Consider the following 72,089-nt stretch of genomic DNA (forward strand, 5'->3'; position numbering starts at 1 on the left):
AGTTTACTGAACTGTCTTGAAGAGGCGGCAAAAGAGGGAACAGGAATACGACACGTAATACAAAGAAATTTTTTCTATAATCTTTTTTGGATAGATTTTTCTCTTAACTCCCATGGATTGAAGCAATCAATCCCCTGAATTTTCTATCTTTGTGTTTCCAAAAGCACCCCCAGCCTTCTGTTCCATTATTGACCTCCAAGAGCAGTATTTTCTGATGTGAGCAGAATTCTTTATGCTTCATTTCTACCCAGCATCCTAGTCGGTACATCAAAGGCCCAGGAACTTGGCAATGACAACAAAGAATTCAAGCTTAAAGGGTAGAGACAGATTCAAAGACTATGAGCATGTATCCTGCAATAATTTTGCTCCTTTAGCTAAGAGTAATATCACATTTACCAAAAAGAAGAAGAGTCTCTGTTTGAGTACCATTTTGTCCCAATCACGGCTGGTCTGCATTCAGCTGTCCGAAGGGTCCCAAGTGTACAAATAACTAGTGCATGGAAGACACTGTGCTCAGGTCACTGTGTTCATAGTGACCTAATGCACATGCTCATCCTGGAGCACCATTTCCCATGCTGTTGGCCTGGACAACTCCCACTCACGCTTGAAGACCCTTCTGTTAACTCACACACTGAAGTGGGTTCTCTGGCAGAGATTGCTGGTTACCCTCTCCCTAACCCATGATTTGCTTGTTCCTAATAGCAATAACACTCTCAATTTTTAGCTGAAGGCATGGCCACCCCCAAGAAAGAATATATTTCCATTTTTCACTTACCTTTCAGTTAAATATGACCATAAAACTAATTTCTGGCCAGTGATAGGTGAGCTGAAAGGATGTGTTCATCATCTGAGCTGTGCCCTTAAGAAAATTCTCAGTGGCTGCAACTCCCCCACTTTCCCTTTCCTGATGGCCGGCGTGGACCATCGTGGACCATGCAGATGAAGCAACACACTGGAAATGGCAAAACAACCAGATAGAAGGAACCTAGAGCTTTGGTATTATGGAACCACCATACCAGCCCTGCAATTTTGTACCCAGAATGTCAGGTATGAGAAAAACTATTTCATTCATTTTGGGTCTCAGTATACAAACTCAGGAGCCCTCTGTCATTTCCAATAGCACCCTGTGAAAGCATCTCTTGAGACACTGACTTCTCTGCTTTAAATAACTGGTTTTTTTTTACCTATAGACTGTAATCCCTGGGCAGGCAGGATCTCTTGTTAATACCTGTATTCCAGTGTGAAGTACACTGTATGTTTACAATAACTATTTGCTGGCTGGGTAAATGGATGGATGGATAGATGGATGCATGCATGCATGCATGCATGAATAAATGAATGAAATAGACAACTGACCATGTGATCAGCTTGAATTCACTCAGAGTCAGATATTTTTACCTGATTACTTAATGGACTTTTCCAACTTGGGATTTGGGGCATAAATTTAAATTGTAATAGAAAAGAAAATACACTTTGAGAGAAAAAATGCTTTAGAGGGTAAAATATGCAGTAATTTTCTAAAATGATTGATATGAGCATGCACATAATTAATGACAACACGTATCTCTCAGGTGGGATGCTCTTCTAATCAACAGTCTCTCTTTACACGAAGTCCAAGTACCAGTACTGGTTCTGTTTTTATCTTTCTTACTTTTATCATGGTGGTCTTCTACTGAGAGAGGTAAAAGCTCTAAATACAACAAGCTGTAAATTCTATCTGTACTTACGTAAATCCAGTTTCTAATGGACAAGGCCTCCAGACTCAACTGTTGCTAATACTGCCCTGTTATCATTCACCTGTCTCCATGTTCATGCAGTATTCTGCACTGCTGTATGAGAGAAACTTCCTGACCAGTCACAAAACCAAACTCTTCATTTATCCATGACAATTTGCACTTGGTACAGAGTATTCATCTGGGCAGAGAGGACTGTTCACCCATTCTTTACTCACTCTAAGTCTCTTCTGTTGCTCTCTGCAGACACTTCTACAGACTGCAGTTTAACTACTCCAGGAAGTCGCCTTCCAATCTCAAGATGGCACTTGTCTCCACTGCATGACTGGCCATATTCTTCTGAACTTTGGGACCACCAGGAGCTATACCTCCCACTCTAGCTTCACAGTTTGCTGGTCTGTTCATGCTTTTGAATCTGTTTTTCTCTTTGGGGTTTTTCTTGACCTTCAGTTTCCACAGGTCTCTCTGTTCTTTCTCCTTTGGGCAAGTTGGATATTATTTAGCCTGCCCAAAGAATCCAGACATAAGGCATAGCAGTCAAGGGAAGTACTTCCGGGAGTATTTCTTCTACTCCCTTTCCCTTCCCAGTTTCCACCTTTCCCAAGATACACACTCAAATATTCACACACACACACACGCAAACATGCACACACACCTTCTCTTCATGACCTTTCCCTGTCCTCCTTTCACAACTGCTCCTTCCACAACTACTATGGGACAAGGGTCGAATGTTCCTGCTTATTTTGCAAAAGCTGCAGCTGGCATTCAAACTGCTGCTGTACTTGCAGAAAAATCATTTTCAATATTTGTTCTTCTTTAACTCTTTCACAATCCACTTCATGTGGTTTTTACTCTAATGATTAAACAAGACCTATAAAACATGATCCTGTCCTTCAGAGGTTTTACTCTAAGAACCACAACAAAAGCAAAAAGTCCTATGTCCACGTAGTTTTTTTAAATGGCATGCTTATGTTTATCTATCTACAACATAACAGTGTGCTATGCATTTTAACTTATTTCACTCAGCTGTCTTGGGAGTTTGAAGCCAAAGCCCTGGCAATATTGAGTAATAGGGGATCTGAATAAGTTATTTTGTTTTCTGTCTTAAAAAGATAATCCATTTCAGATATGGCTCCTTTTATATACAAATTCACAACTCTCTGTGGCTAGGCAGTGCTTATTTTACCATCTGATGAATTGCTTTGCATTTTTGCATTAGTGCCAGTAGAGTTTACTTTAATTATGTGCCTATAATGTACAGGATCAGCTATGAAAATACCTTATCCCCTCATAGAGAAACACTAGGAAAACCATACACCAAAATGTACTCATTTTTTCCTCAGCTACCCCAGATATTACCAGTGCCAAATTCTGATAACTCAGCTTTTTCTTATTGCCTTTTATACTGTAATTTGTCAAGCTTAAAGCTTTCTTGTTCCATTGTCTATTAGCTCAGTTCAAATACTACCATTTACTAGACTTTACTCAATATAATCCTCTCAATTTTCCCTACTGAATTTTAGGTCTCATTCCTCAAATATCCTCCAAACCTCATTTCATGCAATAGTGCCAATACATTTCAAATTGACAGGTTTCAATCCAGGATAATAAATGGCAGGAGGTTGAAACATGACTTGAGAAACTGTATTTGCCAAGACCATTTATCAGAGTCCTTGAAAAGTAAACCATGGGTTTGATCATTTTAAATTTTCTTTACAATGAACCCAAGGTAAATTTCTAGAAACATGTGCTGTGATAAAGCATCATCTCAGGATGGGAATCATTAAATTACTTCTCTTTAATGAAAGGATATGCTAAGTGTCTCCAGCATTTTTTTAAGGCAAATACAAATGATCCAAGTTTCCTGATATTAAAATGTTTAGGCACATGACAAAGTTACAGGTATAAATAACTGCTTTCCATATTTTGATTATATGAGTTAAAGCGCTGTTACTGTCACCCTTTTAAAAAGCTCTTTAAAGCTGGTGAAAAAATAAAATAGGCCCATATCATGGGTGCTTTTAGTTACAAGCCAGAGGGGGCAACCTTGAGTACAGAGAAACAGCTCAGGGCTTAGAGAGGCTAAAAGTGGTGAAATGCAAGCTGTGAAAGAGTATTTGAAAACTGATGAAATAGTCGACTTGAACTACTAACCTGTTTTGAACATGTGTATTTTAATGCTAAAATTAAATTATGAAATTTAATTATTTCAGATGTATTTTCGTTCCAAAATTGAAACCAACAAAGTGGGAATGACGGGAAGGGTAGTGTTTGCCTTCCTAAACTGGGTACTTTTTAAGCAGCAGGCCTCTCTCACAGATGTGAAAAGGAAGTGGAGACCAGAAGCTCTAGAGAGACACCCAACCGGATGACTACACGATGGGATGATCAGATTTAGGGCCAGGCTGAGAACAGGCACATGAATAATTGATAAGAATATCAATTGAGTAAAGCAGCAGGTCAGAAAGACACAAGCCACTAAATTAGAAAGACAAGTCCTGAATCCCTAAATCTGCCTCATTTGCCTTTCACCACAGTTATCTGTCATTTTTGTTTAGAATTTTTAGAAAGCTTTAAATTGGTAGGGTAAATTAGAGATATTTTCTTCATCTCTCACACTCCCACAGCCCCAGATATGCTGATAGATGCTAAACACTTGTCCTATTAAGAATAAAGCTCAGTAAAATCACAAGGGAATTTCAAAGTTTCCTTATAGATGGTACATTCTGAGAACAGAAAGGGAAATTCCATTTGGTTACTTAATACATTCATTTATTCATTAATAAGTATTTAATGTATAATTGATTTTGTTCCATCAGCAAAAACTGTCTACGTAGTACAAACTACATAAGTCCTTTAACACACACAAAAAAATTATATTTATTTCTCATTGTTTTAGCTGGAAGCAGGAAGATATGTTTTATGTTTGTTTTGATGTCATTATTGGCTACAGTAAAAATGAGATTGTAACATCTAATAACCCTTCTAGAGTCAGGTGTGTGTGTGTGTGGTTTTTAATTGTTTTAGGGAAGGAAGTTATATTTTGGATCCTTCCTTTTTATCAGATGTCCTCAGAGAACTCCGAAAACATATCTGGGACTTTTGTTGATTCTTCCCTTTAGGTAAATTTACATAAGTATTTTCACTTACAGTAAGTGTAATATCTAGCCTCCTATAAAATTCTTTTACTTTGACATAAATATGTCTTTTAAAAATTCATTTGGCATAGAAAACAAACTTATGGTTACTAAAGAGGAAAACGGGGGGAGGGATAAATTAGGAGTTTGGGATTAACAGATACATACTACTATATGTAAAATAGATATACAACAAGGACCTACAGTATAGCACAGGGAACTATATTCAGTATCTTATAACAACATATAAAGGAAAATAATCTGGAAAAGAACATATATATATATGTATATATATGTGTGTATATATATATATATACACATATATATACATATATATATACCTGAATCACTTTGCTGTATACCTAAAACATTGTAAATCAACTATATTACGATAAAAAAATACATTTTAAAAATTCATTTGGCAGCTGACCCCATTTACCAATATGTACATTATCAGCATCGTTCCAAGGGCAGAGGTATCCTATTGAAGTTTTGTCAAGAAGAACACACATTCAATAAACATTTATTGAGCACCTTCCCTGTACCCAGCAACTGCTACCCAGCAACTGTTAGGCAACAGGGATATAAATATGACAAGAATTAGCCTATACCTGTGAAGAACATGCTTTTATCATAGTCTGTATATATTGCATATTCATATGCATTTTCAATTATTCATTTAAGAGGTACTTAATAATATAGTATAAGGTACCAGGAACTGTACTAGTCCAGAGTTAGAAATATAAATACAAAATATATTCAGCCTTCTTGGCGCTCACAGACTAATAGGAGGAAGGGAAAATGCATAATGGGAAATCTCTATGATAACTGCATTAGGGTAAATATGGCAAAGACACTATGATAGCACAGAGTAAAGATGACTAGCTTTACCCGGGGCCATCAAGGAAATCCATACAACCATTGTGCATGCTAGAGTCTATACTGCTAGACAAATAAGGAAGGGAGTCCTTGACTTTCTCATTCACTTGGGCAGCAAGTTTCCAGCATGTCTCAATTCATCCTAAAAGAATACCACCTTCAGACCACCCACCAAATAGCTCTGTCTCTGGGCACAGTTACCACTTGGCATCTGCTGAGATGTGCGGCAAGGGTATTAATTACTACTCACCATGTGATTAATGTGGCTGATAGTTCTTGATGAGGTCAGTGTGTTTTGTGGATCTTAGATTAATGATTCCAATTTGACAGACAGCAAGCCACTAAATGGTTACCAGGTGGCAAAAATATTGTGTTACCTTAGGCAGAACTGAAGACAGTAACAGAACTAAGAAATCAATTCAGAGCAGGATTAATGGCGTGAAAACAAGTTTCCCATAGTTTTCCAAATAATCCTTATGCAGACATTCTAATAGTTCCCATTTTTAGTTTTAGGAAACTGATTTCTCCGTGAGCTCTACCAAAAAATCAAGGAAATTATTTGAAGATAAAACACAGATGTGACTTTGCTGGAGTATGATGAGGGACATGTATCAGACTGCACAGCAAATGTTTAGCCTTCCTATGGAACGGGGCCACATAAATATTAAATAACCTTACTATTTACACATTTAACCATTTAGATAGATCGAGTACATTTACGAGAAGACCTTTAGCAGAAGACACTTCCTGATCTTCAGGAAAATTCTATTAGTATCTTGTCTTAAATGAAGTACCTATTTAAAATAAAAAGATACAAAGAAACAGAAGTCAAGAGAAAAAATAGTCTGAAGAAAATTTAATGGAACAGAGTTATATTTCTGTTTCCTGTCTAGTAAGAACAGCAAAACTGCCAACACACAACCCTCTTACATCTTCCCCAGGTCATGAGCTCATTGAGGAAGAAGCCATTCATTCCTCATTTTTATATTCCCATCACTGAGCATAGGGCCCAATATAGGGGTTGAATAATTCTGCTGAGTTGTTTACCAACCAAATCTGGACTGTGGAGACTTGGCCTTGACACATATGCCATTGTGCACACAGGACCTTGGCTTCCCATAGCCAGAGTCAGTCTGCAAAGAGGCAGACAGTGCCCATCACTGAGCACACACAGGCACAATGTGTGAGCCTTCAATAAAAAATGAACTCACAGTCCCTCTCCTAAGGAGATTAATATACTTCTTGAAGCAGGATAGCTGTCAGTGGGTAGAAATATTCTGTGTCCCAAACACCAGAACATTTCATCCCACAATGCTTTGTACATGTTTCATTAAAAAATGCTGACCTAACTTATGACCCCTCCACTAATGCAACCTTTATTTGTCATAAATAAAACTGCTAATATGACAACACAATCTCAAGTTCTCAGCTAGAGTGATGCTTTTCAAAGGCTAGTTGATCATGTAATTCCTCAGCTAAAACTGTACAGTGCCTCCCCAATTTCTCTCAGGGTAAAAGCCAATTCCATGTAAAATCTGGCATCCTTTACTTCCCTGACCCCCCACACCCCTCTTTGAGCACCTGCCTTGGCTTTTGCACTACACCCACTCTTCCCTTTTCCTGAAACTCTCTTTTCACTCTCTCCCTGGGTTCAAGTCTTTTTGCTCAAAGTCTCTGGTCTCAGTGAGGTCTACCCCACCCACCCTGTTTACAATCAGAACCTTTCTCACCCAGCACTTCCTGTCCCCCTTATTCTGTTTTACCTTCTGCACAGCACTTATAACTCGCACGCACACACACACACACACACACACACACACACACACACACACACGTATTTATTCAATTTAGGGTTGGCCTCATTCTACCAGAAGGTAAGTTCCATAAAGACAGGGATTTTGTCTCTTTTGTTCTCTGCTGTAACCTCAGTCCCAAAAGGAGTGCCAGACACATAGGATGCACTCAGTATTACTGAACGAATGGATCGATCAAACAATTAGAACCACCATGGCCTTTGCACATAGGAGCTGTAAATAAGGAGCTGTACATAAGGAGCTCGTAGAGATCGGAAACAAAATTAGATTTTAATTTCTTATTGGAATGGAAGAGTAAGGGACCACTGAAGAAATCAAGCTACAAATGCTCCTTCTCCAACATTTATAATAAAAGATTTTCACAGGTATCTAATAAAAACTTATTAGAAAAAAATCAAGAAGAAATGATCCTTATTTTGAAAGCAATTTTGAGGTATTTGGAACAATGATGAATGCCTATGCACACTACAAGGAAATTTACCAGCAAAGGAAGACTTTAATCCAGACTTCACCTGCCAAAGCTTCAGGCAGTCTGCCCTTACAGCAAAATGCCACTTCAATGGCATATGTATGTACATATGTGTGAATGCTGAAGGAGTATCATGTTTCAGTCACCATTCTAGCCCTATATTAAGTAACTAGCCCAAAGTCACTTATAAGATAGCTTTTAATACTCAATACATACCTGTAAGAGCCTACATATATGTGTGAAAGATTTCTTCATGTATTTCATAATCAAGTTTTATAAAATGTTTTATGGTTTAAAAAAATGGATCTCTAGGAATAGAACATCAAATTAGAATCTAATGGTTACAGAAAATTAAGGTTCAACTAAGAGAAAGTAACTTGAGAACTTGTTCAAAAACAAATTAGGTGAGAGCCAGTAATGGTCAATATCCTCAGCAGTAAGCCTAAATTGCTTCTAAACTACGATGAATTTCTACTATACAGTGCTCTCTATTTCCTCATACTTGGAATTTTGGGGACTTTTCGTGTGTAAAGAAATGGCACAAGAATCTTGACTGCACAATAAACCATAAAAGCAAAAACTTTAAAAACCCCCTTGGAAACATAAAACTGTTAATTCACTGTTAATTCCAAATTTAATTTAGCTCTTTGTAATTTAAATCTATGATGTCATTAGTTGTATAATGCAATGTTATCCTATGTCACTAAGAAAAAATAAAATGCTGCCAATTATAATTGTAAGATGTACTTGATTATTAAGATATACCCTAATTTCAGAGATTTTAAAGTGGGGGAAATGTCAGTCTGAATCAATGAATCATTCACTAGTAGTTAGGGGAGTTATAACCAAGTTGGCCAAGCCTTCTCTCTTTCTACCAAGGAAGCAGTTGAGTAAATTTACTACTTGAGTAATCCGCTATTTAGTAAGAATGTTCTTGTGACACTATAGATTATCAAACACTGTACCAGTGTCAAGAAAAATTGTTGAATATCCTGGAATGGAATAATTCTGACTTGCATGAGCCATACAATTAATCATTACCCAGAAGATCTCGAAGAAATTAGCCTGGATATAAAAGAAATTACACTTTAGCTATAGTCTTTCTAGAGGAAATACTATGCTTCCAAAAGAGTAATATTATCTTAGAATAATATTTGTTCTTCTTAAATTCATGAAGTAATTGATTTTCTCAAATCGTTTTTATTGGAATTCTGGATTTTCACGAAATGACTTCGGCTAATGAAAATATTCACCAATATGATCTTTCATATCCAATTCTTCTTCATGCTGTGCTCTAATGGGAAACTAGAAAATATCATTCTAAAAACTGTTTTGACAAATAGCAGGTAAATCACAAAACATAAGCCAGATAATGCTTAAAATGGGAGAGGATTTGGCAGCCAAATAGCCAAGAAAGAAAAATGAAAACTACTGGTATGAAGATTGAAAGCTTTTATAGAATTTCAAGGATGCATGACTTGATCTTTCAAAATGGGAATTATAAACAATAAGAAATGTCATGCAGCAATTTCATTTTATGCAGAACCATGTAAGTAAATGTACCATTTGATTTAATAATGAAGATATGAAAAAGATAAACTGTTAACAAAATATAGTCTGCAGTAGCTTCTTTCAGTAATGATGTATACATTTGAAAAGGAGAAAGTCAATAGATGTAAGATTAAAAAACATTATTCATCTCTTTCTCACAGCAGGGTGACTAAGCCTGCTGTCACCAAACATGTTACCTCACTGTTCCCTGATGGAGTTCCTTTAATAGGATGAGATGAATGCAAGTGTTTAACTATTTTAACATATCAACAACAGAAAATAAAAGCAGCTATTGAAACAAATGATCTGGCTCTCCGCTAATTGAATATGTTTATGTCTTTAGACAGAAAGGCACTGATGCCTAAAATTTGTATAGTACCATAGTTAATAGAAGTTTACCAATTAAACAACAAAATAGGTTCGAAACCAAATAGTCTTTCAATCCCTCATAGACAAAAGTGCTTAACATCCATCTGTCAGAAAGTCCGTGCATGTTAATTTTAAATGTAAACTGAATCTATATCATGATTTCAGATGTTCACCATTTCCTAACTAATGTTGATCCAAATGCAAAGACTGCCTAAATTATTAATAAGTCACACTGCCTATGGGAGAGGTCTCTAGATCCAGAAAACCTCTGTCTGGAATGCAAGACACCTTACCTATGAAGGCCACATAATTTTTTATTCTCTAAGGCACCCATAAACCAATGAACTATCACTTGGAAAAAAAGCATCAGTCCTACAATGAACCACTTCAAAATTTCCATAGTTTTGGCCCTGACCTATCCTCAAGTCAAAACAGAAAATAACCCCCCCTCAATTCCCCTTCCTTTAATTTGTTCTGCTTTCTTCCCAGCCTGTTCTTCTCTTTCATCGGGTTCCCGTTCCCTGAGCCTCCCAATTTTCTCATATAATCTCCACTCCCAGAGAACAGCTTGATAAATCTTTGCCAAGGAAGGATCTAGTAAGAAGTACATTTCTAAAGGTGATGCCTAGAGAATCATAATGTATCACTAACAGTGAATTTCTGGAGATGCTTTTTAGGTCCCCCTGTGGTGCAAACAACTAAGCTTAGCCTCATTTACACTTTTATACCAAGTTAAACTATATTTCCTATTTCACAGGCCACAACTGTTTCCTTCCAAGTTTCCTTCTACCTATTATTAAGAGTTTTGAATGGAAACACACAGGATTTTCCAGCATAAATAAAATAGAAATATTCACACAGGTTCATGAAACTCACCTTGTTCAGTACAAGAGGAGTTTGGTATTAGAGAACAATTTCCAACTCCAGAGAGTGGTTCTACAGAGTTTTGTAAGCAATTATTATAGGATGTTTTCATTCCATCTACTCAATACTAGCTAATGAGATAAAAATAGCAGCGTTTCATCAAGGCTGATGTAAATTTTTCTACAATCATATCCTTTAAAATAGGGACTGTAGTCTGAAGGCACCTAAGAACATGTGGCCAGAGGCAAAAAGGAAATTAGAGTATTTTAAACTCAGAACACTGATTATAGAATTTTGGTAAAATTTTCCTTTTAGGTAGCAGTAATATGCCCCAATTTGTAGCCACAAGTTTGGATCTTCAGCTGGGGAAGGAAGGAAGGAAGAAAGGGAGGGAAGGAGGGAGGGAGAGAGGGAGGAAGGGTGGAAGAAAGGGAGGAAGAGGAAAGGGAGGAGAAATTTGGAGGAGGGGGGAGTGATACCTTTCTGTTGTACAACAAAATCCTTCCATTTGAATAACAAAACTGACCAAGGCAAAAAAACTCCATTGTTGGCATTTACACTAGGATATGAGGCAACAACCAAGGTGTCTCCATTGAAACAACTTTGCCATAAATTTAATGTGTGTCTTTAATATAGTGAATCCCAGGCCTAGATACACATTGAATCACCTGGGAAGGTTTCAACTATACCGAAGGCAGGAAGCTACCTCAACATTGTGATGGAGATTGGCCTGAGGTGCAGCCTGGGCATCAGGATATCTGAAAGCTCCCCCAGGTGATTCGGATGTGCAGGTACCCAGCATTAATCAAAGGACAGAAGACAGAGCTATTCCAGACACCTGTCTGAGCTGACTGTGCGTGCCTGAGACCCAGCTTCACTAGATGGCTCACCTCCTGTGGAACCTTCACGGCCTCCCCTGCAATTACCCAGTGAAATGGGGACAATAGTGGATCGCAGTCTGCTGTGCGATTAGTAGCTCTGTGATACACTAATCAATTCCTCTCTCTTTCCCCCCGTGGGCTCTGACTCAAGCTGCAGTAGAGAAAGCAACAAACAGCCTAGCCAATAAAGGACCGCTGCCACCGGATAGCCTTTCTTTGACTAAAGAGCCAGAACCTGCCTTTCAGAAACGCAGAGACAGCGTAGGAACGAGGCTGCCATCTGGCGGCCTTCCTGGGCATCTCACGGCCTCTCTCTCGGAAAAGGAATGTGAATCCTACTTTCCAACACCATTGACGTACTAGAAACAGGCTTAAATATTACTGCAATGGAAGGGCTCCATGGTGACAGGCAGAATCTGAAGGGAGGGCAGAGCCAGCCCTCTCTATAGGCCAAATGGGACACACGCTCGCCCTCAAAATCTTCTTTCACCCACCTGTCTGCCTTCAAAGTTCTTCTTTAAGGACTTTCAGGAGAGAGGTTTTGCCCAACTGGAGTTACAGTTTTCTTACCAGGAAGGATCTAACACAGCGGTTCTCAAGCTTAGAATCACCTGGAGGGCTTGTGAAAGTCCAGATTGTTGAGCCCCACTGCCTGAGTTTCCAATTCAGCAGATCTGGCCGGAGAATTTGCCTTTCTAACAAATTCCCAAGTGATACTGCTGGTCCAGTGACCATACTTGGAGAAGCACTGGACAAACTGGCAAAGATCAGTTAGTTCTTAACAGTCAGTAATCTAATAGATCCATCAGTCAGCTGAGAAGACAAGACTGGGTTAAGCATCTGTAGCCCAGAGCAGTGACCAGGGTCAAAAGATGGTGTCACCATGGGACTATTCCTAAATATGAGTGGAATAGCATAAGGGAACCAAAAATACCAGCAAAGAAGTGATCTAGATGAGAACTGGACAAAAAATGCCTCTTCTTTTGCCCACCGTCCTCAGGGGGGTCTCTGGAAACATTGCGTGGTGTATTACCTAAATACCAAATCATCCCAATCCATTTAGTTTAGGGGGGGAGCAGACCTAATTCGAAAGCCAAAATGACAGGCCACAATAGATTTCAAACTGAGGATTTTATAGAGACATAAGGTGACAAGAGACATATTAGTATGCATTCCAATACCACCATCTAGTGGAATTTTGTTTTACATCACACAACCTAAAGGGAGGTGGTATACTTTTAACAGAAGAGAGCCACATCATTTGCTAATTGTGATACAACCCAAAAGGGCAAGTAAACAGAAACAGTAAATTACGGCTACACGAAAGACATTTTTGCAATCATACATAATATGTTGTATGAAAACAGAACAAAGCTATTAGCTGAGGAACTGCATACACAGAGAAGTGTGTACAAATAGCTTTACCAGAGAAGTCTGGTAAGAACAGGTAGTGAAAATGGGAAATTATATCAAAATGTTATCTTCATGTGCTGTGTTTATATGCTAAAGCCTCAAACCTCCTCATTATCACTGATAAATAGTTATATGAAAAGGAAAAAGCGCATGTTCTGTATAAATGTAAAATGATCCATATAACCACATGGCCTTTTGAACAAAACAGTTGAATAAATTGAATTCTCTATTCTCTACCACGGACCCCAGGGAGAGAGAGAGTAAGGAAGAAAAGAGAGGCACAAAATCCCTGCTGCTAGCCCTGAGAAGGGGTCAGAAAGGAGACGATTCAAGATGTAAAAATCTGCTTCACTGGCCGTAAAATGTGTAAAACTCCATTCTAGGTGAGCTGATAGTTTAAGGATAACCATTCACAAGAAGCAATTTTATTTTTCTAATCACTGTTACAAACGTAATTGATGGACTGCCTCTTTTCTGTCTCGCAATACCTCAGGCAGATACTACTGATGTTTGATCATTTTCATGATTCATAAAAATCATAAAATTTTACCAAGCCCAGGGTAGTGAAACTGGTGACCCACAGGGGTCTAGCTTGACCCCCCTCCTCCAACTCCAATGTCATGAAGCCAACCTGCGAACTTGTTAAAAATGCAAATTCTCAGCCCCAAGTCTAGAAGAAGTGTCCCTCTCAATACATGTCATTTGAGATTAAATGCAGGGTCTCCCATTCTGTTGTTCGATGGTGCTATCAATGCAGTTGCCTTGATACTACACACTGCTTGGTCTCAAACTGTTCCTCAGATAGTTTTATAAATATTGCTGAGAAAATTTTTACCTAGCCCATATTTCCTACCCCAAGTGAGATTTCAATATGCCCAGGATTTTAAAATTACATTTAAAAAAGTATTTCTAATTCTACAGAGAAACCCTGAATATATTACATATGAGTACCTTCAACTAAGGTTTTATTAAATTGTTTCTATTTCTCATATCAAGAATCCCTTGTCTAATAAATCTTCATTGAATTTTATATGTGCTCAGCACTCTGCTTTGAAGGAAGGATAAGTATCTTAGGTTAGGTTCCCAAGAGGCAGACTCTGAGGTGAGGATTCATGAGCAAGTGATTTATTAAGAAGGTGCTCCCAGCAGAAATCAGCAAGAGAGTAGGGAAAGCAGAACAAGGAGGAAACACATGTAAGGGTGTGTTTCAGACTAAATCCCAGGGAGGGTCTTGACCTCATCTTGCAGGGAACTCTGACATCTATCCAAACTAGAAGCAAGGGAACTGAGGTTTCATATTCCCAGGCACATTGCTCATGAGATAAGGAGCCTGAGATTGGCCTGGAAAATAAGGTTCACAGGTGCTGGCCACTGGAATCAAAACCACGCCAAAGCTACAGGAAGCGTGAAGAGATGGGTGAAAGGGATACAGGGGATCTGGTTGGAGCACCAACAGTCTCTGCTTCAATCAGCATAAATCTTGTTTTCTTGCATTCTAGATGAGTAACAAAAAAATAATTGAAGACCAGTAGTAGACCAAATATAGCCAAATGCAAAGTTATGGTAAGCGGACACATATTATAATAAACCAAAAGCGGTGGTTCCCAAAACTTTGTTGCACATTGAAACCACCTGAGGATCTAAACTATACTGATGCCTGGCTCCCAATCCCAGGCATTGTAATTTATTTGGTTTGGGGTGTAACCTGGGCATTGGAATGTTTTAAAGTCACTCCCACCTCCAGGTGATTCTAATCTTCAGGAAAGTCTGGGAACCACTGGTCCAAGGCAAGAAAGACTAATGTGAATTGTTTTCACTAGGAAAGAGACATCAGGAAAGGGGTGAGGCTGAACTGGGTCTTGACAGATGGTTAAAATTGGGGTAACAAAAAATAAAAGGGGTAGACATTACTGTCAAGAAATGCAGCATAAATTCAAAGGCAAAAATTAGCATGACTAATAAAGGAAAATAAGGAAACCAACTTGGGAAGGTCTTGCTTAGACAAGTGAAAAATAAGGTTTTATAGAGAAAGTGAATCCCTATTACAGTTAGACCAGAAGTCAAGCAAAACTTTTGTGAACTTGACCCAGTGGGCAACCATTATAGATTTTTGAACAGAGGAGTGAAATGATAAAAGTGGTGTTTAAAGAAAAGTATTCCAGCAACAATACAGAAGATAGATCCAAATTCCAAGAGGCTGGAGTCACAGAGGTCTGCCAAGAGGCCATTTCAGTAATCCTGGTATTTGATAAGGTCTCCACTAGGGCAGTAGCTGTCAAACTTGAAAGGAAGGCACGAATAAGTAAAGGTATTTTAAAGAAAAGAAAGGTCTGGGATCTTGGATATAGAAGTCAAAAAGAGAAAGGTATTAAAGATAAGTCCAAACTTAATAGGCGATGGGAGGTATTAACTGATGTGTTTTTTCCACATGTATGTTAACCCCTGACCCGTCTTCAACTGGGCTAGGGGACACGAAGCAGGCTTTGCTCTACTGGGGATGTCAAAGAGGAATAAGAGAAAAAGGATACCAAGTTATTTGCTTTAACTTAAAATTTAATAATAATAATCCTACATTGTGCATATAACACAGAATATTTTTTTAACTTTTTATTTTATATTAGGGTATAGACAAGTAACAATGTTGTGATAGTTTCAGGTGCACAGCAAAGCCACGCAGCCATACATATACATGTATCCATTCTTCCTCAAACTCTCCTCCCATCCAGGCTGCCACATAACATTGAGCAGAGTTCCCTGTGGTATATGGTAGGTCCTTGCTTGTTATCCATTTTAAATATAGCAGTGTGTACATGACAATCCCAAACTCCCTGACTATCCCTTCCTCCCATCCTTCCCCCCTGGTAACCATAAATTCGTTCTCTAAGTCTATGAGTCTGTTTCTGTTTTGTAAATGAGTTTATTTGTATCATTTTTTTTAGATTTCACTTATAAGGGATATTATACGATATTTCTCTTTCTCTGTCTTACTTCACTCAGTATGACAATCTCTAGGTCCATCCATGTGCTTCAAATGGCATTATTTCATTCTTTTTAATGGCTGAGTAATATCCCATTGTATATATGTACCACGTCTTATTTATCCATTCCTCTGTCAATGGACATTTAGCTCCAAAATTTACGAACAACTCATCTGGCTTAATATCATCAAAACAAACAACCCAATCAAAAAATGGGCAGAACACCTAAATAGACATTTCTCCCAAGAAGACATACAGATGGCCAAGAGGCACATGAAAAGATATTCAACATCGCTAGTTATTAGAGAAATGCAAATCAAAACTACCATGAGGTATCACCTCACACCAGTCAAAATGGCCATCATCAAAAAATCCACAAACAATAAAATGCCAGAGAGAGTGTGGAGAGAAGGGAACCCTCCTACACTGTTTGTGGGTATGTAAATTGGTACAGCCACTATGGAGAACAGTACAGAGGTTCCTTAAAAAACTAAAAACAGAGCTACCATATGACCCTGCAATCCCACTCCTGGGCATATATTGGGAGAAAAACATGTTCCAAAAGGATACATGCACCCCAATGTTCACTGCAGCACTGTTTATAGCCAAGACATGGAAGCAACCTAAATGTCCATCGACATAGCACAGATATTTTAAAGGAAAATTGTTAAGAAAGCTTTTTTTCTGCCCTCCTTCCAGGCAAACTTTCCCTGGAAAGGAAAAAGATAATTAGATGGGAAGAAGAGAGCTTAGGTACTTAGAGTAAGGACTTTGAACACTGTCCTCTCCCATTCCTCTGCCTGCTCCACAGTCCTAAGCCTTGTGGATCATAAAGAGTCAGAAAAGCCACAGTCTTCCTTTATCCTTATAGGGATCCAAGGATAGAGTGGAAGACTACCCTCCTTTATTGCCTACCACAATGACATTGGGCTTGTGATGTCTCAGTCATGCAGGTCTTGATGATTGGTCCTATATCTCTGGAGAGCAGCCCTGAAGAGGGGTCCTCAAGCAACTGAAGTTATTTGAGAGCTGTTGGCCTGAAGAGGTGTCAGAAATGTGATGAAGAATTATGGCAACAGAAAGTGATACCCTCAGTTCATACACTTTGGTGGTAAAAAGACATCTCAGAAAAAGTAAGAATTGATGCTGAAAACCAAGGATGATGGCAGGAGGATTATACATCTCAGCCACTGGCAATATGGGGCAGATCAAGACTGAGACAGAGACACCCCCCCTCCAACAGTGCACCTCTGCAGTGAAGAGAAAAAGCAGAAAATATCAAATATATAATATAATAAATATACATGTGTATATATATATATAACATAAATATTAAATATGATTGGGAGATCACTGATTTTGATTGAGATTAACAATTAAAGTAACTGAGTTTCCCTAGAAGTGATTGAGTTGCTTTGTTACTTTGAGGAGGAATGTTGCATGAGGTGAAAATATAACATTTTCATTATAGGAAAATAAAGAATGCTACATTTTATACATCTGAATTTTCACTCTTTGAAAATCACCTTGACTTTACAAGGTTTTGAGCTAATATGACAGGAAAAATGGTGGCACCAAGATGATGAATCTGGCTTGGGGGCATGTCAAGTTTAAGTAACAAGATAGGCCATAGAAAATATTCCGTAGGTTGATGGAATGCAAAACTAGAGCCAGACTGGAAGATGAGGGCAAAGTTATAGATTCATTCAGTAGTCATTAGAATGAAGGTGGTAATTTAAGCTAGCATGAATGTACAAAGAAAAGCACATAGGCAAAAGCTCTGAACCCCTAAATTGCTTCTATAGGACATAAAAGTGAGCTGGATATTTAAAATATTGGTGGAATTATTTAAGTATATAAAAGATTATGACATAAAATGTATACACTTTCCTGTCTTGTCATTATTTGATTAAACTGAATAAATCATAAGAATTTAGTAGACCTATGTTTTTTCAGCTATTATATATATTTATATATTTTAATATTTTCAAATATTATAGGTACATGGAATAAAGAGATCTCAGAAATGAAAATGTGGATTGCTGAAATATATGACAAAGGTTGAGAGATGAGGTAGAGAAAATTTCCCAGAATAAAAAGCAAAAACAAAACAAAATCCAAAAGGTGGAAAATAAGAGAGAAATGATGGGAGATATAAAGGAGTCCCAGGAGGTCCAACATCCAAATAATAAGAGTCCAGCGGGGGGGGGGGGGGTGCGAGGGAGGAAAGAAAAGAGAGAAGGGAAGGGAAGGAAGAGAAAAAGAGGAATGAAAATTATCAAAGAAATAATAAAATTTCCTAGAGTAGTTTCTGCAGTGAATAACATTTACATATTTATTGTATAGTAATCTCTGTTTATTGATTTTTATTTCACAGAATCAGTCCCTGGACAAGTCTCAGAAGATATCATTTTAACACTAGAATTGGGCATAAATCCTATGAGCCCTGACAATATTTACACTGTAATTTAATGCTGATAGTTTGAGAGGTGGAGACAGGAAAAGAGACCTGATGGAAGTATAAGAACCCAGCTGTCTTCACATTAAATGGCATAGAAGGAAGAGAAACTGTTTTAAGGTAATAGCCTATAAGATAAAGTTTTGCGAATGTTATTAAAAGTCATAATAGTAACCAACAGAAACCCTAGAAATAAGATTATATCTGACTAAATTGGGAGGCAGAGAAGACAGGGGTAGGATAATACTGTGTGACTGAGCAAAATTCCAGAGGCAGGCAGCCTCCAAGATGGCCCCCACTGATTCCTGCCTCCTACTGTTGTAATCCTCTGTGTAATCCCATCCCCTGAGTGCAGGCTGGATTTAGTGACTCACTTTTAACAAATAGCATACAACAAAGGTGAAGAGCTGTCAGTCCTAGATTAGATTACAAAGAATGTTCGAGAATGTTTTTGGAAAAGTGAAAGGGAACCAGTAGAAGAGTTTCTCAGTTAAATTTTACTGTGCAACACACTACCCTAAAGCTTACTGGGCTAAAACAGCAATCATTTATTTAGCTCATGATTCTGTGGGTAAGCAATTTAGATTGTGTTCAGCCAGGCAGTTGTTCTGTTCTCAGCTGGCCTCACTAATTCATCTGAGGTCAGCTGTCAGGTGGGCTGGGAAATAACTAGTTTAGGATGGTCTCTGGTCTCTGCTGGGACAGCTCGTCTTTGCTGCATAACGTCATGCATTTTCCAGTATGATAGCCTAGGCTTTTTCACGTGGAAACAGGAGGGCAGTTTGTAAGAGAGCAATTAAAAGCATTAAAGGCCTCTTGAAGTCCAGTCCCAGAACATGATTACACTTACACTGCATTTTGTTGGTCAAAGCAAATTACAAGGCCAGCCTGGACTTGAGGGATGGAAAATTTGACTCTAACTCCTAATGGGAAATTCTGCAAAATTACATTGCAAAGGGAATGGAGATGCGAGAGAAATAACTGTGGCCAATTTTGCAAACAGTCTACCATGGCCTGACATCTGGCCATACTTATTTACATCCCCCTCACAGACAAAATATACTCACTTCCCCTGAGACATCCCAAAGTCTAATCTAATTACTACATAATGCTCAGGTTCAGAATCTTGAACATCTGGTCTGGATGGACCTCCTCTTGACCTAGAGACCTCCGACCTAAAAAGAAAACTTATCTATCCCTCTCATACCCAATCTACAATAGTGAACCACAGCAGAATAACCACAGTAGACACTCCCATTCAACAAAGAGAGATATCAAAGGCACACAACAGTCATGGTCCATAGAAATTCTGAAATCCAATAAAGCAAATATTCCTAGGTCCCTCTACTCAGAGGTAGGAAATGTTCCTTGATTATGGCACAGTTCTGATCCCTGGAAGTAGTTTCTCAATACACGACCCTTGGCTGTAGCCTCTAGATATCCTTTCTTTTTTAATCCTGCCATATCACCGTGAGTACAAGTCTGCTCAATGACATTTGGCTCAGTTGACACTTGTCACCACAGCTGACAGCCAGACCATCCCCAGAAGAAGAAGAGCCACCCTGTGAATGCATGAAGGAGTCCAATGGAGCCACTGAAGTTCACCCTAAATTGATGACTCACTGAATCTAAGTTAAATAAATGTTGTTTTAAGTCATTTAATTTTAAGCTGGTTTGTTATACAGAAATAGATAATTCCTAATGTTTTTTAAAAATAATATACCTACTGTAGAAGATAAAGGAAAAAAATCATAGTCCTTATAAAGAGTAAATAAAGCCAACAGGAAGATAAAAACAAGGTGACAGAGGATCAAGCATATCACTCACTATAGAAAAATTAAATGAGTTAAATCTCTCAGGTAAAAGGCAAATACTTTCATGAAGTTCAAAACAAATTTCAACTATATGTGGCTAACAAGAAACATATCTAAAATGGCACATTAGAGAATTGTCCAAAATAAAATGGTCAAAAATTATTAGGCAAGTAGAAGCAAAAGAAATCAAGGATTGCATTATTATTATATAATTAAAGACCCAAAGCTTCAGTGGTTTCTCTATTTTTTAGAAAAGATAAATCAGTAAGAAATACAAAACTGTTGTGAATAATTATTACTGAACATCATCAAAATATATAAATAGTATTATAAATACATGAAAATGAAAGAATAGATATTTATAAATTACTGAACTTTGAGTAAGATTGATTTATTTAGGGTACAATATCCTATGTAAAGAAAGCAAATATACCTTTTTCTCACACATCCTTAGAACATACTAAAATTTGATCATATAGAAGATAATAAAGAAAACTTCAAGAAAATTCCAGAAATAAAAAATTTCAAGGGCCCGTTTTCTGACTGTAGGGCTAAGAGCCTTAATCAGGAGTCTATGTATGGGCTTCAGAAAATCTATGTACCTCTTGACACTGTATTTTGTGCTTATGAGCATTTTCTCAGTATTGAGTGCATAGTTTTCATCAGTTTTCCAAATGACCCCAATCTCTCATAAAAATGAAATTGGGAGGGCTTCCCTGGTGGCGCAGTGGTTGAGAGTCTGCCTGCTGATGCAGGGGACACGGGTTCGTGCCCCGGTCCAGGAAGATCCCACATGCCGCGGAGCGGCTGGGCCCGTGAGCCATGGCCGCTGAGCCTGCGCGTCCAGAGCCTGTGCTCTGCAACGGGAAAGGCCACAACAGTGAGAGGCCCACGTACCGCAAAAAAAAGAAAAAAAAAAAATGAAATTGGAAACTAATAAATACAATCTTAAATGAAAAAATTAAAACCCCAGTCACACAAAATTGGTTTATTCTTAAAAAAGTATATTTTAAACATCAGTATTAAATTTAATAAGATACAGACATTGTTCAAACTATTGTTTCCATTTAGTTAACAGGTTTGTGTAATTGGAATTGCTTTGGGTTTGGAAGTGGACATAAAGTTTCATATTTATTAATCAATAATCCATAAATGAAAGCATAGTGAGCCCAGCATGCATGTCACAATATGTAGTTGGTTTATTGTTCTTTGTGTATAATTTTTATCAGTTAGAACTTTTTCCTTGCAAGTAAGAGAAAACCTAATTCAAAAGGTTAAGTAAAAAAGAATTTAATGATAATGAAATTAGAACTTCTAGGGATAGGTTTATCTTGATGCAGAAGCTCAAACTATCTCATCAGGACCTGGCAGATTTCCAACTCTATTTCCTGATCCATTTGCAGACAGGCTCCTCCCTTACAGAAGCTAGATGGCTTAGAGGACTCCAGAAACTTACATAATCTCAGCTTCCATTTTGGCAGCAAATTGTATCTCCCTCTATCCCTAGTCTCCAGAAACTCTCAAGACATCTCATTGGCTCTGATGGCATCACCTGGGCATCCCTGAACTAATCACTGAGGACAGGGAAAAGTGGGACCTGATTAGCCACACCTAACTCACATATCACCCCTAGCCCTCCACCCAACCCCATTTACTGAGAATGAGTGATATGTGGATCCCAAATTTAAAAATAGAGTATTACCGGGCTTCCCTGGTGGCGCAGTGGTTGAGAGTCCGCCTGTCGATGCAGGGGACACGGGTTCGTGCCCCGATCCGGGAAGATCCCACATGCCGCGGAGCGGCTGGGCCTGTGAGCCATGGCCGCTGAGCCTGCGCGTCCGGAGCCTGTGCTCCGTAACGGGAGAGGCCACAACAGTGAGAGGCCCGCGTACCGCGAAAAAAAAAAAAAGAGTATTACCTAAAATAGCTGAATAGATGACAGAAAAGAATAAATGGAGCTAGTAATATCACATGTGCATTTTATTGAGTATAAGAATTTCATATTTACATGTTTAATGCCATCCTTTTCATTCTTCTGCTTCTTACTTAATGAAACAGGGCTATTAAAATTGGCAGAACTTGCTGTCATAATCAAATACCGATAACATGCCTTTCCTTTTTCTCAAACCTATTTTCAAAATTAATAAAAATTCCACATTTACTGGAAACTGGTAGTTCCAGGTGATTAGGATTCATGAAGTAAAACTATCTATATTTGAACATCACCAATCATCAGGGAAATGAAAATCAAAACTACAATGAGATATTACCTCACACTTGTTATAATGTCTATCATCAAAAAGCCAAGAAATAACAAGTGTTGGCAAGGATAGGGAGAAAAGGGAACTTCACTGTTGATGGAAATATAAACTGGTGCAACCACCACGGCAAACAGTATGGAGGCTCCTCAAAAAATTGAAAATCAAACTACCATATGATCCAGCAATTCCACTTCTGGGAATATATCCAAAGAAAACGAAAACACTAATTCAAAAAGATATACGCACACGCATTATTTAGAATAGCCAAGACATGGAAAGTGTCTACCAATGGATGAATGGATAAAGAAACTGTGGCGCATATATATATATATATATATACACACACACACACACACACACACATACATTTATACATTCACAAGGAAACACTATTCAGCCATTAAAAATAATGAAATCTTGCCTTTTGTGATAACATGGATGGATCTTGTGGGTGTATGCTAAGTGAAATAAGTTAGTAAGTCAGACAGACAAAGACAAATACCATATGATCTCATTTGTATGTGGAATCTTAAAAAAATTTTAAATGAACAAATGAACAAAAACAAGCTCATAGATACAGAGAACAGGTTGCCAGAGGTGGGAGGTGGGCGAAATGGGTGAAGGGGGTCAAAAGATAAAACATCCAGTTATAAAATAAGTAAGTCACAGGGATAACGTACAGCATGGTGACTATAGTTAATAATACTGTACTGCATATTTGAAAGTTGCTAAGAGAGTAGATCAATCTTAAAGGTTCTCATCACAAGAAAAATCTTGTATCCGTGTATGGTGACAGATGGTAACTAGACTTATTGTTGTGATCAGTTTACAATAGATACAAATATCAAATCATTATGTTACACACCTGAAACTAATATAATGTTATGTCAATTATACCTAAATAAAAAATTAGAATTTAAAAATACACACAGTCTGGCTAAGCAGTTCCACTTCTATAAGTATACCTGAGAGAACTGCTAATAATAAATGAGGATGCCCATTGTTTTAGTGGCAAAAAATTGAAACAATATAAATATCCACCAACTACAGAATATATAGATTGTGGTATATTCATCACCTAGCTTTTGAAATTTAAAAAGAATCTACTTGTATATCATAAATAAATCTTGAAAACGCTGTTGAATGAAGAAAGCAAAAAAAACTATATTTGCATTATCTCATACTTAACATGTTGAAAATAGAATTCAAATAAATGTCCAAATTATAGGGGTTTAACAAAACTTTGAACTATTTGATGTTTATCATTAATGTTTCACACATTTCAGTAAAATCAAATCAGACTAATTCATTGTTCATACTCTCAGAAGATACTGGGATCTAAAAATAATTGAATTCTTTGCTTGCAAAGATATTCCCTTATTTATAACTGGAATTACAATGTATAGAATCTCAGTAGAGATAATTAATGGGAGATAAAGGATTCTTTAAAAAAAATGTTCAATTAAGTGGAAATGTCATATAAAAGAAAGGCACAATATGAAAGTAAAAAAAGAAATCTAGCACACTGAGAGAAGACAAGGGACCAAGAAATGTTCAAAGAATGTCTGAGCGCTTAACCTCCCTGACCTCAGCATAGCAGAGAAGAAAATAAAAGTTATTTAACATTTCTTGGGCTTCAGAATGTATTGTAAGTTGAAGGAACAACAAGATAAATTATTTAGACTGTTTCAACTGAGATTGGCAAAATCCCAACCTGTCATAAACAGGGTTTAAAAAGCTTGATACACCATAAATAATTTATAGTTTCTAAACCAGAAAAGTTCTAAATTTGAAACCCTGCATTGAATAGAAGACTCTATACCAACCACAGGGCACTCATCTCCCTTCAGGAGCTGACTGAGATACTTTATAAAAAGGTCACTACCATAAAGAAAAGCACAATATTACATCTCTTATTTCCTATTTTCAAAAATATAAACCAAATACAGGATATTTAAGAGAGATGTCACAGCAATTTTTAAGTAAACAACAACAACATGAATGCCTTTTTATTTTTACAGGAGGATCAGGTAAATTCCATATTTACTCAAGTTCCATATCATAAAATATACCATGATATAATGTGCCTTTAAATTGAACCAAGAATTATAAACCCCTTGTGAAGAAATGAGTGAGAATATTTCTAGATTTTTATAAGAATTCTTTATCTTTTACACTTGCTTTCCCACAACTAATTTGACACAGTTTTTTAACAACCTGCCTTTATCAAATGTACCCAAAGCATTCAGCTAGCTTTGTACAGAAATTTCTCTTTCTTCCCACATTCAAGTTTCATTGGTTTACATAACAATTCACTTAGATTACATGATAAAAATAACAAGTGTAACTGAGAAACAGGTTTAGAAACAAGCACATTTCATCTTCTGGAAGCATACAACAACACATCAGGACCCCTGGTGAGAGCTGATCTGCACTGGCATAGCCATGGCATCTCACGAGTATCAGTCAAAATGTTTTGCAAGGGAAATAGAGGGCATTGGTCAACGTAGTAAGTCTATTAAATGGAGGTCAGATAAGAACACTTCCACAATATAATAAGCAAACAGCTACTATCTGTGGAGTGTTCACTAAGGACCCTGGCACGATGCCAAGTGCTTTACCTACCATCCATCTGATTTAAATATTTCAGCAGACAGTGAGACACGCATTCCACATGATAATGTCCCTAACACACAGATTAACTAAATTTTTTTTCAAGAGTGATAAAGTAGACTCTCTAGAGATCCTTTTCATTTCAACCCTTCATAATTTGGCCCCAAATGAACCAACCAATCTTATCTTCCACTACTTTCCCATTTGACCTGCTATTCCAACAAGAACGTCTAGCCATCATCCCCATAACGGAACAGTGCCCTGCAGCAAAATGTTTAATAGAGCTTTGAACTCACTGCGGGGGTTGTCGCCATAACTTAATGCTTACTGGCAATGTGGCCATGGCTCAGTTGCTCATCCTTTTTAACAGTTTCCTTATCTGTAAAGCACCGGGGATAATACAATAATGAGGATAATATAACACCGACCTCATAACAGATATCACCTATAAGGTAGCTCAATGGCTGATACATAGTGTTCAATAAATGTTGCCTATTATTATTGTTTTGTAATAGTATTAATTATAAAGAAGTTTGAGAACTGATAGGCACTTTCTTTTAATATTTTCTGCTACTTAAAATAGGAGGACTGGTCATCAAAAAATCTAGAAACAATAAATGCTGGAGAGGGTGTGGAGAAAAGGGAACACTCTTGCACTGCTGGTGGGAATGTGAATTGGTTCAGCCACTATGGAGAACAGTATGGAGGTTCCTTAAAAAACTAAAAACAGAACTACCATATGACCCAGCAATCCCACTACTGGGCATATACCCTGAGAAAACCAAAATTCAAAAAGAGTCATGTACCAAAATGTTCATTGCAGCTCTATTTACAATAGCCCGGAGATGGAAACAACCTAAGTGCCCATCATCGGATGAACGGATAAAGAAGATGTGGCACATATATACAATGGAATATTACTCAGCCATAAAAAGAAACGAAATTGAGCTATTTGTAATGAGGTGGATAGACCTAGAGTCTGTCATACAGAGTGAAGTAAGTCAGAAAGAAAAAGACAAATACCGTATGCTAACACATATATATGGAATTTAAGAAAAAAAAAATGTCATGAAGAACCTAGGGGTAAAGCAGGAATAAAGACGCAGACCTCCTAGAGAACGGACTTGAGGTTATGGGGAGGGGGAAGGGTGAGCTGTGACAGGGCGAGAGAGAGTCATGGGCATATACACACTAACAAACGTAGTAAGGTAGATAGCTAGTGGGAAGCAGCCGCATGGCACGGGGATATTGGCTCGGTGCTTTGTGACGGCCTGGAGGGGTGGGATGGGGAGGGTGGGAGGGAGGGAGATGCAAGAGGGAGGACATATGGGAACATATGTTTATGTATGACTGATTCACTTTGTTATAAAGCAGAAACTAACACACCATTGTAAAGCAATTATACCCCAATAAAGATGTTAAAAAAAAAAAAATAGGAGGACTGGGACTTCCCTGGTGGTGCAGTGGTTAAGAATCTGCCTGCCAATGCAGGGGACACGGATTTGAGCCCTGGTCCAGGAAGATCCCACATGCCGCAGAGCAACTAAGCCCATGTGCCACACCTACTGAGCCTGTGCTCTAGAGCCCGCGAGCCACAACTACTGAAGCCCACGCGCCTAGAGCCGGTGCTCCGCAACAAGAGAAGCCACCGCAATGAGAAGCTCGCGCACTGCAACGAAGAGTAGCCCCCTCTCACCGCAACTAGAGAAAGCCCGTGTGCAGCAACGAAGACCCAATGCAGCCAAAAATAAATAAATAGATAAGTAAATACATTTTATAAAATAAAAATATAGGAGGACTTTGAATGACTACTTAGTGTTTTTCTTTTACGTAATACATATTTTTAAAAATATTTCCAAACCTCAGACTAATTTATAGTACTCCCAGAGATATATAAGATAGATAAGAGATACTAAAGTTAAAATATACATTTTTGGAGTTTGGAGATTTTGGAATCTGACATAAGGCATCAATATTTTGCCTAGTGTCAAGTAAACAATAATCAAAAATAGTCAACAGGGTAAAGTATTTCTATGTGCTTAACACTGTGTTTTATATGGACTACCTCTCTCAATCTCCAGAAAACAATGAAGTAAGCATTACTATTATTATCCTTTTTTCCATGTGAAGAAAACGAAGCTTACAGCACTCAGTAACTTGCCCAAAGTCACAAAGCTGGGGACTGGTGGAGTAAGGATTTGAACTCAGTCTCATGCCAAAGCCAAAGTTTTAAATGTCTGTGCTACACTGCCACAATTCTTCACTGTTGAAGGTCAAAAATGGCAAGGGCTCACAAGGTGAGATTAGAGAACTTCCAGACCACGGTTGAAGGTTGCAGAGTCCTACTGATAATGTTCCCTCTGTCCCTACTCCAAATGCGCTTGTCAGGGATATGGGTGATTCTGCGGTGTACTGGGAGGAGAAAGGACCTGTGAGTACTTGGGAAGTAACTGAAATTTGGGATTTGTACAATCTTTGTGAAAGGTCTTCTCTCTGAGAGAGAATTTTTTAGGACAATGCCTGATTCTCATGGCTTGAGGGATGCTAAGAACTATTAAAATTTCCTAATACTCTGAGAGCAAATATCCTGTACTGTAGCATATAGTGTTGGGGACAGAGGTAGGAAGTGGGTCCTGATTAGCTAACAATTATTAAGTTTTTCATTAAAATTATTATTGTGGTTTTGGTACTACAACTATTGTTCCCACTACCACTCTGGGGTCCTTATTCATGCCATCTCTTCCCCACTCCCAATCCCTGACATCTCCTATGACTTAGATAAATCTATCTAAATATACCCAGTCCCACCCCAGGCAATTTTCCTAACCATACTAGCTCATCACGATTGCTCCTGGATGTGAATTCTTACAGCAGTTATTGTCCCCATCACTTTTCACATTACTGGCCATTTTTTATGCACACTTGACTTATCTCTACTTACACAGAGATTATAAATTCTTTGAGAACTACGCTATGTCCTGCATGTCTCATCATCCTCAGTGTCTTCCTTGTGAGAGACATTCATCCAAATTACATTGATTTTCTACTTAAAGGAAACATAACCACAGCATAGCAGCACTGAGAAATCAACATACCAAAGAGGAGAAAAGGTGGTTGTACCCCTTGTGACGAACAGGTGAGGAATAGGGGTGAACTTGTTCGCTGGAAGGATCTAGGATATCACTCTGAAGTCCTGAGAGAATAAATGTCAGTTTCCCCATTCTTAACACAAACAACCAATCCCAAAATGAATAAACAGAAGAAACTAAGCCTTGACTATTCTCTAATTTATTAATGCTGGAGACCCTTTGGCACAGTGTGGATCAGGGAGTCCACAGCCTGCATATGAGACAGGACTCATATTACTGAAGAGCCCCTGTCTGCAAAACACAATGTCAAATAAACCAAGGCTCAAACATGTTCGCTTATTTTTCTGGTTAGTATCAGACTTTAATTGAGAATATGAGTCTCATTTCTTGCATTGACTCTCATTAAAGGACATACAAATGATTATCAAAAAAAGGTTCTATTTTCATTGTATAAAACTTGATTCATTATGACAAAATCTAGGGTACCATTAAAGCCAATTTTGAATTATTTAAAATAGAATCAAGCTAATAACGTTCTGCCACATGTCCCCTTTTCCCTTACCTAGGACCTTGATATTTCAATGAAAGATACAGTTTTAAGATATACTTTTTGAAAATAAATATTTTACTGCTTTGTTTTTCCTCTAAACCTTAAAGGAAAAGATTGCTAGGATATTTTAGTTCTCATATGATAGCAAATAAGTTTTTCCCATCTTTTAAAAATTCCAAGATATACTGAAGTATCTGAATAATTTTCTAAATGATGAAATGTGCTGGAAAAGGAAATTATAAGAATTACACCATGGAAAGCATGATAACCAAGAGGAAGAATGGAAAAGACTAATCCATTTTCGGGACTTCCCTGGTGGTCCAGTAAGACTCCGCACTCCCAATGCAGGGGAACCAGGTTCGATCCCTGGTCGGGGAGCTAGATCTCACATGCATGCCACAACTAAGAGTTCGCATGCCGCAACTAAAGATCCCGTGTGCCGCAACGAAGACCCAGCGCAGCCAAATATAAATAATAAATAAGCAATCCATTTTCATGTATAGCAAAAGATACAAATTCCTAATGTCAATGTTTAAGACAGCCATTTCGGTGGTAAACCTATCTTTAAGACAAATTTATTTTAACTATTATCTTTAATTAAGAAAATGTAAATTTTTGGGACTTCCCTCATGGTCCAGCAGTTAAGACTCAGTGCTCCCAATGCAGGGGGCCCAGGTTCGATCCCTGGTCAGGGAACTAGATCCCAAATGCCCAACTAAAGATAAAGAGCCCACATGCCGCAAATAAAAGATCCCACTGCTGCAACTAAAAGATCCCACACGCCACAACTAAGACCCGGTGCAGCCAAATAAATAAAAATAAAATAAATATAAAATATAAAATTTTTTTAAAAAAGAAAAATTAAACTTTTCATTGAAAAATATGCACTGAGAACACTCTTAAGGGATTTCTGAGAGGTACTGAGTGAAGGCTCACACAGCTTATATCTTTGAGTCATTCTCAATACCTTTCTTTCCCTCATTGCAGCCCATCAGCCAATCATCAGCAAGCCCGCTGCTCTCCCTACATCCACATCGTCTCTACCCATTTCTCCCCATCTCCACTACCTCTTCCTTATTCCAAGTCACTACCATCCCTTATACTGGACTAATAACATTTCTTCTTTTTAAACATTTTTTTTCTACTTGGCTGTTGGTGTTTATATTTTCTTTTTTTATATTTTCTCTATTTTTAAAATTTTGTGTCTTGAACATATATTATTTAATAACCACAAAACATGAAGAAATTATATATTTAAAATGTATGTTATATAAGACATATTTTATATTTATTATATAAACCTGATATATATTATGAGATAAAGATTTAGCACTGGATGAACACTTTTATATCACCCTAATTTATCCACTCCACCAATACTGTCCTTATCAAGGTCACAAATGACCTCCACATTACCAAATCCAGTGGTCAATTCTCAGGCTTCATCTTACTTGATCTACTGTTAGCATTTAACACTCTCTCTTCCTTGAAACATTTTCTTCTTTTGACTCCCAGCACAGTCTCCCTGATTTTCCTCTTACTTCCCTGGCTGCCTCTTCTCAGACTTCTTCACTGTGTCCTCCTCTCCTCCCTAACCTTCACAGTACCCCAGGACTCAATCCTTCACTGCTTCTTCACTCCCTAAGTGTCACACTTTTAAGATCTGATAGCTTCTTAAAGTAGATCTCCTGCCCAGACCTCTCTCTTCAAAATGCCCTTCTTACAGCCAACTCTCTACCTATCCTCCACACTTAGATGTTTTAGGCATCCCAAACTTTCCACATTCAAAACTGAACCGCGGCTCCGCCCTTTAAAACTGGCTCCTCCCCCTTAACTGTTCATCATCCAAACTGTCAGTAGATACTGCTGACATTACTTTCAAAATGTATCCAGAATCTGGGACATCTTTTTTACCACCTCGATTATTATTATTCTGATCCAAGACAATATCTTCTCTTAATTACTGATTATCCTCCTAACACGTGCAGAGTTTTAAAAGTTAGATTAGACTTACAACAAAAACCAGCAGTCTACTATCCCCACTATCAACTGCCACACTGAAGAGGCAATTGCTTTCAGTCCGTTTAATTTTTCCTTCTAGTATTTGTTGTCATATTTTTAAACAATGCACTTCTTGTTTGTTAGCTTTAGCTATCTATTTACTTACTAGAAGAAAATTATTTTAATCATTTATAAGTCACTTCTATTTCCCATGCCATATTATAAATATAGTTTTTGGTATAAATACTGTGTTTATGCTATTGTGATTTTGTAAATCTTGTCCACAACTGAGCCATGTTGTGAACTACGATGATGTTTCCTTTCTTGAATACCTTGTTCACCCTGAGTCAGTTGACTCACTTTATCAGTGGATATTTGCATTAATTAATCTCTAAACGCACAGCCCAAAATGTGAATTTCCCTTCCAACAGATTCAAACACATCAGATCATCTCCGAATTTCCTTTTGTCTTTCTTGGAGAGATTACTCCTGAAACCTTTTATTTAGCACTTATCCAGTCTGGCCGCTCCCTACGCTGGCAGCACATCTGTCTGTGATCCATTGGTTTTCTATCACCTTCATCCAGGGAACTACCTTAGCCTCATATCAAATTTGGAACCCTTGTTTCCAGGACCCCATACCATCTTCCTGGTTTACACCTTTATTTGTTTTGGTGAAAATTTCCTAGTAAATTTCTAAGAAAGAATGCATCAGAGGCAAATGTTTTGAGACCCTGCCTTCAGAAATATCTTTATTCTACCTTTGTACTTCATTGATAGTTTGGCTGAACGTAGAATTCCAAGAAATGTCCTGTCTCTATTTTTGCTCTACTTTCCAGAAATTTCTCAACCCTTCTAATACTCATAATGATTTTTTTAAATTTTTGTTCCAACTTCTTTTCCAAGGGCTCTTTTTATTCTCCAAAAATACTTTATCTCTAGTATCCCTTTGTTTTTGAGATGCAATATCTTCTGTGGCACTTATTGCTAGTTAAATAATATCTGATTCCCCTCTTGTTGCAGACCCAGGGAGGATTTCACTTTCCTGCCTCCTGAAGTTGCCGTGGACATAAGTTTTACTTTGGCCAAATGATTTGAGAGAAAATGACTCGTCATTTCTAGATAGAAGTATTTAAATGCTGTGCTCAAATCTCCAGCCTCTCTTTCTTATTATGGTGGAATGTGTATTGATGGTGAAAGCAAGTATTGATAAGAAGACCAGGGCAGCTTGGAATACTGAGCCAATACATAGAAAACAGCAACCCAGGAGAAAAGTGTGGACCTGCAGCAGACATTGCATGAGCAGGGAAGAAAGCTTAGTTGTATTTAGGCACCCAAATTTGGGGTTTTTTTGTTAACAGTGTACATATTTGGTACCACAAGTGGGGCACTACCATAACAATAAATATCTAATATGTAACACTGGCTTAGTGGTTGGATAGCAAGTGGTAAAGAAACTGGTATCAGAGGCAATAAAGATGGTGATTCATGCTACGTGGTTTCAAAATATTTGTACAACTATGAATTGAGAGACAGATTGTGTTATCAATGATCCTGTAGTTCCAAAGGTGGCAGTAGGAAAAAGAGAACTGAATTTTGTGATAGGTTTCTGTGGGCAATGTTTGACAAGATATTATATGAAATAGATGAGATCAGAAAAGAACTGTCCAGGCTTCAAGTAGGAATGAAAAAGATAAAAGAAAATGTGTCCAGAAATTTGAAGACATGTTAGGTTAGAAGAGATAACTGATTGTCAAACACATTCAAATATAAAATTGAGACAGTCTTAAAATAAGGAAAGCTCATTAAAATTCAATATTAAGCAAGGATCAAAGTAATAATATAGTTGTAATAACCATTAACAAAACCTCTGAGTAGTTTAAATGTTATCAGGTCACCCAGTATATTCTTTCAATTGGATAAAAAGCATAAGAGGATGCTAAATGGTGCCTCTCGCTAAAATCTAATCGACACAAAATCTTGAGCTGCTATATTTCCTCAGAGATGAATGCTCCAATTTCCTGCCTGGGGAGAATAAGCCTGTCTAGGAGTAATCTCCGCTGAGGGAGGAAGGGAGAGGGCTGGAAGCTTTACCATTCAACATGAACACTTCCATTTAATCTCACTGTTCTTCAAGATGACACCCAAAGCTCCAGAGAATAAGCCTCCATTCTCCTGCTCAATACATATAATGTAGCTATTGTCATCTCCCATTCCATCGGGTTTTTTTTCCCTGTCTGAGTTCATTCCTTTTTGTCCCTTCTCTATCAATTTAGTGAAGTTATAGGAGGGAACAAAGGTAAACGTAAGTATCCAATCTACCATATTTAACTGGAAGTTAATGCTACAATCCCCCTTACCTGATCTCCCAACTTCCTCTCCAGTGTCCTATAAATCATTCTCAGTACAGCCAGAATGATCCTTTAAAACATAGTCCATGTTTCCTTATATTAAATCCTCTAATGGATTTCCACTGCATTAGAATAAAATTCAAACCCCTAATCATGGTCCATAAGTCCACACATGATCTGAGCCACATCACTTGTCCCCTAATTCTCTGTGTTTAAGCCACTCTAGATTTTTGTATGTTCCTTGAACATACCAAGATCATTTCTACCTTAGGGCCTTTTATTTTGCTGATCCTTATAGGAATCTTCTGTCCCTAAGTTTGCAGAAGGTCAGTTATTTTCATTTAGTTCTCAGCTCAAATATGACCTCTTCAGGGATGTTCCTAACCACAGAGGACTCAACCTACAACAGCCTGACTCCACCTACTCCCAGTCTCTATACATCACATCCCCTTCTTTCATTTTTTCATAATATTTATAATTCTATTAATTATCCCATTAATATATGTTACATATACATTACCTGTGTCTCCCTCCAGTCAAACACTTTCCAAAAGAATATGAACTTAAGAAACCTCATTTGTCTCATTCATCATTTACTTACCTAATATGGAATATTACCTGGCAAGATTAGGGACCCAGTATATTTTTAAATGAATAAATACATGACTGAACAAATCATTTCTATATTATGTTCTAAATTGGAATTGTTTATGTGCTTCATTCATCATTTAACTCTGTCAATTTGAACTTTAAAAATGTGTCAGAATATTTCTCCTTTATAGATGTGATTTAAAAAGTAGCTTGTGGAAGACTCCTGTTGAGAACAGCAAGAAACATGGGATAAAGTACTACTACTTCTACTACTATCACTATACTACTACTACTAATAATAATAATAATAATCAGAGAGCCATAGAGACAGTAATTGAAGGAGCAAGATCATAGATACAAAAGAACCAGAGGTGAGTAAGCCAACATTCTGTGAGTTAATTTTCCCTTGAAGTATTTGCCAACTGGAGATTAATGATTGCAAAATTAGAGATCAGTATTCCTATCAGAGAAAAAAAACCTTATAAGTGGTAGAGAAGCCAGCAGAGCTTTTAGCAATACTATTGCAGACAGAAAGAAATGTAGAACACCAGAAACAGTAAGTATGAAGAAAAATATAAATGAATACTGATTGTACTAAACAATAATAATGATGTCTTGTAAAGGTTTAGGTATATGTAGAATTAAAATGACTGACAAAAATAACATAAATGGCAGGAGTAGGGAAGTAAAGTAGTTAAGGTGTTCTAAGTAGTCTACATGTCTGGGAAGTGGAAAATTGCAAATATATTTGATTCTGTTAAGTAATGAATGCATATTTTAAATGCTAGACTAACCACTGAAGGAACAGAAAAAAGAATGTATAACTAAAAAGCTGATTGGGGGAAACAGAATAATTTTTAAAACTTGATTAATCCAAAAGAAGATAGGAAATTAAAAAAATGATAAAAACAAGTAGAAAATTAAAAAATAACTAAGATTGTATATACAAACCCAAGTAAAGCAGTAATCACATAAAGTGTAATTGGGCTAACAGTCCAATTAACAGTAATATTATCAGACTGGAATTTTAAAATGCTGATTACAAGAGTCACACTTTAAATATAAGAACACAGAGGTTGAAAAGAAAGGATGGAAAAAACATGCAAACATGAACCAAGGAAAAGTTAGTGTAGCTCTTCTAATATGACAAAGTATTCTTGAAGACACTAAGTATTTCTAAAGATAGGGACCAATATTTCATAATGATTAAATGATCAATTTACCCGGAACATGTAGCAATTTTAAATTTATATGCACTCAATAATGCAGCTTTGAATATATAAAAGAAATGTGCATGAGTGGGAGACTTTAATATACATCTTTTAATAACTGATAAATGAATTAGGCAAAAAAACTGTAAAGATTTGACAGGCTATATTATATATATATGTGTGTATATATATATATATATATATATATATATATATATATATACACACACACACATATATATACACATATAACATACACACATACATTCCTGCCCCCAAGAATGTCAAAGTGTACGTTTTTTTCAAGAATAGTGGACATTTATCAAAATAAAATGCATGTTGAGCCATAAAGCAAATCTCAACAAAATTAAAGGATTGAGATCTTTCAGAGTATCTTCTCTGGCCACAATGGAATTAAGCAGAATTCAATAACAAAAAGAAACCAGAAAATCTCCACATTCTTAAAAATTAAGGAATAGACTTCTCTAGTCCATGAATCAAAGAAACTAGCAAGACTAATGAGAAAAAAAAATATTGGGAAGTTTCAAAGAGGCAATATCAGAAATGTGGTGGAGGACACCACCACAGATCATACAGATATTGAAAGAGATGAGAGGATTTTATTACCAAAAATCCCCACAAAACTCTATATACATCAATTTGAGAATTTAGATGTCGATGGATTCCTAGAAAAGCTTAGTTCAGCAAAAAATAGAGAAGTCTGAATTTTCTTGTATTTTTAAATATATTAAGTCTGTAGTTTAAAACCTTCACACAAAGAAATCTCTAGGCTTATATGACATCACCAGAGGAAGAAACAACTTTGTTCTCACACAAACTCTTCCAGAAGTTAAAAAAGAGGAAACACTCTCAACTCATTTCACTAGGTCACTCACTATAAAGCAAAATTTAATGGGCAATACAAGTTAGGAAAATAATAAGCTAACCTCTACTGAGCTTGGATGCAAATTCCCTAAGCAAAATAACAGCAAATCTAACACAGCAACATATAAAAAGGATACTACATATCATGACTCTAGGAATTATTCCAGAAAGATGAGATTATTTAACATTTGAAAATCAGTGTAATTTTCCACAATAACAAAATAAAGGAGAAGAATCATACGAGCGGTTCGATAAATGCACAAAAACATTTGATAGGAGGGAAGTTCTTTAATCTGTTAATAAGCCTCTACAAAAACATTATAGCAAATATTGTTTCTGTTGGTGAATTATTGAAAGTTTTTTCTCTAAGATCAGGAATGAGAAATAGGTGGTCCTATCACTACTTCTATCCAACTTTTATCCTGGAGCTTCTAAAAAATGCAATAGAAAAGAAAATAAATAAGGGTTGGAAAGGAAGAAAAATAACTGTCATTTTAAAATGTTTTAATTGTACATTTTGGAAATCCAAAAATTTCTACCAACTTTGAGAATTAATAAACGAATTTTGCAAGTCCAAGGATATAACGTCAATATTTAAAACAACTGTATCTTTCTGTACAACAACAAACATAAAAAAATAAAATTTTGAAATTATACTAACAGAATTGCATCAAAAACTAGGACAATTTACATCTGTACTTCCAAAAAAAGGAGTCTTGATACCTTGCTTACACCACATCCAAAAATCTATTACAGATGAATTCAAGATTTAAATGTGAAAGGTAGGCTATAAAACTTCTGGAATAAAGACTAGAAGAAACTCTTCATAAACTTGGGGTAGGCAAAAATTTCTTAAACAGGCCCCCCCAAAATGATAACCAGAGAGGAAAAAAATGGTACAATTGTATACATTAAAATTTTAAAAGTTCATTCAACTTAAGACACCAAAAAGAGAATGAAAAGGCAAACCACAACGGGGTGAAGATAATTGCCATACATATTTCTAACAAAGGACGTGTATCCAAAGTATGAAATCTGCATCAGTATCTATACCTATATCTGTATCTCTTCATTCAAATCAGTAATACAAAGGCGCAACTCATTACAAAAATGGGCCCAAAAACTTCATAAAAGAGGTATCTAGGGAATTCCCTGGCGGTCCAGTGGTTAGGGTTCCACACTTCCACTTCAGGGGGCACCAGTTCGATCCCTGATCCCTGGTCAGAAAACCAAGATCAGGTATGCCGCCCTGCGTAGCCAAAGAAAAATAAAACATAAAAAAAGAGGTATCTAAACTGCCAATTAGCGTGAAAAAATGTTGAACTCCATTAATTATCAGGAAAATAAAATTAACCCACAATAGAATAACACTACACAACCACCAGAATGTCTAAAATTCAAAGTGGCAGAACACATTGAGGTTTTAATGAAGATATGGATCATATGTTGCTGTGATGAGTGTAAATTGATATAATCACTTTGGAAAATGGTAGTCTTTACTAAAGCTGAATAGAAACATGACTCCTAGGTATATACACCTAACAGAAATGCATGCAAATATTCACCAAAAGATATGCAAAAGAGTGTTCATAGCAGCACTACTCACAATAGCTAAAATACAAATCAACCCAAATTTCTATCAACAGTAGAACAGATAAATAGGTTATGGCGTATCATACAATGGAATACTGTACTATATAGTGATGAGAATGAACAAAGAATAGTGGTTATCACTACAGAGGGGTTAATGATTAGAATGGTGCATGAGGGGCTTCTGGGTGCCTTTGGTAGTTTCTTGATGTGGTTAATGGGTCCATTCAAAAACTTTGTGAAAAAGCAAAGTTTACAGATATACACCTATAATTTGTGCACTTTATTATAGTTCAATAAACATTTTACTTTTTTAAAAAGTTTGTGAGATAGCTATATGGGAAGAGTCAACAAATTTCTGGGTCTGATCCAGTGCTTTCTGGTACTGATCCAGTGCTTACTGGTTCCAAGGATCCTAAAACACCTCAGTAAATTAAATTATATTAAATTATAAGATTGTTTTAACTCTTTACTTGGGGAATGGACACCACTAGTCCAGATGAGGAAAGGCTGGATTTTCTAGATTAGAACTTTCATCCTGGAAAGTCATTGCAGAATGAGGCTGCACCTAAACTATCTGGTCAGCTGACTCACAAAGCATTACACAAGGTATCAACTGGGTTATAAGTGAGTTAAGTGCTTTGGGCAAGACATAACTGAAGGGGCAGGAAGACACATTGGGAAATTTGAGATTATGACCTAGAATGGGAGAGGATATGTAGATTTTGCTGGTTTTCTTGACATATGTGTTCTTGTGTGTTGTAGAATCCTACCGGCTCTTTCCTGAATAAAGTTACATCTTAGGTGGAAATTAGAAAATAAAGATAGCTTTTAAATTTTTTAAATAGAAAAACTGCATTTTGTTAAGAATTACCCTTAAAAGTCATTTAAAATGGTGAAACATTGGAGACGCATGGGCCTTCTCTAAATCTAACAGTCTGGGGTTTTTTTCTAGTATTGGAACATATTGTTCTTTCTTTGACTGAGAACCTGATGAATGTACTGGCTACTATGTAGGGGATTATGGTATCTAAAAATTCATAACTTTAAATATTAGAATAATACTATCAAGGCAAGGGGCCCGGAGAAACTGAGCTAGAAGGAAGGAACAGGAGATTAATGGTTCACATAAGACACTCACTCTGGAATAATCTCCAGCTCAGTGCATATGGTTTAATTCATATTAACTAAATGTGCATAATATGAGATTCTACAATATTTGAATATGGAGTAAAATCCTCTTCTCAAGGACATCCTGACAGTTTTTCAAGGTAGGTGGGAATACATTATTATTGGAAAAATTATCTATTCTTTCTCTTAAGCACAATTATTCTAATTCTCTATAATGTTTTTTCATTTGGTTTGGGAGATACTAGTGCTAAGTGTGACCTTGGCAAGATACTTTACTTCATCACCTGTATAGTACAGATAACAGTTCCTGTTTCAGAGGATTGCTATAGCTTAAAAGGGCACCTAGCAAAGAGTAAGTTCAATGTAAGTATTTATTACATAAATAAGTAAATAAAACTGCTGATTCTTCTGCTATGAATACTTTAAACATGTAACTTGAGAATAAGACATTCACAGTAAGAATTTAAAAACCTTTTACCTCCTCTATATTAATGTCTCCTTATTACTTTACATCATAATAAATCCAATACAATAAGATTTCTTTCTGAACACTCTATTCTTCATCCACATTTGAGCAAATGTCTTAAGCTGCTTTAGCATTCCCCTCTGAAGAACAGGCCTTAGCACAGCTCTAAGAAATTCATCTGGTCCAAGCCCTCAGGCTTGGGACAAAGGCCTTTTCCCAGACTCATCACAATGGAGTGTCCTGCTGAATTAATTGTCCCTGTGAGTCATCTCTGCATGGAACCATGAGACAAAGTCACCTTATTTGTAAAGCACCACCTACCAGGCCCTTCAAAGTACTGAGGAAAATCCATAATAAATAATAAAACACACAGAATAGGCCAAAATTAGCTCTCAACAATATACATTTCCTGCTGATCTGAATAACAAAGGAGGGAAGAAAGCATCTTATAGTATATACCAATACCACATTATTATAGAAATTTCATTAAAAAATTGTATGTATTAAGTTTCACCAAAATTGATGACTTACATTTTATAAATGCAAAGCAAACAGAATTATTCTAAAATAACTTAATGGCTAGATGGTATTCTATAGTTGCTTATGATTGTTTTCTTTTCCCTTTTATTTTGTTTATTCTGTGTTTCTGCTTTGGACTGAACTGTGTCCCCACATACATACACAAATTCATATGTTGTAGCCCTAACTCCCAATGTGATGATATTAGGAATGGGGCCTTTGGGAATTAGGTTTAGATAGTCATGAGGGTGGGGTTCTCATGATGGGATTAGTGCCCTTATAAGAAGAGACACCAAAGAGCTTTCTCTCCCTCTCTCTCTCTCTCCCCCATGTGAAGATTAGGTTCAAGGAAGCCATCTGCAAACCAGGAAGAGAATCCTCACCAGAACCTGACAGTGATGGCACTCTAATCTTGGATTTCTAGCCTCCAGGACTGTGATAAAATACATGTCTATTGTTTAAGCCACGCAGTCTATGGTATTTTGTATGGCAGCCAGAGCTGCCTACGACACTATGTATTTCTATATTATAGTGTTTCAAAACATTCCCCTTTGAGTCTCAACTCTTTTGTTTCCTGGTTTTAGGACCATGAACAAGGCATCTTAACTTCCTTTAGATTCAATTTTTTTATCTGTTTAACACTGAGTATGTTTGTTCTGCCTTCCCCACAGAGTTTTCAGAATGAAATGAAGTATAAGAAAATGCTTATGAAAACTGAATAAAATGTTTTCTAAAGCTATTTCCAACTCAGAACTAATGCAAATAGGAATAATGTTAAAATAATTTGATTTTTAAAATTTCATTGACATTTGTAGCATTTACTGTAAGATATTAAATTATGTATTTATATAATTTTTAATTGGTATTTTATATGTAATCCGAATAACCCTAGAGTACATCCATTGCAGATCCTGAGAAGGATCGCTTTCACAGTTTACCTCCAAGTTGTTGGACCATTTGTTCTATCTGCATAGGATAGAACACAGGTCCTATGTGGCAGGACCATAGCTCTCCCTCCTGCATCTTTCTAGGAGAGCTGAAAGGGAGTCCTCATCAACTCTTCCTGCCACGGTTGTACTCTGTTCGTACTGCCTGTCTAAACCTCTGGCAACATAATACGGTTGTGGATGTCATACCAAGGTCACTGTCATGTGCTGAATTGCGTTCCTCCCAAATTCATGTTGAAGTCCTAACCCTTGGTATCTCAGAATGTGACTGTTTGAAGACAGGGCCTTTAAAGAGCTAATTAAGCTAAAATGAGGTCATATGGGTGGGCCCTAATCCAATATGACTGGTGTGCTTATAAGAAGTAGAGAGTAGGACACAGACACTGCATACACATAGAGCAAAGACCATGTAAAGACACAGGGAGAAGACGGTCATCCGCAAGCCAAGGAGAAAACAAACCTACCCACACCTTGATCATGGACATCCATGAGAAATAAACTTTGGTTGTTTAAGCCAACCAGTCTGTGTTTTTTCTGTTGTTGTTGTTATGGCAGTCCTAGCAGACTAACATGGTCACCCTCAGTGTGGTCCTGACCCAAGCTTGGTCTCAAGTGTTTTTCTGCACTTTTCCTTCTCCACTTCTGCTGATCTAAACCCCCACCTTCTGCAGCACACTATCTGATCTCTCTCCAACCCTCCGTTCCTAATGCCCAGCTCTTGCAGAGGGCCTCTAAGAACACAATTCCCTCTTTTCAACACCTAGCACACTCCATAGGATACATAGAGGCTTTCAATAGGCAGTCACAGGGGATTGGAGTCAGAGATGTCACAAAGAGCAGCTTCACAATTTATCCTGAATTACAGCTGCTTCTTAACCCTCAGAACCTGTAAAGCTTGATCAGGCTCCTTAGACCCAGGTGTAAGATTCTTCTTTCAGAGTGTCCTTTGCCCTCCCCTGCAATCGGTTTTCTGTCTACTCAGCCTCTTTCACTGGACATGTCTGTAGACAGCTGGATCTCTCTCATGGCCAGGATCCAAGTTTGTTCACATAGAGCTCCTGAACCCCCATGAAAATCAGGGATAAGACTGGGTATCTATTTCAGGGTCTTCAAACGTTCTGATATTTAAGATTGTTTGTCCAGACAATCCCAAAAACCTCTGGGGTAGATTCCTCATAAGGCTCTAGGAGAGACCCAGCTCTGTCTCAGCTGAGAAACCCTATCAGATAAATATTCCATACAAGAATTTTATTGTCACAAGAATTTTACATAGAGAGAGAGAATAAATATGAGAGAGAGAGAGAATAAATATATCTAGAAAATATCTCTATTGGAGAGCTTAAAATTTCATAGAATTATATTTTTATATCTTTTGTGTTTGTGTTTTGTATGGCAGCCAGAGCTGACTACGACACTATGTATTTCTATATTAAAGTGTTTCAAAACATTCCCTGGTCATAGGAAAGATTATGAAAAGAATATATTGGTGCTTAATGTTATTTGAAGAGAACTAACCTTATGAAAACAGAAAATTCACCTCACAAGTTCTAATTTACACTGTCACAGCAGCACCTTGTAAACCTTTTAAAATGTATCTAACATCTCCCAATAAAAATCTCACAGGGAACAAGAATACTGTTCAAAGAAACTATATTTTTAAAATAATTCAAAACATTCTTTGTAATAAGAGGTCATTCCATAGTTTCATGTTAAAAATCTAAGCACCCAAAGAATTTAAGGGAAGAGCAGACTTAAGACCTGAACTCCGTAGAGATGCACGCAGAGCAGTGATGGTTTTACACCTGCTATAATAGGATCCAATCTTCTGGGGATGTAGGATCCACAGCCATCTGCTCATCAGAAAGGAGTCTTGTGCACAGAGGTTAACTTCTCTACCCCAGTCTTTATGAATTAATTCTACATCAGCATAAAACTTCCTTTTTTATTTCTTTTTTGGCAGCATCACTCTAATGTACAGTCGGCTGAGGATGGCAAGAAGCCAAAATATTAGTGAAAAGAAAGAAAATTGAGGCCGCCAGGTTCTTTATATTCACAAACACAAAATTTTCCTTAAAAACAATGATACAGAAGAAAAATTGCCAATATGCACATGAATGAGATTGGGATGGAGGGAAGGAAAGGAGAGGAAAAGGAAGAGGAGAGGAGACTTTCCCTATGAATGTCTGACCCAATTTCTTGGGGAAATTTTAATGTAGTCAGTGCAACATACCCCACAGTTACCAGAGGCTATATATATACCAACTGCCTTGAGGGGTATTATCAAACCATGCAAATGTCCAAAGTCAGCTCTTCCTCTAGCCTTTGTCTTTCTGCTTAACATGTCCTGTTTCTAGAAGTTAGATTATAAATTCACACATGAAAGTTCACATGCTTCAAAAAATAATATGTACTCTTCTAGCTTTTTACCCTTAGCATGTCAATTAATAGTGCATTTAGGAGATCAACTAATTGCCATTGGACAAGGTGAGAGCACTTACTCTGACATCCAAGCTACAAAATAGATCTATTATTTTTTTTTATTTTTATTTTTTATTTATTTATTTTATTTTTGGCTGTGTTGGGTCTTCATTTCTGTGCGAGGGCTTTCTCTAGTTGTGGCAAATGGGGGCCACTCTTCATCGCGGTGCACAGGCCTCTCGCTATCGCGGCCTCTCTTGTTGCGGAGCACAGGCTCCAGACGCGCAGGCTCAGTAGTTGTGGCTCACGGGCCTAGTTGCTCCGCGGCACGTGGGATCTTCCCAGACCAGGGCGCGAACCTGTGTCCCCTGCATTAGCAGGCAGATTCTCAACCACTGCGCCACCAGGGAAGCCCAAAGTAGATATCTTATTAAAGTATGTGTTAACCAAAACACAGAGCTACAGAGAAAGGGAGCTGATACACATAAGGTTTGAGCTGTCAGAAGGTTATCACTGACCTGTATGGGTTGTTAGTGGCAGGTCCCAGTCCAGAAAGTACCTAAAAAAAAAAGATTAAGAACCAATAAGCCAAAAAGAAGGGGGAAAGGGGTAGAGAAGGAGGGTGTGTGTGCACATAAGCATACACATGTGTGTGAGGCATGGAGAGACAGAGGGGGGAAATCCATGTCTGTGCCTACAATAGAGACAGTGAACATAAAATGAGGAGCTGGATGTGAAAGACAAATGTCTGTTTTGCAGAGGGGTAGCCCTGATTCTTACTTTCAGAAATAATTTATTATGTGCGTCTGTCACAAATATTCTGGAAAAAAGCCCTAAGCCATAATTTTCACAGAGTAATATTCCAATGGTGGGAGATCTTGGTGAAAACTAAAAGAGCATCAGGTTAATCAATGAAAGGAATAAGGAATTTTACATATTTTTTTTAAAAGATGGTTCCTCTTGTTAAATTTTCTGTACTAGAAGCTGCAGCATGAATTTGTCCTTGGCATTAGAATACATTACAGCTCATCTCTTCCTAGGAGAACTGTATTCCTGTCCACTGTGCTCAGCAGGGGTAAACTGGGAACAGCTTATCAGATTATACAGTATTATAAACTGCACTCTGCTCTCATCTGATTGCTTTTCAATCAGAACCTCGCATCTTTTGCCAGATATAAATTATCTTATATAAAAGAGCTTTTGAATACAAAGTCAATGAGGTTTTTTTTTTCTGGAGGTAATGCAATCCTTATTTGATTATGAAACCCAAACTTGCTCACTGTAGTCTGCATGGACAAGTGTATGCCGTGTTTCTGTAATACAAATGATACAAGTACAAAAATATATGACCCTCCTACTGAACAGCAAGATAATCTAATGTAGTTCCGCCCTAAATTGGAATAATGTGCCATAGTGTACTTTTTACCTATTCCAAATCATAGTGTAATTACAAACATAGTTTCTAGCTCAATTCCCAAGAGTGATGGAGAAAATATAATATTGGTGTGTGTATGGGTACATGGAAGGGGAATTGTGTTGGGGAGAGAAAGGAAAAGGGAATGGACAATGGACAACAGAAAATAAAACTTTGCTTCCCTAATCTCCAAGCTGTGGTTGGGAAATATCTCCAAGAGTTTTGAAACTGATTCAGTGGTCAAGTAGCCTGGGTTCAAAATCAGCTCTAGGACTAATTTACTCTGAGGTCTCTGGAAAAATAACTTCACATCTTTAAGACTCAAGATTCTCAGCCATAAAAAATAATAAAGGCTGGATTTTGTTATATCCAGGAATTTTATTATTATTTTCAGATAAACTGTGTATATTGTGTACAAGGCACAACTGTGATCTCTACTTGTTTGCCGTATTTTTAAACACTGGCTAAAATGTAAACTTAAATAGAAAGGACAAATTTAATAAAATTAGATGCCTCAAATCATTTTTGAAAAGCATCAGTTTCATTATTCAACAACTACTCATTGAGTGCCTACCATGTGCCAAGCACGGTACAGTACACTAAATTGTAAATAAATGAATAAATGGGTGGTCAGATAAACACCAAGTGGGAAAGAAGGAAGGCAGGAAGTCAGCTAGTTGCTTAGTTGAATTCTCAGGCCTATAACAAATCACAGTATGGAGAGAAAGTGAGCACTGCATTCATTAGAACAGAGCTTCCCCAAATAAGTATAGCACTGATCAAATATGCTGTAATATGACTTTAGGTGACATACAAAGGAATCATTTTATATTAATAATTATAATATTTATAATAGCCATTAAAATTAAAAGTATTTTATATATTATTGATTATATTATTATATAATCTATTATATATATTATTGATTAAGATAAGGTAACATAAAATAAGTGAGTTGAATTAAGGTCAATTTAAAAAATTACTATCTAATACTATAACTGTTAGGTGTACAAAGCAAAAATCATGAAGATGGCATTAAAATGACTGAACATGAAAAAATATGAGGACAAGATAAACCTCTGATATTTTGCTGCGATTCTCTTGAATTCATAGTCCCTGTTATGATTCTATGATTTTTTAATTATCAGACTAGAGAAGAGCAGCTCATCTCTAGACCAAGGGATTAAAAATTACACACACACACACACACACACCATAGGCCAGTGTTCTCTCAACAGATGGACTCTCAGTTATCAAAGTGTGGACAGCGGAGAACCCTAAGAACTTCATGGGGGCAAAATGGTGCTAAAATAAGGGATATGATAAAAACCACCACCATTTATTGAACATCTTCTCTGTGCTATGCTTTGTACTTAACATTATTTCTAATCTTTATAATGACTCTGAGAGCTAGGGTTTGGGTTTTCTTGTTTTCCAACTTTACCTATAAGAAAACTGAGAGTGATAGATTTTAAGATGTTTTCTTAAGATAGCATTGAGGACACAGTAAATAAATTGACTCAATAAATGAATTAAGCTCTTATCACATTGTTAATAAAATAACTTTTAGTTTCTGTTAGTGGTATACTTTACTACTTTAAATCAACTGTTTATAAAGAACAACATTTCTGTCTAAAATTTGTGTCTGTCTATGAAATAAAGCCAACTTATCAGAGGATATAGAAACATAAGAGCATTTGGCGCTTACAAATGTGAATGGAAGAATGCATGTTCTACTAAAGAGAATATTCTCCCCAGAGATATTTGAGAGGAAAACAGGAAGCTGGAGCAATGAGGCACTGATTTTAGATAACTGGAAAAAGTCCAAGCTCCTTCTTGATCTATCAGGCTCTAGACCATGAAGGACATCTATTCACTAGGGTGCCTCAAGCTCAGAAATGACTCCTGAGAATTCTGTTTTCGATTTCAGGCTGCTTGTCTATTTTACTTATACTTCTAAAATTACTTGGAACACATGTACTTAATCTAGCAAAAATAATTCTTTAAGCATAATGCAAATAGAATTATTGACAATCTGGTCTATAATACCAGATGATCTTAACCTTAGTAATAGCAGGTAGGAGAGAAAACAGGAAACAAAAAGTGTTTAAGTTTTTCTTTAGATTAATTTTAGACTTTGTTAGAAGACAAAGCTTATACATTGATCTTAGGTGTGTGAAAAAAAATTTAGGGTAACTTCCATAAGAAGACAAATGGAGCATGTAACTTTCAAATAGCCGAAGGAAGTTTTTCTAAAAGGTGTAAATAAAACACAATTAATCCACAAAAGGCAGACAGAGAAATAAGAAGGAAAAAAGAAAACAGAAACACAAAATAAGATGACATTAATAAGTCCAAAATGAAAGGACTCAATTCCTTAGATAAAGGGACAGAGACCACATGGGGAAGCCCACATAGACTGGAACTGAGTCTCCACCAGTCTTTAGTCAACATCAACTGGCAGACACGTGAGTGAACAAGTCTGCATATGTTTCTAGCATCTAGCCTTTGAGTCTTCCAGACACCATGAGCAGACATAACTATGTCCACTGTGCCCTATCCAAATTCCTGATCCAGAGGACCCATTTGTATAATAAATGGTGTTTAATGTCACTAAATTTTGGGGAAAAAATGTATTATGTAGCCATAGTAATGAAATACACAGACACATACATAAAGAGAAAGTACTAATGATAAAGCAAATGGGTTCAAATATAAAGTATTAATGAAGCCTGGTAAAGGGTATATGGGAGTGATTTTTACTGTTCTTGTGACTTTCTAGAAATCTGAATTTATATCAAAATTTAAAGTTACTGAGAGAGAAAAAGAGACAGAGAAAGAGAGATAAGAGAGACATACAGAGAAGAAATAGAAGGTATAGATAATAGAAAGAAAAGATGTAGCTTGTGTCCGGAATTTTTTTTTAATGTAGAAGATACAGGTGCAGGAAGGACAACATAGGCAAGGTAAATAAAAAGAAATCCGCTTGACATATTAGAGGGAAACAGCAGAATTAAAGACAAAAAAAAATCTTAAAAGCAGCCAGAAAGAAAAGCACAGAAAGGAATGACAATTAAATTGACAGGAGGTTTCTAAACAGAAGCAATGGAAGTCAGAGATAATGAAATCGTATCTTCAAGGTGTTGGGGGGAAAAACCACAAAACACTTAGCTAGACATTTGTACCCAGTTTAAGAATGAGGGAGAGAACTTCCCTGGTTGCGTGGTGGTTAAGAATCCGCCTGCCAATGCAGGGGACACGAGTTTGAGCCCTGGTCTGGGAAGATCCCACATGCCGCGGAGCAAATGGGCCTGTGAGCCACACTACAGAGCCCGCGCCACACAACTACTGAAGCCTGCATGCTCTAGGGCCCGCGTGCAACAACTGCTGAGCCTGTGTGCTGCAACTACGAAAGCCCGTGCGCCTAGAGCCCATGCTCTCAACAAGAGAAGCCACCGCAATGAGAAGCCTGCTCACCACAACAGAGAGTAGCTCCTGCTCACCGCAACTAGAGAAAGCCCGCGCACAGCAACAAAGACCCACCGCAGCCATAAATAAATAAATAAAATTTGGGTTCCCTGTGTTTATTTAAAAAAAAGAATGAGAGAGAAATTAAGTATACCCTTACTAAAGAAAATTCTAAAAGATGTACTTCCAGAAGAAAAATGTTCCCAGACGAAGGTATGAAAGGAATGGTGAACAGAGAAAGTGCTGAGCATGTAGAAGACTGTGGTGGCCATGGTGAAGAACTATACAGCGTCCCTTCCAGAAAAGGGCTGGTTGCTCCAACAGCTGGAGAGCTGTCAGCAGACATCCTTCATCTATCGGCCCCTCCAGGGAGGGTCCCAGTCAAAGAGAAGCACCTTACTCAAGGACAAAGGGCAGCCCACATATGATGGTTGGTCAAAGCAGGGATATAGAGGCTTAGCCATTTTGGACAAAGTTGGGACAATCCTGGCAGGCTGTTTAACTCCCAGTGGGGTCAACCAAGGCTGTCATTAGAGCTGCACTGCGGCTCAACTGCCCCCTCTTGTCCTTCCTGCTTCCTTTCCCTCCCCCTCCTGCAGGTGTTGATCCTGAGGGCACTTGCTAATAAGGACCCTTCACTCTAAGGGAAGAAGGAGGAAAGGAAGGATGAAAGAAAGGGAGGGAAGGGGAGAGAGAAAAAGAGAGGAAAAGAAAGGAAGGAAGGAAGGAAGGAAGGAAGGGAGGGAGGGAGGGAGGGAGGGAAGGAGGGAGGGAGGGAGGGAGGGAAGGAGGGAGGGAGGGAGGGAGGGGAAGGAAGGGAGAAAGAAAGGGAGAAAGGGAGGGTGGGAGGGAGGGAGGAAGAAAGAAAGAAAGAAACAAGAGAGAGAGGAAGGAAGAAAGAAATAGAGAGGAAGAAAGGAAGCAAGGAAGGAAACAGAAATCATATTTAGAAGTGAATGAAAAATAAGAGCACTGCATATCAAAATCTGTGAGATGTAAGCCAAAGTAATAATATGAGGAAGATACTTAGCCTCACTTGTACTTGTTGGAAATCAAGAAAATGTGGACATATATACACTACCAAATGTAAAATAGATAGCTAGTGGGAAGCAGCCACATAGCACTGGGAGATCAGCTCGGTGCTCTGTGACCACCTAGAGGGGTGGGATAGAGAGGGTGGGAGGGAAACGCAAGAGTGAGGAGATATGGGGATATATGTATATGTATAGCTGATTCACTTTATTATAAAGCAGAAACTAACACACCATTGTAAAGCAATTATACTCCAATAAAGATGTTTAAAAAAAAAAGAAAAATGTGAATTAATATTAAAACTCCAATAGCTACTAACAAGAAGTTCCAACAAAAGTAAAAAATGAATTAATAAATATAAAAATAGAAATAAAAATAATACTTTCACCATTATAACCAAAAGCCACCTTTTTAAAAAGGTGAATAAAATAAAATTTTAAAATCTTTGTAGTTATGATCAAAATAATGGCATAAATGCAAAAGGAAATATAACTACGGATATAGAAAATATACTTGAAATAGTAGTAAAATACTTTGTACCATCACTTTATTGTAATCAATTTGATCATCTATGCTTGAATAATTGAATGAATACACATTGTGAAAATTATTCCAACCCAATAAAGAAATTCTGAATAGGCCAATAATCCTAGAATAAACTATAAAAGTGGTCAAATGTCTGTCACTTAAGAAGGATAACATTCAGATAGTTTTACCAAACCTTCAATAAATAATTACTATATATAAGTTTTCCTTTCCAGAGCATAAAATAAATAGATTTTTAAAGCACTTTTTGAGACATTCTACAAAGGAATCATTACTGTGATGCTAAGATCGAACAAGATCAAAAAAGGAAAGCTAACTTAAGGACCTCGGTGCAATGTGATAAATTATTAGGAAATTAAATCCAAAAGTGTAGATTAAAAAAAAAAAAATCTATCTTGACCATTTGGGTTTTATCCCAGAAATGCTAGGGTGGTTCAACTTAACAAGTCTATTGTTGTAATTCATTATATTATCATATTATAGGGTCCAAAATGTAATCATGAATCATGTAATCATGTCAAGAAAATCATGTCATATACATATATATGAAACTGGAAATGTAATGATAATCATTACAAGCATTCTAATTAAAGTCAAGAATAAAGCATGAATGTCATCTAGCAATCTTGCTTTACAGACTGTACTGGAAGCTGTCAATGCAATAATTTAAAAAAAAAGACACTGTGAAAAAGAGACAAACATCGTTATTTATGGAGGAAATAACTGATTCTCAGAAGGTCAACTGAGAAATAATTAGCACTAATAAGAGTTCTGTAGGGGGCCAATACAAGATCAAAATGCAAACACTAATAATAGATCTCTAATATACCAGCAATGATCAATTATAAAATAACACAGAAAAGTTGATTCTACTAACAAGACAAAATAAGATACCTAAAAAGATTCTAATAAGAAATATAAAGACATATCACATCACTTTTATATTTACCTCTTTATTCCATCTAAAATTTATTTTTTAGTATGATATGAAGTTAACATCTAACTTTCTTTACAATTGGATATCCAGTTGCATCAAAAACATAAATGGATTGATATGTGCAAAACTGTTAAATGGAAAGACTCATAATGTCTTAAATATGTAATGTCTCACCTAATCAATATAACAACTGACACAATAGCAATTGACCCAAAGAGAAAGGTTAACATATTTGAATATAAAAATATGTAACTTCTGTCCAAAACAGGACACAAAATTTTTTTACATAGACAAAGAAAATATTTACTATATATAAAATGCAAAAAATTAAAATCTAAGTATAAAAAGAATTCCTACAAATCAATAAGTAAAAGACAAAAAAACCCTCAATATATAAAGGGACAAAGAGAGGAATAAGCAATTCTTAGAGGAAAAAAGATAAATAGAAGTTAAGTTTCTGAACCTCACCAGTAATCAGAAAAATATAAATTAAAACTATAAGGAAATAAAAATTTTCACCCAACCAATTGGCATAAAATAAAATATTAATATGATTTGGCTTTGAGAAGAGTGTTGGGAATGGACATGCTTTGTCAAAATACAAACATGTAATGGCTTTTTGGAGGTGATGTTAGCTGCATCTATCAATGCTAAATACATGCATACATTTTGATACAGTGATTCCAATTTTAGGCATCTATTCTAGAAAAAATAGCCATGAATGTGCTCTATTCCTGTATCAGTTGTAATAGTGAAAAACAAGAAAAGTCCTAAAGGGTCACCAATAATGCAATAATTAAATCATAGTAATACCATGAATTGCTTCGCAGGAATTAAAAAGAACGAAGGAAGATCTATACACACTTGTATGTGTGATCTTCAAAATACTTTTAAGTGAAAAAAGCAGTCAACAGAATACTTACAAATGGATCCTACACATGACCTCCGAAAACAATATATTTGTCCATATGCATGCAAATATGTGTAAATGAATAGAAAATAGAATGAAAAAATGTATACCACACTGCTAACAGTGTTTACTTCTGGGGAAGAAAATGGGATTTGGGCAGGGGGAAAAATCCTTAACCCCTTAATTCCTTTTCTCATATTGTTGAAAAATTTAACCATGGGAATTTATTTATTCGTTGTTCAAGTTTTTTAAAAAAAAGCTTTTTAACTATGTAATACTTGATTTGTGTCTTATTTAGCATATTTCATTGGTACATTTCCCTTTGAGTAACTTCTTCAGCTCAAATGATTTCTTTGAACTATAAAATGTACTTCTTCGGGGCTTCCCTGGTGGCGCAGTGGTTGAGAGTCCGCCTGCCGATGCAGGGGACAAGGTTTCGTGCCCCGGTCTGGGAAGATCCCATATGCCGCCGAGCGGCTGGGCCCGTGAGCCATGGCCGCTGAGCCTGCGCGTCCAGACCCTATGCTCCGCAACGGGAGAGGCCACAACAGTGAGAGGCCCGCGTACCACAAAAGAAAAAAAAAAGTACTTCTTCCAAGTAAAGAATACAAGCAAACCCATTTGATTTTTTTTCTTATTTTGGCATTCTTTCACAATGCTAACCCACAAATTAAATTTACCAACTGACTTGAATATCAATCTAATGTTGTGTTTCATAAAGCAAAGAGATAAATAAAGAATATGGAGCTATTAAATTACAACAGAACCTCAGTTTGATTAAAGATTTGAAAACACTAGTTCTACAATTTCAGTAGTGTGACTGCTATACTGACTTCATTATTTTTTTTCCCTGCTGCGTTGGGTCTTTGTTGCTGGCTTTCCCTAGTTGCGGCGAGCAGGGGCTACTCTTAGTATCGGTGTGTAGGCTTCTCGTTGCGGTGGCTCCTCTTGTTGCAGAGCACTGGCTCTAGGCGTGTGGGCTTCAGTACTTGTGGTGTACAGGCTCAGTAGTTATGGCTCGTGGGCTCTAGAGCGCAGGCTCAGTAGTTGTGGTGCACAGGCTTGGTTGCTCCATGGCATGTGGGATCTTCCCAGACCAGGGCTCGAACCCATGTCCCCTGCATTGGCAGGCATATTCTTAACCACTGCGCCACCAGGCAAGCCCCTATACTGACTTTTGAACATCTTAGTAGTCAGTACTTTATAGTAGAAAAGGCTCAGCATTTAAGGTCAGAAGATCTTAATTATATGAGTTTGAGTACATTACCTCTCTTTATGTTCTTACCAATTGTACTTCCTAATTGTATTAATATGGGTAAGTTATTCAATATTTCTTATGTTCATTCATTTTATTCTATAAAGTGGGAAGAATAACACTAATATCTCTCCTGACACACTTGATTTGAGGACTAAATGAGGCCCCATGGTCATCTGTAAAGCACTACTACAAACCTATTATTATATAGTAGTATTTCTTCCAGGTGAAATGGTGTGCAAAGACCAAAACAAAAACACAAAGAACTTTCACTATAGATAGATTATAATCATTCTAAAATGCAACATTTGTGCTGCTCCTTGTAATACTATATAAAAGAAATAGTCATCCTGTCTGGTTTTGCTTCTATTACTACTTGCTAATGTGTAAAAAAGTGTTAAACACAACGCACATTATTTAGTGTTCTTTCTAAATGAGATCTGTTGTACTTAAAGAGAATTCAGAGAATTTACAAGATATTCTTAAAATTACCCTCGTTCAGTAGTGTACCACATCACAGCACAAGGGGGCAGTATTTCTTTTTTAAAAATTCCTTTGTCAAATGCATAATGTATGTAATTCACTGAGGTGGTGCCACGGAACATCTTTTAATAATATGTCAAGATTAAAACAATTTAGCATCCATGTCAACTGTAACTCATAGCCATTAGGAAAAAAAAATCATAGTACTGGGACTTCCCTGGTGGCGCAGTGGTTAAGAATCCGCCTGCCAATGCAGGGGGACACGGGTTTTAGCCCTGGTCGGGTAAGATCCCACATGCCACGGAGCAACTAAGCCTGTGCGCCACAACTACTGAGCCAGCACTTTAGAGCCCACGAGCCACAACTACTGAGCCCATGTGCCACAACTACTGAAGCCCACGTGCCTAGAGCCCATGCTCCGCAACAAGAGAAGTCACTGCAATGAGAAGCCCGCACCCTGCAATGAAGAGTAGCCCCTGCTCGCTGCAACTAGAGAAAGTCCACGCGCAGCAACGAGGACCCAACATAGCCAAAAATAAATAAATAAATTTATTTTTTTAAAAAATCATAGGGCTTCCCTGGTGGCGCAGTGGTTGAGAGTCCGCCTGCCGATGCAGGGGACACGGGTTCGTGCCCCTGTCTGGGAAGATCCCACATGCCGCGGAGGGGCTTGTCCCGTGAGCCATGGCCGCTGAGCCTGCGCGTCTGGAGCCTGTGCTCCGCAACGGGAGTACCGCAAAAAAAAAAAAAAAAAAATCATAGTACTACATTTCCGGAAATACTTGAATAATTCCTAAAACAAAAAGTTCGTGGGTTAATACAGATGTAGAGATGAAGTGTCTGCCAACCAGAGTAGAAAGAACAGATGTGTAGTTCTAGTCCCAGCCACTCAAGCTGCCTTTATTCTAGAAGCAGATTAGAGAGCACATTGCTGTTTTAGCAGCAGCAGCAATTAGTGTTACTTATCACCCTAATATGGTCCATTTGGGAAATATCAAGTAAACTAAATGGCTTTTTCCATGGAAACACATAGCAAGAATTATTACAAAGAATTCTCTACCCCATGCTTAAAGAATTGACTTATATGAACTTCAGTTTAATATATACAAGTAGCAAAGATATATAGTCCAGGGCTTCTTTTTATGGTAGGGTCTAATGGCTTTTTATTCATGGGTCAAGTCATAGGTCAATAGGAATAACCTTCCTAATGGGCTGAAAAAGTAAAACATAACACTACAGCATGGGCTGAAACTACTAATGGGCTGAAATGATTCTAAATATAGGTCAAATGGCAGAGGAGACCAGCCTCCTCAAGGCCAGTGGTGTTATTAACATCTGTGGAGTACTCACAGGCCAGGCTATCTTAAACTTCAGTTAGTTCATTTAATCTTCACATCAAGACTGGTACAGGTACTTAGGTTAAATAAATAGCAAGGGGTGGGCTGGAGCCAAAATTAAACCCAGAAGGTCTAAGTCCAGAGCCTGTGCACTTAATCTGCATAATACACTGCTTTTCACAAGGCTGAGTTCTGAACTAGCATTCAGGCTGCCTGAATTTCAGTCTTCCACTGACACTACACCTGTGATACTGGGCCTCCCCCAACCCACCACCACTAACCACCCACTACCTGTCACCTCCATAAATAAAGGAACTAGACTAGGTAATGTACAAGGCTTTTCTTTGGCTCATAATTCATGACAACGTTATGAAAGCAGCTATTAATTTGATGCAAAATGTAGGATCTTGTATTTTTGGTGCCTGCCTTCTGGGATCACTGATAGCAGCAAAGAAAATTTGTTTTTCTAATTTCTCAGTCAAGGGCAAATGATGTTACCAGTTTACTTGTTTAAATAAATTTATGGCTATCTCTTATCTACTCTTTATCTGTAAACAGGTTTTGACACAGAGGGCTATATGTGAACACTGTATATCTATAATTAAATGAGGACTGGGGGGTACTCACATCAAGAATGTGAAAAGGGCACCAAATATAGAAGTTCTGGGCAGTAAATATGAACTTCACCTACTATACTTCACAACTCTGACTTCACCTGGCTCCAGTCCTTCCACTGGGATTTAAACAATGTGACAGCTTTGAGAAGCTAAGCATAACATAACAGAAATCACATGAGCTTTAAAGATCTACTGACTGCAATTGCTGAACTTTTCATTAAAATTCCCAGAAATGTAATGCAAAACACGGAGATCCTATTAGGTAACCTTAAAATCATTTTAAGAGGTCTCTAGATATTCTAATAGAATATCAATTCAGCATTCAATTACACTGTTTCACAATCATCATAAATATTAAAATTGTTTCTTAAAAGCATAATTTCAAACTGGCCATTTTTATAAATTGAAGGAAATACGTCTTTTAAAGCATTTTTCAACTGTGAGTATCTTAAGTCCTTTGAGATTTTCAAATATGAAGTCAATTTATTTCTGCTATATTCTTGTTCAGGCTGATGTTGCCAGAGGCTTATTGGAAAAAAATATTATTTTCAAATATAAAAAATTTAGAGCTCAAGTGAATATCAAAACTGCTAAATTTTCAGATTTGAAAAAAAATGCCAGAAGCTAAAAAACCCAGAGAGTAGCTTTCTAATAAAATTTAAAATCTTTAGTATTTAGTACTTTATTTATTAAACAGCAATATCATCCTTGGAGACTTTATGATTCCTGATTCGTGAATTAATTTTGTCTTTTTCCCCCATAATGTGCGTGCTGTGGAGACAACTATAAATTTGGGGGAATAAGCATCATTAAAGCTGAACAATACTCCCTTTCTATCTTCTTAATAATTCATTTGTTGGGACTTTCCTGGTGGTGCAGTCGTTAAGAATCTGCCTGCTAATACAGGGGACATGGGTTCGAGCCCTGGCCCGGGAAGATCCCACTTGCCGCAGAGCAACTAAGCCTGTGAGCAACAACTACTGAGCCTACGCTCTAGAGACTGCAAGCCACAACTACTGAGCCCACGTGCCACAACTACTGAGGCCTGCGTGCCTAGAGCCTGTGCTCCGCAACAAGAGAAGCCACAACGAGAAGCCTGCCCACCACAACGAAGAGTAGCCCCTGCTCACCACAATTAGAAAACCTGCACAGCAATGAAGACCCAACGCAGCCAAAAATTAATTAATTCTTAAAAAAAATTCATTTCTTGTTGTCTGGTACCCACACAAATCAGGAACTCAGTTCCTCACAGTTCTAAGGACTAAAAACATTCTTTCAGAGGCTATGCATTGCTGATAGAAATTTTGCCATTCAGCTTACGTTGTATTTTCCTACCTGGAAGTAAAGAAGTTGGCGTGGTATCTATAACATAAAAACTGAAAGAACTTTATATCATTACCATTATAATCTTGTGATAATCCTACAAATGTTTGGGATAGTGAACATAATTCTAATTATCTTAAAGACTTACATATGAATCAATGTATTTTTAAGAGTAATAGAGAACAAAAATAATAGTCAAAACTTTCATAGAATTCTTCTTTGAAATCCACTCAAGTCTAATAATTCTCAAAAGGCACATTAGATCAGACCAAAAAGCTTCTTCCAGAGTCGTAAACTAAACTAGAAAACAGGATTTCGGACAGTAATAACATAATGAGCAAACCAGCTCTATTTGTGCCAGAATTAATTGAAAAAGTTGTTTGGATTGATTCTTGATTTAAGCTACATTTAAACAAAAAAAGCAAAACTATATCTAGTCAAGAGTACTCAACTTTAACAAACTTCAAAAGCCATTTTGAATTTTATTACCTTATTCTCAATCTGTAGATTATTGCTATATTTTTTCTTAAGCTGCCATGTTTAAGAGGAGAAGAGGAAACTACCATTTATTATGTTCCAGTAAAGTGTCTTTAGAAACTGTGAATTATCTTATTTAACCCTTGTAATTTCTCTGGAAAGAATACAATATTTTCCAGAGAGTGCAGCCAAGGACCTTCAGATTTGAAAATAATGATGCTATGCTATTTATCAATATGCTCAAAAAGACTGATCTGGGAGCAACAATCTTTCCACAGCATATTTCTAATCTCTTTATGTGGAAAAATGGTTGAACTAAGTGATTAATTTGGACTTTAGAAGCCACAGGATTGGCCCTCAAGAGCTGGCCGTTCAACAAATGTGTATTGAGGGCTCACAGAGGCCTTGGCTGGAACTGAGTCCCTGATTTTAAAGGGCTGAAAACTTAGGACTTGTATAGAGAGTTACTTAAGAGCTAAGCACTAATTTATGTTTCCATAAAAATCTGCTCTCGTTCTCTTTCTAACCCAAACTTCTCCCAAGTGCCTTGTTAATATAGGTAACTAGAAGAAATCGCAGCAATGCTTCTGGTCTTTGATGACATCTACTAGATCTCTTACATACCAATATGAAGGGCCCTCTTTTTGAGCATGGTGCTATGCTTTAATGATTGCAGCAGCTCTTGGACCTCTTCCCCAATTACAGGGTAGCAGGATCCAGTTATATGAAACCTAGCCTAGCCTTTCTGGACTAACTGCAAGAAGGCTCATGCTGCTGCTGGTACTACACAATGTGGAGATTACATGTAATGATGACTCTGCGGTACCATTTGAGGGATACCAGAATAGGTCCCTTTCCAGTTCCCAAAGAACTCCTGGATTTGCTTTTAACAGTGCTTGCAACTGCAGTCACAGTCATTCTTTCACCAGATCCAGAACAGAGATGCCCAATACATGGAAGATGTGTGCCTACTCGTTTCCCCTGGGTAAGAGCAGGCATCAATTATTAATCACAACATCTCTTCAGCACCCTGGGGTGCTTCCCAAAACAGCATTACGATCCATCTACCGAAGAAGGCTCACAGGCACATCCCTCTTTTAGAGACTGTTTCTAGGTGCCACCTACCTAGCAGTCCTGGCTGAAAAAGCCCTCTTAAAATCCAAATATCTAAATTCAAAAGGGAATTGCCATGGTAGATTCCAATAGATTCTGTTGCCAATTAGAGTAAGAGGTCTTTGTTCCAGCTGACCCTGGACCAGCACACACAATAAGCAGAGACCTGAAATGCACTCCCAGACCAGGTCTACTGCCTTCCTCAGGCATCTAGAACTCCAATTTAACTTACTCCTAATTCAGGAGCTTGATGTGAAGACTGGTCCTGGGGCAACTGGGGGTGGGGGGCAAAGGTCAACCTGAGAACAAATTCCAGTGAGCACAATGGAATTCAGCACAAGGAGCAGCAGACCCCACTTGTAAAAGGCAAAGAAAGAAATCTCCTTTGCTATAGAAATTAGGCAATGAATTGTAAACAGTCCCCACCCTCATTCCACCCTACCCTCGAGGCAAGAAAACCTCTAATCCATCAATATAAAAATGTTAAAATTGTAAAATTTCTTCTTTACTTTGTTTAGGACTAAAATTTTGATTAGAAAGCCATGAGATTTTTGCAGAACCACTTGCAATTCCCCCTAATAGAAATCTCCACATAAGGAAAGGCAAACAAAAAAATAGCATATGAAAATCTGCAGCAAATGAAAATCCAAATTTGCCATTTTGATCACCTCTCCTAATCTTTCCTCCATACTCTCTGCTCCAGCAACATTGTACTCCTTGTTGTGCTTTGAAAATAACAGGACTTCCCTGGTGGTGCAGTGGTTAAGAATCCGCCTGCCAATGCAGGGGACATGGGTTCAAGCCCTGGTCCGGGAAGATCCCACATGCAGCGGACCAACTGAGCCCGCATGCCACAACTACTGAAGCCCGCGAGTCTAGAGCCCATGCTCCGCAACAAGAGAAGCCACTGCAATGAGAAGCCCGCGCATTGTAACGAAAAGTAGCCCCGCTCGCTGAAACTAGAGAAAGCTCGCGCAAAGCAAGGAAGACCCAACATAGCCAAAAATAAATAAATAAATAAATACATGTATCAAAAAAAAAGAAAAAGAAAAGAAAAGAAACCCTCCTGCTAGGGGGCTTTGCACTCTGGGTGTTCCTCTGCAAGCCAGCTCTCTCTCCAGCTATCCACATGGCCCACTGCTTTACCTCCTTTCTGCCTTTGCTCAAATATATCACCTTCTCAAACAAGCTTTTTAAAATTGTAATCTATATGCCAATTGCAGCCCCACCTGGCACCCACAATTCCCCCCTACTCTGCTCTATTTTTTCATGGTATTTATCATGTTATATTAAACTATAAGATTTATTTGTTTACAATTGTGCAGAAAATTGTTCACATAGAACATCTGATGTTGGTCTTTAAAAGGGCCTGCTTAGGGGGCTGGTCTTTGGCTGGGCCTGGGAAGTTGGATTTTAGAATGTTCCCTATTTTACTTACTGATAAGTTTGGTTGCCTAGGCTACAGGCAAACCTCAGAGACATTGCGAGTTAAGTTCCAGACCACAGCAATAAAGTAAGTATCACAAAAAAGTGAGTCACAAGAATATTTTGGTTTGCCAGTGCATACAAACGTTATGTTTACACTATACTGTACTCTATTAAGTGTGCAATAGCATTATGTCTAAAGAAAAGTACATACTTTAAAAATTTCTTATTGCTAAAAATGCTAACTATTATCTAAGCCTTCAGCAAGCTATAATTTTTTTGCAATAAAAGCATCAAAGATTACTGACCACAGATCACCATAATAAATATAATAATGAAAAAGTCTGAAATAGTGGATAATTACCAAAATGCGACACAGAGACATGAACTGAACAAGTACTGTTGGGAAAATGAGGCTAATAGACTTGTTCCACCCAAGGTTGCCACAAACCTTCAATTTGTAAAACACACAATATCTGCAAAGAGCAATAAAGTGAAGCACAATGAAACAAGGTCTGCCTATATTTGTGAAAACAGCATGATTTACAATGAAACACCTTCTTTCCTTCTGGGAGTCTGGAATTTTGGCAATATGCAGCTGGTTTCGTAGACAGAGAATGCCTATATGACTGGCCCCTAATTAAAACTCTGGACTCTAAGTCTCAAGCAGGCTTCCCTGAGCAGAAACAATGCCATTGCACACGTGTTGTTTCATTTGATCGCTGGAAGAAGCAAGTTTTCTGTGACATACCAACCCCCGGGTGAGAGAACTTTGGAAGGCTGTGCCTGGACCCCTCCAGACTCTGCCTGATGAGTCTTTCCCCCTACAGAGGGGGGAAAGAGTTGTGAGTACAACTACCCCTGAGTCCAGTGAGTCTTCCCAGCAAGTCACCAAACATGTGAATGATCATGTGACCTTCAAAAAATTATGTTCACTGTTGATCATATTTCCTCTCCCACTAGAATATAAGCTCCCCAAGGCCAGGGATTTAAAAATCCCTTCAGCTCATTGATATTTCGTATATCAGTATAAGACCTCCTTAGCGCACTAATACATGCCTGGTGCCTAGAACAATGCCTGCCACATAATGGGTATTCAGTAAATACTTGTTGAATGAATGAGGGATAAAGCAAATGTGGTCCTATGAAACAGATTTTTAAAATAACTAAAATATCAATTTATATTGTCAAAGATCTTTAAGAGAACATTGCATCTATAAAGAGAGAACACTCTGCTTGCTATCAGGAAAAACCGCTTTTCTATGAAAGGAAGGAGCTGAATTACAAACATTATGTGGACAGCAAACAGCAGACTGCATACTGCAGAAATATCACAATGTGAATAACACTCAAGAAATTCTCCTCAAACTCAGAAGAAAAGGATAAGGAGGTAAATATAGTAAGTGAAAATGAATTTAAATGTCAACAGTCAAAATTATAAACACCCAAGGAGGAGACATCAAGTTACCTACACTACATACAGGAGGCTTGCAATAAGTAATTGTTGAATGAATTGAATGAAATAGGAATCATATTGGTATCAATATAACCTTCTCAAATATAAAAATAATTGAAGCATTTTAGGAAAAAGATAGTGACATAATAATTCAACAGACAGTGAGAGATCATATTTAAGGGCAACAAAAAGACATTCCCAGATATCCCTTAATACAGAAAATATAACAAATATTAACTTTTCCTAAAACATTCACTCAAGGAAATAATCCTGGTGACTAAAATCAAACAAATAACAAATTCAAGCAGCAAAATAACCAGCACCATATGAAATCATAAAATTAAAAAATAAGATTTTCTATTAAATTAAGAATCAAGATAGGGATTTAGCTATCACAACTTTATTTAATAGAGTTTTGGTCAGGCTTTCCCTTAACTTTGTGGGTTCTGCGACAAGAGAACAAAATGAGGCCCATGTACCATACGACTTAAATAACTAGAAGTTAAAAATCAAGCTATTAATGGACATATATACACTGCCAAATGTAAAATAGATAGCTAGTGGGAAGCAGCCACATAGCACAGGGAGATCAGCTCGGTGCTTTGTGTCCACCTAGAGGGGTGGCATAGGGAGGGTGGGAGGGAGACGCAAGAGGGAGGAGATATGGGGATATATGTACACATATAGCTGATTCACTTTGTTATAAAGCAGAAACTAACACACCATTGTAAAGCATTTATACTCCAATAAAGATGTTTTTAAAAAAATCAAGCTATCAGAACACAAAGTCAGTATATAAAAATCTGTTGCTTTCCTGTAATCATAACAAACTACCAGAAAGAGAAATTAAGAAAACAATCCCATTTACAATTGCATCAAAAAGAATTAAATGCCTAGGAGTAAATTTAACCAAGGAGGTGAAAGAGCTATATTCTAAAAACTATGAGCCATTGTTGAAAGAAACTGAAGGAGACAAATAAATGGAAAGACATATCATGCTCATGGATTGCAAGAATATTGTTAAGATGCCCATACTACCCAAAGCAATCTACAGATTCAATGCAATCCCTATCAAAATTCTAATGGCATTTTTCACAGAAATAGAACAAATAATCCTAAAATAAATTTGTATGAAACCACACAAGATCCCAAATAGCCAAAGCAATCTTGAGAAAGAAAAACAAAGCTGAAAGCATCACTCTCTGATTTCAAACTGTATTAGAAAGCTGAAGTAATCAAAACAGCATGGTATAAGCATAAAAACAGACACATAGATCAATGGAACAGAACAGAGAACCCAGAAATAAACCCATCCATATATAATCAACTAATTCATGACAATAAAGAAGCCAAGCATACACAATGGAGAAAGGACAGTCTCTTCACTAATGGTGTTCGGAAAAACTGGACAGCCAAATGCAAAAGAATGAAACTGGACCACTATCCTACACCATACACAAAAATTAACTCAAAATGGATTAAAGACTTGAATGCTAAGGACCTGAAATCATAAACTCCTAGAAGAAAATATAGGCAGTAAGCTCCTTGACATCAGTCTTGGCAATGATTTTTTTGGATTTGACACCAAAAGCAAAGGCAAAAATGTAAACAAGTGGGACTACATCAAACTAAAAAGCCTTCTTCACATTAAGGAAACCATTAACACAATGAAAAGGTAATCTACTGAATAGGAGAAAAAAATTGCAAATCATGTATCTGATAAGGGGTTAATATCTAAAATATATAAAGAATTCCTAAAAACTGAATAGCAAAAAGAAACAATGCCATTAAAAAGTGGGCAGAGAGGGCTTCCCTGGTGGCGCAGTAGTTGAGAGTCCGCCTGCCGATGCAGGGGACACGGGTTCATGCCCCGGTCTGGGAAGATCCCACATGCCGCGGAGTGGCTAGGCCCGTGAGCCATGGCCGCTGAGCCTGCGCGTCCGGAGCCTGTGCTCCGCAATGGGAGAGGCCACAACAGTGAGAGGCCCGCGTACCACAAAAAAAAAAAAAAAAAAAAAAGTGTTTAGAGAGATCTTAATAGACATTTTTCCAAAGAAGACATATAGATGGTCAACAGGTACATGAAAACATGCTCAGCATCGCTAATCATCAGAGAAATGCAAATCAAAACCACAATGATATAGCACCTCACACCTGTTAGAATAGCTATCATCAAACAGACAAGAAATAACAAGCGTTGGCAAGGATGTGGAGATACAGGCACACTTGTACACTCTTGGTGGGAATGTAAATTGGTGTAGCCACCATGGAAAACAGTATGAAGGTTCCCCAAAAATTAACAATGGAACTACCATATGATCCAGCAATTCTACTCCTGAGTATTTATCTGAAGAAAATTAAAACACTAACTTGAAAAGATATATGCACCTCCATGTTCACTGCAGCATTGTTTACAATAGCCAAGATATGGAAACAACTTAAGTGTCCATAGATGGATGAATGGATACAGAAAATGCGTTTTATATATATATATATATATATATATATATATATATATATATACACACATACATACACATACATACACAATGGTGTATATACATTCAGCCTTAAAAAAGAAGGAAATCTTGCCATCTGTGACAGCATGGATAGACCTTCAGGGCATTATGTTAAGTGAAATAAGTCAGACAGAAAAAAGACAAATACCATATGATCTCACTTATATATGGAATCAAAAAAACACCAAAAAAAACCCAAGCTCATACATACAGAGAACAGACTGGTGGTTGCCAGAGGCAGGGGGTGGGACAAATGAGAAAAGAGGATCAAAAGGCACAAAATTCCATTTATAAAATAAATAAGTCACAGATATGTAATGGACAGCATGGTGACTATAGTTAACAATACTGTATTGCATATTTGAAAGTTACTAAGAGAGTAGATCTTAAATCTTATCACATTTTTTTTATAACTATCGTGAACTAAGAATGCTGCCTGCCATATCAGTAAACAAAGGCAGACATCCAGCCATCACGTTACAGTTGCCCTCACCTCCAGCAGTGAGCCCTGAGGGAACTCAGGACAGAAACAAAGAATGCCGCCATCTAGCAGTCAACTGCTGCAGCCACCGCCCCCCCTTATCCTGAGGAGACTCTGGATAAGAAAACATAGGATACGGGCCCCAGGTAGCTAAGGTGCATATCAAAGGAATGATTTCAGTGAACCTAGACTCTCACATCTTCCCATACATAGAAAAGCGCTAAATTCCCTAACTTGAGATATCAGATTTTCTTTTATTAACAGTAATTTTTTGACGTTCCAGCTACCTGGGGTTTTTTTTTGGTAAAAACTCTTATATATCCTGGCTTCTCCCCCACCCCTTCCTCTTCAGAGCAGTCTCTCAGAATTATCTGAGATGCTGTGTCCTGGGCTTAACTTCTCAGTTTTGTCCACTGAATAACAAACATAACTCTCAACTTTTAGGTTGTGCTTTTTTTTTTTCTGTCGACACTATATAGGGTGACAATGATAACTATACCTATTGTGGTGATCATTTCCCAATGTATAAAAATATAAAATCATTATGTCATACATCTGAAACTAATATGTTATACGTCAATGATATCTCAATAAAAAAACATTTTTAATAAAAAAATAAAAATCAGGCTAAAAAGCTGTCAATTAAAATTTGTTCTATCCCGTAACTTGACATAGGTGTGTGAGGTCACTGTCTTAGGATGCTTCTGATAGGGACAGAGTAAAGGGACAAAGTAGGTGATTAAATAGTTAATCCCACTAAGGGATCACACGTAAAGAAAAAAGTATTGAAAACCCCTGTAAGTTAATTATCACTCAAGAAAGCAGGTTTGCTTAACCACAAAACCAAGAAGGCTTGCTTAGCAATAAAATCATGCAACAGAAACGTAAGACATGCGCCAAAACAATAAAACAATGGTGGAATGAGACCTACATCCTGCGCAGTGAGCTAAGTAAGTTAATGATTGCTAGGACATGCTCCTCTACCACGCTAAAAACAAAAATATACGGAAAAGGTGACTTTATACTGAAACGTAATATGACTTACCATACTTTAGTATATGTTACTGCCTTTTTCCTCATTTCCACTGTGCCATGACAGGCCCAGTTTGACCATGTACAGACAAGAAAACTCCCCTGCCCAATGTGGAGGAGGAACTGATGATGGAAGCTTGACATGTACCCAAGAATGAGGAAGAAGGTGATCTTCTCCTACTCCCCACTTTTCCTTTGATTATAAAACTGTAGCCCACTATGTTCTTGGGGCAGCATCCTCTTGCCTTCCCGGTTGTAAACCTCACAAGCATCCTATTCTAATAAATCACTTCTTATCTATCACTCTGCCTCTCACTGAATTCTTTCTGTGCTGAGACATAAAGAACCAGAGCTCCTCAGAGCCCTCCGAGATGCATTTCTGCGGTTTCACTTCCCACACAGCATTAGAGTCCATGTATTGAAGGAGACACATGGGTGCATCCATAATCTAGAATCTGTTTCTTGGTTCCACCCATCCACATACCAGCCCTGATTTCAAAAAATTTTTCAACTATGTAAAGCAATGATTTTATATAACTTAAAAGTCATCAAGGGTTTCCCTGATGGCGCAGTGGTTGAGAGTCCGCCTGCCGATGCAGGGGACGCGGGTTCGTGCCCCGGTCCGGGACGATCCCACATGCCCCGGAGCGGCTGGGCCGTGAGCCGTGGCCGCTGAGCCTGCGCGTCCGGAGCCTGTGCTCCGCAACGGGAGAGGCCACAACAGTGAGAGGGCCGCATACCGCAAAAAAAAAAAAGTCATCGAAATATCAAAGACAGCTAGATTTTTATATTAGTGCACCTATCTTAGTATTCTGTCGATGGGATGGAGACATATGAGTAGAAAATAAAAATATACACAATTTATAAATCATTATAGATTTATTCCATAAATCCATTCTCTTAGTTCATTTCAAAGAAATCACAAATTATATTGTTATGGTCAAGACTTTCACATAATTTGTATTCTATTGATAGTAACACAAAGTGGACAACCTTCCTTGACTCACTGTAAATTTCAGATAATTTTTTTCACAATTTCAATTTTGAGAAACTTCATTTTGCCATGACAGTAGCAACTGGAAATGTAAATAAAAATCTTAAACCAATGTTTGGATTCAGAAATGTCCATAAAGTCCCTATATTATGTTCAAATATTATAATGGGTTACATATTATAAATTATCATTACAGAAAATATTATAAAATATTTATTTTCATGTCAGTTTATGATACTTATATTGCAATTTTCACCATCATTAAAACAACATCAGATCCACAGAGTAATGTAAAGAATTGTAGCAAGAACCTTTCTGACCCACCCCCTAGAGTGATGGAAATAAAAACAAAAATAAACAAATGGGACCTAATGAAACTTCAAAGCTTTTGCACAGCAAAGGAAACCATAAACAAGACCAAAAGACAACCCTCAGAATGGGAGAAAATATTTGCAAATGAAGCAACCGACAAAGGATTAATCTCCAAAATTTACAAGCAGCTCATGCAGCTCAATAACAAAAAAACAAACAACCCAATCCAAAAATGGGCAGAAGACCTAAATAGACATTTCTCCAAAGAAGATATACAGACTGCCAACAAACACATGAAAGAATGCTCAACATCATTAATCATTAGAGAAATGCAAATCAAAACTACAATGAGATATCATCTCACACCAGTCAGAATGGCCATCATCAAAAAATCTACAAACAACAAATGCTGGAGAGGGTGTGTAGAAAAGGGAACACTCTTGCACTGTTGGTGGGAATGTGAATTGGTTCAGCCACTATGGAGAACAGTATGGAGGTTCCTTAAAAAACTAAAAACAGAACTACCATATGACCCAGCAATCCCACTACTGGGCATATACCCTGAGAAAACCAAAATTCAAAAAGAGTCATGTACCAAAATGTTCATTGCAGCTCTATTTACAATAGCCCGGAGATGGAAACAACCTAAGTGCCCATCATCGGATGAATGGATAAAGAAGATGTGGCACATATATACAATGGAATATTACTCAGCCATAAAAAGAAACGAAATTGAGCTATTTGTAATGAGGTGGATAGACCTAGAGTCTGTTATACAGAGTGAAGTAAGTCAGAAAGAAAAAGACAAATACCGTATGCTAACACATATATATGGAATTTAAGAAAAAAAAAATGTCATGAAGAACCTAGGGGTAAGGCAGGAATAAAGACACAGACCTCCTAGAGAACGGACTTGAGGTTATGGGGAGGGGGAAGGGTGAGCTGTGACAGGGCGAGAGAGAGTCATGGGCATATACACACTAACAAACGTAGTAAGGTAGATAGCTAGTGGGAAGCAGCCGCATGGCATAGGGATATTGGCTCGGTGCTTTGTGACAGCCTGGAGGGGTGGGATAGGGAGGGTGGGAGGGAGGGAGATGCAAGAGGGAAGACATATGGGAACATATGTTTATGTATGACTGATTCACTTTGTTATAAAGCAGAAACTAACACACCATTGTAAAGCAATTATACCCCAATAAAGATGTTAAAAAAAAAAGAATTGTATTAGTTTTCATACATTATATTCATATTTACATATATACAAAATTTAGAGTAATAAGAATTGTTTAATATTGCAAAATATTTCTCAGCTGCCAAGTGTATCTGTGGCAAAGGTTGTGCTAATCTATAAGCACCTCCAGAACTGTGAGTAGAACATGAAGAAAAGCAAGAAAACAGATGCTTACAAAATCCTATTCTATCCATGCTATTATGACAGAAAGGATTTCTTTGAGTTAATGAATATGTCTTTTCTATGACCCAAGCACTTACATGGTTCAAAGATTCCTTGCATTTCAAAATAGAGCCCATCACCAATGTCGGCAGAGGCACAATCCACAAACATTCACACTGGCACAATCTCCAAAATATTTTATTGGTTTTTGTTTCAAGGACATTGGGCAAGAGCTGGGGAGAAGCATTTCTTTTGGATCCTGAACAGTGTTAGTCAGAAAAGTGGATGTTTAAGGTTACAGGCTGTACTATATCAGGATTGAGTATACAATCTCAAACGGCAGTGACACTCATAAGCTCTTTAATAAATTTATTTTTGTATTTTCCTGAGATATGTGGAGCCCTATAAAGTATGAATTTCAATCAGAGGGCCTCCTTGTCAGTGCTAACCAATGTATCCAGTCTTAAAAACATATAAGTTATCAATTTTGGAAAGAAGAAAGTGTAACTCTGAATGTCTCCACCTGATTGTCTACAAAATACAATTGTACTGGTGAAAAGGCTATGGGAACTAATTTTATCAATAACCTGTCCAGTTATAAACATATTTTGAAAAGCACTACATAAATACTAACATCAACAAAAAATAAGAAAAATACATGCCGCTAAGACAACGAAAAGCTGTTAAGACAATGAAACCTCCCTAAACACATGTGAATAATATGAAGAGACTTATGTGAACAAAACTATAAAACACCACTAAAAGAGGACTTAAATGAATGGAGAGATAAACCATGATCTTAAATAGTGTACTAGATCATTATATTTTCAATTTGGTTAAGCTAGAGCTATGTTCCCAGATGCCTCATCTCTGTACGGTCCTGAGTTAGAATTGGCCAAAGGAAATATTTGAATGGGAATTGGGAGGTAGAAGTGAAGCAGCAGCTATTGCTAATAATGGTTATTTGCAGTGACAGATACAGTGGTTTGAGTTCCAGCTTGTCCTCCCTCTCTTTTGTTCCATGTCCAGCACTTCTTCCTGACTGCTGTCCATGCTAACCAACATGGGTTCCAGCCCATTACCAGACACCATCAAATTCTCCCCTCCCTGGATGTACATGTTGCCCCTTCCACCAAGAGGTGGAATTTGTTTCTCCTCCCCTTGAAACTAGGCTAGACTTGTGACTTGACTTGACTAATAGAATGCAGTGGAAGTGAAACTGTGCAGCCCTGAGCCCAGGTTTTAAGGCACCTGCGGCTTCCACCTTTGCACTCTTAGAAGCATGCTGCCATACTGGAAGGAAGTCCAAGCTATCTACCTGGTGTGAAAGGCGACGTGGAGAAGACCTGAGGCATCCAAGCAACAGGGAGCACTACGTTTCCAAACATGTGAGAGACCTTCTCAGACTTTCTAGCCCAGTTGCAGCAGATCTCCTAGTTGAATAGGACAATGTAAGCAACCTCAACCTACACTACATGGAACAGAAGAACTGCCCAACTCAACCTAATCGACCTACCAAATTGTGAGAAATATTGTTCCTGTTTCAAAGCACTAAGTTTTATGGTGGCTTGTTGCACAGCAATACGTAACTGAGACAATGGGGGAAACTTACACTGCAAAGATGACAGTGTTATTCTTTTCTCCTCACCTCCTTCGGGCCTTAATAAAAGCATCTTAAGGTAATCTTTATGAATATTCAGTGATAATACCCAATAATTTTTTAAAAACTAAAATAATGAGGGAACACTTGCCCTACCAAACATTGAAGCATCCCTAAACTTTAGTAATCAGAAAAGAATAGCAGCTATCATTTACTGAAGGCTTACACTGTCTTAGGCATTGTTCAAAGTATTCTCATGACAAATAAATAATGCTATTATACTTCATGCTTCCAGATGAAAATCTGAAAGTAATTTTCTAAGCTTTTATAGTAATATTTATAGGGCATTAATGTTAAACCAGAATAATAGGAAAGATACACAATAAAGCTACACATGTATTAAGTTAGGCCAGGTCAGACTGTCTGAGGTCATTAAGACGAATTACGTATATAAAAACATTGGGCCTGTCCATGCATTGTATTGAATAATCATTGGAACTGAAAAGCCTTCAGCCTTCTGAAAATTCTCCTAAGGCATCTGAGACAACCATGACTCTCACCTAAGGGAAAAAGGTCAGGATAAAAGAATGTATACTCCATGATTTCAGGCACTCTGTCGTCTTGATCTGTACAACTGGGTGTAGCAGGGAAAGAATCATCAGGGGAGGGTCAAGTAAGGTCTCTGCTTAGCACATAAACTTTGCTTTGGGAGGAAAACCCATTACTTGGGACAAAGAGCAGATCTCCTTCATTTACAAATTAAAGCTGAAAAAAAAAAAACAACCTTTGAGATCAAAGAGTAATACCTTCATTTCACAGATGAAGGAACTGACACCCAGTGGCTAATATGATTTGCTCAGGGTCATGTATTGGTACCAGAGCTGTTTCCCAGACCCTAAGTCCTACTCTACTACAGAGTAATTCTTTCCCTGTAGCCTTTCCACACCAAATCCACTTGAGAAGCACCCTCTTCAGCTCCAATCCCTTCACTTTTATGAACTGACAGCAACTCAAAGAAGGAAGAGAGCCAAGGCAGTGTCTGTCTTGTTCCCCTGTGTCTCAGCATCTGGCACCATCCCTCTCCACAGAGCACACTCAAGGAGCATTGATCAAGGGAAGAAAGGAAAATGCATACTAGCCAACAGTTATCTCCACCTCTCCTTGGCAAAGGCAAGCTACAGTATTTATAAAAGTAATTTTGTTGAATATATCAATCATCTATCAGCACACAAGTAGTGATTTCTACCTACGTTAATGAGCTCTAAGACAAAATAATCTTATCCTTTGAAACCAAAGATTTATTTTTCCAGCATAATTGTGTTTTGCTTTCATAATGAATATAGTCATTAAATAGGAAGAGTTGATTCTTTTCATTTATCACCAAGAGGGCAGGATGTTTACTTATAATTAATGATCAGGATGCTCTAAGGTGGGCAGCCTGCACTTTGCCTGAAGTGCCATTTCATCCACAGGAATGTGACTCTCAGTTCATGAAGCCACAATAAAACCATATGTTTCTTTATTTAAAGACAATTGCTCACCAAAGGCCATGCCATGATAAAATTGAAATTCAGAAGAGATCAGAATGTATGACTAATGAAAGAGTGCTTCAGGATCATGGGTTTTTACAACATCACATCAAAGAAAATTCTCCCTGAAGCCTTCAGACTGGCTGAAATACATACAATGTCAAAATATTTTCTTCTTCAAATAACTCTTAAACTAAAGAATTCATTGTATGCTGCTCGTGTTTTTAGAAATTGTTCTATCCTCAGCATCCCAGTGTCCTTCCAGTAGAGAGTCATGGATATTCCCTCACCTCCTCAGCATTCTGGGCAGAGATCATCCACCAGTATTTCTCCTCAGTGGCACTTGTACAAATTGGCTGGGAAGATTCTTTGTTATTCAGGAATTTCCCATCAACTGCTGTCCACTAGATATCTACAGCATGTCCAGTCATAGAAACAACTAAAAACATACTCATTTTTCTCAACTTAGTCCACCAGGTTACACCTGGGTTTCCCCTGCCAGCACACCATGGTCTGGGGGCTCTCTCAATGCAGTCAGTTGGGGCCAACATAGGGCTCACCTCATTTATTCCTGTTTCTCAGGGATTAGTGTCCTTCGTCATCTGATGTCTTGAAAACCATTGTTTTATATATTTTGTCCAGTTTCTTATTTGTTTCAGCAAAGCAAAAGTCAGCACTCAGTTTTTTTTTTTAAGCTTAATGTGGAGGTGAATATGATTCTGACTTTTTTTTTTTAACAAGATCCAAACTTTGATGCGGATAAGAAACAAAGGCGATCTGAGGGAGTGTCTGAAGGGAAGACAGCATTGGTGGAAACCAAGAACAGCAAGGCATCAGACATTAATCTACTCTACATTCCAATGTTTCCTAGGGATGGCCTGGGGAAAAGATTTCAAGAAACTCTAGACTCTAGGGATATGTCTAGGCTTATATTTATGATTCAGCATTTATAACAATAAAAAAGCAACTCCTCACTCTGGCCTATGATTACACAACTGGCCTATGATACACAAATAAGAAGCTTACATAAAGTCACTTTCCTTATGACTGGTGTTCTGTAAGCTGTCCTTAGGTCTACACTTGCTGATGGGCAGCTCTTTGCAAGGCATCTGTACTCCAACACGGAGATAAGGCCATCAGCTCCCACAATAGACAGAATCTATACGCACCCCTGTGTTCTACATCCCTACTATCCCCTCCACCAATCCTCCTCAGTCTCATTCAGTCTCATTCAGAGCACATAATAGCTACCTGACTGACCAAAATCAATCCCTGAAGGACGTCTGTCATTCTAACCTACACAGTCTTTTACATCTCTTGAAGAATGAAGCAGCTATGTGGATGAGTTTGGGCAAACCTAACAATTTTCAAAAAGATATTCTTCCTTTGCAATGAGCAGAGAAGACACTTACTGAAGTTTTTAATTCTTGAGAGCAATTTCCCAGTAATAA

This window comes from Grampus griseus (genome assembly GCF_964374135.1).
Source record: "Grampus griseus genome assembly, chromosome: 7".
In the NCBI taxonomy this organism is placed as follows: domain Eukaryota; kingdom Metazoa; phylum Chordata; class Mammalia; order Artiodactyla; family Delphinidae; genus Grampus; species Grampus griseus.